Source organism: Elaeis guineensis, chromosome 2, assembly GCF_000442705.2.
Source record: "Elaeis guineensis isolate ETL-2024a chromosome 2, EG11, whole genome shotgun sequence".
Taxonomy (NCBI): domain Eukaryota; kingdom Viridiplantae; phylum Streptophyta; class Magnoliopsida; order Arecales; family Arecaceae; genus Elaeis; species Elaeis guineensis.
Genome location: NC_025994.2, coordinates 83,444,727 through 83,516,815, shown reverse-complemented (window position 1 = coordinate 83,516,815; position 72,089 = coordinate 83,444,727). Strand labels below are relative to the sequence as shown.

At 36.3% G+C, this 72,089-nt stretch overlaps 2 protein-coding genes across 2 annotated transcripts in view; one reads left to right on the top strand and one right to left on the bottom strand.

Annotated features, from left to right (window-relative positions):
• Window positions 1-16,541, top strand: part of LOC105055477 (ETO1-like protein 1) — a 28,001-nt gene extending 11,460 nt beyond the window's left edge. The window contains 3 exon segments of the mRNA XM_073251967.1: window positions 12,468-12,602; window positions 15,324-15,474; window positions 16,105-16,541. Of these exon segments, the coding sequence (XP_073108068.1) occupies window positions 12,468-12,602; window positions 15,324-15,474; window positions 16,105-16,325 (507 nt within the window). The 3' untranslated portion in view covers window positions 16,326-16,541.
• A 12,260-nt stretch (window positions 16,542-28,801) lies between these two features.
• On the bottom strand, window positions 28,802-61,551 carry LOC105056741 (uncharacterized). Its single transcript, XM_010939053.2, has 8 exons — window positions 60,948-61,551; window positions 56,975-57,124; window positions 39,682-39,768; window positions 37,260-37,325; window positions 36,527-36,697; window positions 33,875-34,063; window positions 31,579-31,898; window positions 28,802-29,742 (listed from the first exon to the last, which is right to left on the bottom strand). The coding sequence occupies exons 1-8, from the start codon at window positions 61,525-61,527 to the stop codon at window positions 29,128-29,130; spliced, it is 2,178 nt and encodes a 725-aa protein (XP_010937355.2). The 5' UTR covers window positions 61,528-61,551; the 3' UTR covers window positions 28,802-29,127.
• Window positions 61,552-72,089: the final 10,538 nt, after the last annotated feature.

The window sequence follows — 72,089 nt, the reverse complement described above, 5'->3', positions numbered from 1 at the left end:
ACACAAACCCTAGAGCAGTATCCTAGGATCATGTAAGGCCTATTAGTTTAACATTTTTAAAAATTTTAAATAACCAAGTAATTACCAAATCAATCAACCGAGTCACAACTTTAAATCAAATGTAAATTTGTTCAATACAATTATTCAAATGTTCATTGATATCAGAGAATCTAAGTTAACTAAATTACTAAAGGCTTCAGTTCTCATTTGCTCTCGCCCAAACCATCCAACTAAGCATCCTGTGAGTCTGAAAAAAAATAAGAAGGAAAATATGAGCTTCTCCAGCTCAGTAAGAATCACTGCACATGTACATCAAGCAAATAGATAAAATTAATATTTCTAAAACCAATACAATTGAAAAAACTCATAGGTATATAATAACTGTAATATTATCACAAATATGCTAATGTATCATCATACATCATCAGGCGAAATCTTCATTCATTGTTGAATTTCATATTAAATGTTGTATCTTCTCACATTTTCGGTTTGACAACTTTTTATTCCTTTTTGACTTTGGACTAATCAGGATCATACGACGATCTTTTATTCAGATCGATTTCTGTGATCTTCCTCGGATCGAATTATTTATGATCTTTCTCGGATCAAAGTGGCCATGATATTTTTCGGATCAAATCATTCATGATCTTTCTCGGATCAAATCATTCATGATCTTTCTCGGATCAAATTCTTCCACACATAAATCTATGGAGGCTGTCTCAGACATAAGCTCCTGGCTGGCTATTCCACATGACAAGGTCAGTCCAAACCATATTCTCTCTTTTTTTTTATATATTTTATTTTATGAACGTATATCATTAATCAATTTAAATTTTATAGTGTACTCAAAAATAAACATGTAATAACTATATAATCATGCCATCAAATGCATTGATGAAAACATATTCATGCTCGCAACCACACAAGTAAATATCAACATTTTACATATGATAAATTCATTGATCTCAAATCCAACGATGCAAAACTATCAGTAAAATAATATATACATGTGATGATGATCATGTATAATGATTCTTACCTCGATAAATGAGAATTCAAATTCACAGCCTTAAAGTCAGAAAATCAAGCCCTACTCATTGTCCCCCTAGTCGTTGGACTGTTCTCCTATCAAACAAAAATAAATTAATTTAACCAAATAAATTTTCTATATATATTGAGGTTATCTGACTCTTACCCATGCCCCCCCTTTTTTTTTAATATATATGTATGTATATATATATATATATAAAATTATATTATATATATATATATATTTTTTTTAATTTTTATTTATTATTATTTATTATTTATTATATATATATATGTATGTATATATAGATATAATTATATTTTATGTATATATATATACATTTTATTATATATATATATATATATTTTTTTTTTTTAGAGAAGAGAGAAGAATTTTTTCTCCTCTTCTTCACACCCGAGAACAGGGAACCCGAGCCCCCCTGACCGAACGTCTCCCTTTAACCCGACCAGATGAGCACCTCCGGCCATCTTCCCCGACAGCGTCCCGACGACGGCGATGCTACCCTGTCGGTGGCAGTGCCACCATCCCTGTTGCCGGTGGCGAAAAAAGAAAAAGATCACACAAACAGGGTATCCCTGTTTGAGCCCGAACCGGCACCTCACCGGCTTCCAAATACATCGGTGATCGGAGAGACTAATCCGAAAGGGAGGAAGAAGAAACATACCTTGTTCCAGCGGCCAAAAACAGCTCCGACGACCCTTCTCTTTCGATCAACCACCCACGGTATATCTTTGAGAAAATCTCTCAAATCCCTCGATTTTCTTTGAAATTTTTTGTTGTAAATTCCTAAGGGAGGACGGAGAATCTTTATAGTGGAGGTTTCCTACCCTAGCCGGACTCTTTGAGTTCGATTTTGCCGGAAACGGGAAGGAAGAAGACTCCGGATAGGAGTCTTCCTCCTCCTCTGTATTTTTTTTTTCTTTTGTTGTTGGGCCGTCTGGGCTACAGGCCTAAGTAACTGGCTGTTACAATCTCCCCCCCTTAAAAATTTCATCCTCGAAATTTACATACCTGAGTTTTCAAAGAGTTGTGGATACTTGATCTTCATTTCTGTCTCGAGTTCCTATGTAGCCTCTCTCTCGCTATGATTGCTCCATTGGATCTTCACATAAGGAATAATTTGATGTCGTAACACCTGATCTTTCTTGTCAACAATCCGTACTGGATATTCTTCATAAGTCAGATCCTTCTGAAGACGCAAAGGTTCATAACTCACCATATGACTTGGATCTGGAATATACTTCTTCAACATCGATACATGAAACACATTATGTACACCAGATAAAGTCGGCGGTAATGCTAACCGATATGCAACCTCTCCAACCCTGTCTAAAATTTCAAAAGGACCAATATACTTTGGACTCAACTTACCACGCACTCCAAATCTCATGATACCTTTAGTAGGAGAAACTTTCAGAAAAACATGATCGCCAACTTGAAATTCCAGTTCCCTTCTTCTATTATTAGCATAACTCTTTTGCCTGCTCTGAGCCGTACGAAGTCATTCCTGGATCATATGTACTTTTTTCACTATCTATTGCACTATTTCTGGTCCCAACAGTTTTCTTTCTCCCACCTCATCCCAACAAATGGGCGATCTATACTTTCTTCCATATAATGCCTCGAAAGGAGCCATTTGAATGCTTGCTTGGTAACTATTATTATAAGCGAACTCAACCAATGATAAGTGATTATCCTATGCATCACCCAAGTCCATAACACAAGCCCTTAACATATCCTCTAGGATCTGTATGGTTCGTTCTGATTGTCCGTCAGTTTGAGGATGAAAAGCTGTACTGAAATTTAACTTGGTCCCAAGAGCTTTATGAAGACTCTTCCAAAACTGAGAAACAAATCTACTATCTCGATCTGACACAATAGTAACTGGTACTCCATGCAGTCGTACTATCTGCTCTATATACAAGCCTGCCAATCTTTCTAAGGAAAGACCAATCCGAAAGGGTAAGAAATGTGCTGATTTCGTCAATCGGTCAACAATTACCCATACTGCATTATTATTTCGAAGCGTTTTAGGTAATCCAGTCACAAAATCTATAGTAATATGCTCCCATTTCCACTGAGGAATAAGAAGAGACTGCAATAGTCCTGCTGGTCTTTGATGTTCAGCTTTTACTTATTGACATACCAAATATTGGGCTACAAATTGTGCAATATCCCTTTTCATACCAGACCACCAAAAATTTCTTTTCAAATCTTGATACATTTTTGTGCTTCCAGGATGCATAGTGTAAGCCGAACAGTGAGCCTCCTCTAGGATCTCATCCCTTAATCCTGAAATCTTGGGAACACATAGTCTGTTATCAAATCTCAATGACCCATCCTCATGTGTCCAAAATTTTGTCTGTATACCGGATTTCACTGCCTCTATGACCTTTTGTAACTCTGAATCCTCCTTTTGAGCTGCCTTAATCTTTTCAATCAAAGTAGGCTGTAGTACAAGATTTGCAAGCTGAACTTGAGAATCATGTGGTCGTATTTCAATTCTTGATTTCTCCAAATCTAGCAATATAGGATTTTGTGAGGTAATTAGAGCAACCAATTCACCAAAAAATTTTCTACTTAGAGCATCGGCTACAACATTCGTCTTCCCGGGATGATAATTTATTGTCACGTCATAGTCCTTCAGTAGTTCCAGCCACCTTCTTTGTCTCAAATTTAACTCCTTCTGAGTAAAGATATATTTTAAGCTTTTATGATCCATAAAAATCTCGCAGTGCTCTCCATATAAATAATGCCTCCATATTTTTAAAGCAAAAATCACAGCTGCTAATTCTAGGTCATGAGTAGGATAATTTCGCTCATAAGATTTCAATTGTTGAGAGGCATAAGCTATCACCCTTCCCTTTTGCATCAGAACACAACCAAGGTCTTTACGAGAAGCATCGCTATAAATAGTGAAACCTTCTGTCTCAGATGGAATGGTTAAGATTAGAGCAGTCACTAATCGTCTTTTTAACTCTTGAAAGCTTTGCTCGCATTCGTCTGTCCATTCAAACTTTACTTGTTTCTGTATTAGACGAGATAGAGGCATGGCAATACTAGAGAAACCTTCTACAAACTTTCGATAATAGCCAGCTAATTCCAAAAAGCTACGTATCTCTGATACGTTAGTAGGTCGGCTCCAGTCAACTACTGTCTCCACTTTCTTTGGGTCAACTGAGATACCCTCCTTGGAGATGACATGCCCGAGAAAAGTAACACTGTTCATCCAAAATTCACATTTTTGTAGCTTTGCATACAGCTTCTTTTCCCTCAGAGTTTGTAATACAATCCTCAAATGTTCTTCATGCTCGAATGAGCTTTTCGAGTAAATCAAAATATCATCAATAAATACAACTACAAATCGATCCAAGTATGATGCAAACACTCGATTCATAAGATCCATAAAGGCTGCCGATGCATTGGTCAGACCAAATGGCATGACTAAAAACTCATAATGCCCATATCTAATCCGAAAGGCTATTTTTGATATGTCTCCAGGCTGTATCTTCAACTGATGGTAGCCAGAACGAAGATCAATTTTTGAGAAGACCTGAGCCCCTTGCAACTGATCAAACAAATCATCGATTCGTGGTAAAGGATATTTATTTCGCACTGTTACCTTGTTTAATTCTCGATAGTCTATGCAAAGCCGAAGGCTACCATCTTTCTTCTTCACAAAAAGTACTGGAGCTCCCCAAGGTGACACACTAGGTCTAATGAATCCTTTGTCCAACAACTCTTGTAAGTGCTTTTGTAATTCCTTCAATTCTGCTGGAGCCATTTGATAAGGGGCTTTAGAAACTGAACTCGTACCAGGAATCAAGTCAATAGAAAACTCAATCTTTCGATCAGGAGGTAGTCCAGGCAGGTCATCCGAAAAAACATCAGGAAATTCTTTCACAATAGGGATATCCTGTAACTTGAGCTTATTATCTTGAGTATTTAATACAGTGGCTAAAAATCCTTCACATCCTTTTCTAAGAAATTTCTGAGCACGAATAGCTGAGATGAACTTCTGGTGAAAGAAGGGTTTAGTACTCTTAAAACTAAACTCTGACTGATCTGGAATTTGAAACATTATTGTCTTTTGGAAGCAATTAACTGTAGCATGATATGCTGCTAACCAATCCATCCCCAAGATTAGATCAAAGTCCTTCATCTTTAAGACTAATAAGTCTGCTTTCATCTCCCTATCCTCAATACTTAGTACATAATCTTTGCAAATTGAATTAATCAAGATCACCTCTCCACTTGGAGTGCAGACACAGAGATTATTTTCTAAAGGTGTAGGAGACATCTCATTGGTCTTCTTAATAAAGTTAGTTGCTATAAAAGAGTGGGTAGCTCCAGGATCAAATAGAGCATAGACATCATTGGATGCTATTTTAATCATACCTGTCATATATTCATTTATCATTCAGGGCTATATGTCCTTATTTGTCTAAGCATATAATATTTCATGATATATATAAAAAAACTTTTAGGAGATCGGTTCAGTACCTGTCACCACTGAGTTAGAAGCATTAGCATCCTGTTGTGTAAGTGTATAGACTCGTCCTTGGGTCTTTGATTTTTGTTGTCCCGCGTCTTGTCTTTGTACATCTTGGGGTGCCCGAGTCGCAGGGGTGTTTTGAAAGTTTTGAGGCATCTGCTGTCTCTGTGATTCTCCTTCACTGCGGCATATAACTGCTTTGTGGCCATCTCGTCCACATTTGTAACATTGTCCTCCAGGCCACGTACAATCTCGTCTAAAATGAGGTCCTCCACACCTATAACATATAAGACTCCCTTGAGGTTGTACTTTACCTTCAGTGGCAGTCTGGCTTGGTTTTGGGGTCTTTGGTTTGAAGGCTCTGCTACTTTGAGCTTGAGAATCAATCGCTCGACTTCTTTTCTTCATACTTTTCTCTCTTGCTGCTTTAGCATCATTGAGTCCTTTTTCTATTATTAAGCATTTATTTACAACTTCTTTATAAGTGGGCAGCTCAAAAACAGTCACCAGTTGTTGGATTCTCTCCCTTAACCCATTCTCAAATTTTCTGGCTCGAACATTTTCCTCAGCTATCAATGCAGGGGCATATCTCGATAATTCTTCAAATTTGGCTGCATATTGAGCAACTGTCATGTGACCCTGTACCAGTCGATCGAACTCTCGAAATTTCTGGAGTCGGATACTCTGAGAAAAATACTTCTCATAGAAAACCTTTCTAAATTCTTCCCATATAAAAGGTACATCATTTGGCCCTAACTTTCCAATTTCCATCTCCCACCAATCGACTGCCTCACCTTGTAACATAAACGTGGCAAAAGTGACCTTATCTTCAGCAGGACATCTCAAGGCATGAAAGACTTTCTCTATTGCTTTTAGCCAGCTTTCAGCTTCCATAGGATCTGAGGTCCCTGAGAATGCCGGTGGTGCATATTTTTTGAGGTCTAATAAATTGATCTGATGTTCATACTGATTTTCAGCTCTTTGTTGCTGCTGGGACTGTCGCTCCTGAAATATTTGCTATATGATCTGCTGTTGTTGTCCCTGTTGCACCTTCAATATCCTTCTCATATCTTCCCTCGCAGCCACTTGTTATTGAACCAGTACTTGCATTAACTGAGCTGCAGTAATTTGTTCCCCAAGTTGAATTTCAGGTTCTCCTGGAGTTTCTTCCCCGGGAGTGACCTCTGCAGGCTCAGTAGGATGTTCTTGTTGTGGTGCATCATCATCCGATGAGGGTGGAGCATTTTCTTATGGTGTAGCTGGCTCCCAAGCATTAGAGCCATCTGCAAAACAAGTAGGTCTCCGATTTCGCCCATGCTCAGTCCCTCTTGCCATGTCAACCTACACAGTTTCACTTTAGTCAAGAATTTAAGAATAATATTTCATATTAATCAATTTCTATCTAAAAGTCTACCCATATACTCTCTCTCTGAAATAAACCTTAAGATTCCTAAACCTAGGCTTTAATACCACTCTGTCACGCCCCAAACCCAGCACCTGAGTTGGGCACGTGACACGGCCACACAAACCCTAGAGCAGCACCCTAGGATCATGTAAGGCCTATTAATTTAACACTTTTAAAAATTTTAAATAACCAAGTAATTACCAAATCAATCAACCGAGTCACAACTTCAAATCAAATGCAAACTTGTTCAATACAATTATTCAAATGTTCATTGATATCAGAGAATCTAAGCTAACTAAATTACTAAAGGCTTCAGTTCTCATTTGCACTCGCCCAAACCATCCAACTAAGCATCCTGTGAGTCTGAAAAAAAATAAGAAGGAAAATATGAGCTTCTCCAGCTCAGTAAGAATCACTGTACATGTACATCAAGCCAATAGATAAAATTAATATTTTTAAAACCAATATAATTAGAAAAACTCATAGGTATATAATAACTGTAATATCGTCACAAATATGCTAATGTATCATCATACATCATCAGGCGAAATCTTCATTCATTGTTGAATTTCATATTAAATGTTGTATCTTCTCACATTTTCGGTTTGATAACCTTTTATTCTTTTTTGGCTTTGGACTAATCAGGATCATGCGACGATCTTTTATTCGGATCGATTTCTGTGATCTTCCTCAGATCGAATTATTTATGATCTTTCTCGGATCAAAGTGGCCATGATCTTTCTCGGATCAAATCATTCATGATCTTTCTCGGATCAAATTATTCATGATCTTTCTCGGATCAAATTCTTCCACACATAAACCTTTGGAAGCTGTCCCAGGCATAAGCTCCTGGCTGACTATTCCACATGACAAGGTCAGTCCAAACCATATATATATATTTTTTTATATTTTATTTTATGAACGTATACCATTAATCAATTTAAATTTTATAGTGTACTCAAAAATAAATATGTAATAACTATATAATCATGCCATCAAATGCATTGATGAAAATATATTCATGCTCGCAACCACACAAGTAAATATCAACATTTTACATATGATAAATTCATTGATCTCAAATCCAACGATGCAAAACTATCAGTAAAATAATATATACATGTGATGATGATCATGTATAATGATTCTTACCTCGATAAATGAGAATTCAAATTCACAGCCTTAAAGTCAGAAAATCAAGCCCTACTCGTTGTCCCCCTGGTCGTTGGACTGTTCTCCTATCAAACAAAAATAAATTAATTTAACCAAATAAATTTTTTATATATTTTGAGGTTATCTGACTCTTACCCAAGTCCCCCTCCCTTTTTTTTTATATATGTATGTATATATATATATATAATTATATTATATATATATATTTTTAATTTTTATTTATTATTCATTTTTATTTATTATATATATATATGTATGTATATATATATATAATTATATTTTATGTATATATATATATATATTTTATTATATATATATATATATTTTTAGAGAAGAGAAGAATTTCTTCTCCTCTTCCTCACACCCGAGAACAGGGAATCCGAGCCCCCCCTGACCGAACGTCTCCCTTTAACCCGACCAGATGAGCACCTCCGGCCACCTTCCCCGGCAGCGTCCCGACAACGGCGATGCTACCCTGTCGGTGGTAGTGCCACCATCCCTGTTGCCGGCGGTGGAAAAAGAAAAAGATCACACAAACAGGGTATCCCTGTTTGAGTCCGAACCGGCACCTCGTCGGCTTCCAAATACACCGATGACCGGAGAGACTAATCCGAAAGGGAGGAAGAAGAAACATACCTTGTTCCGGCGGTCAAAAACAGCTCCGGCGACCCTTCTCTTCCGATCAACCACCCACGGTATATCTTTGAGAAAATCTCTCAAATCCCTCGATTTTCTTTGAAATTTTTTGTTGTAAATTCCTAAGGGAGGACGGAGAATCTTTATAGTGGAGGTTTTCTATCCTAGCCGGACTCTTTGAGTCCGATTTTGCCAAAAATAGGAAGAAAAAAAACTCCGGCTAGGAGTCTTCCTCCTCCTCTATATTTTTTTTTTTCTTTTGTTGTTGGGCCGTCTGGGCTACAGGCCTAAGTAACTGGATGTTACAAAGTTACCTGAAAAGGTTGAGACTATCTTATTCTTTCTTTATATATTCAAAGAAAAACCTAACATCTGAGACATTGTTTTGTTTGATTCAAAATTTTTGATTTATTTTTTGTTAAATCAAATTAACTCAAAATCCACTCGCAGGATCAACCTAGAAATTTGAGTCATCATAAACAAAGGATGTTTTAGTGAATAATATGCTTAGTTTGTCTTATTTTTTTTTATTTTTTTATAAATAAAATATATTTTTATTATATTTCAATCAAAATTTTAAATTTTGTGAGATGAGAGCATTCCGATTTTCATCCGGAATGAGACGTCCCGCATTCCGCCCCATCTTCGTGGCCGTTCAGATCTGACGTCTTGATATACTTTTGGATCAACTTTTTATATATATAAATATTATTTTTAAAATTTATATTAAAATTTATTTATCTATTTATTATTTAAATATATTTAAATTTTAAAAATAATATATTTATAATGTCACATTATATTTATAATGTCACATTTACTGTCTAGCCTCCGTATTGCATGTGATGCACGCAATAATTTCTCTATATGGGCAAGCTGCATGCACCATGATGATAATAGATAACACATAAAGCTGCTCTTTGAATAGCCTCTGTATTGCACGCATCAGATGCAATTGGATTGTGCAAATCCCACGGTGGATAACACGCCACGCTACCCCTTCTATTTCACCAATTTCTGATTGCACGCTATTTACTGTGCATATGCTCCGGGATTTGCCCTGGTTCATTTCTCGCCAGTTCCCGATTGTGCGTTATTCACCGTGGGTGCAATCGGACCGCGTCAAATCTCACGTTGGAGAACAAGCCACAGTAAACCGTTTGCGTCTGCTATGATCGAACGGCGACGCGTGCGAGAAAGACGCGATCCCTCTTTCCTTCTATGCTCCGAGCGACCGAGCCGCCGAGCTTATTTTTCTTCCCCTCCGCTCCTCTCTCCTCCCTCTCCTTGTCGGAAACTCAAAACGGCCTCCCTATTCCCTTCTTTCTCCTCTCTCCTGGGGCATGCTCTGCTCTTCCCTCGGAGAACCAGACTCAGAGAAGGCCGGGCTCCCTTCGGCAACGATGCCAACGCTGATGCATCAGCGAAAGAAAGGAGAAGCCGAGAAGGTTAGTACGGTCTTCTCCTCATTCTTCTCCCCTTCCCGACAACGAATGGGCCGTTCTCCCTCATCATCGGCATCCGGCAACGGAATCTAAATTAGGGCACATCAGGACGGCCGTACCGGCGCCTGTTCCGGCCGGGATGAAGATGGAACGGCCGGGACGAAGGCCGGACAGGCGTTTCGGGGTCCCGCACCCATCCCAGGTGCCGAAAACTCAAAGGAATGGGACGGGATGGTCGGGACGGCCCCCGTCCCGCCGGGACTTAAAACGTTGATTTCAACAATTTAAGGGTTGATGATGGATACATTTAGTGGCTTTTTTTTGGAGTTCTAATGATGTAAAAGCATGCTTCAATTTAAAGGGCTATATCTTGTCATCTAATTGATGTGTATTTTTGAATTTGCCATATCAAGCAGATATTTCGACTTATTACTGATTATTTTTTATAAGATTAGTTGAAGTCTAATCAGGAATGTTTAAGGTTTGTTTTGTCTTGCAACAGGTCTAAGTGGGTATCAGAAAAGTCTGGAATTCAGAGACAGTTGATTGAGTCCATTCTCATGTCTATTTTTAGTAGGAAATATATTTCTTGGAACTTTGTTGATCCAGAATATGTGATTGATATATCCTTTTTTTGTACCATTTTATAATTTCAATAGCTTGATGAGAGGAATATTCTGGTGGTGTTTATCCTACAAGGTAAGTTGTTTTGGTTGAGTTTGCAGTCCCTTGAACACATAATGAAACTACAAAATGTATGCCACTTTCTTATATGTTATGCAATTTGCTGGTTTGCTTCAGATAGCTATCCTTTGTATGGTTAGGATTCAATTTGTTAGAGATAGTCGACATTTTCATGATTTAGTTTTTGCCAGACACTATTGAGAAGAAAGCTTTACGCATTACATTTGCTTGCCAATGGAAAAGGTCGAAAGCTCCACCATGATGCTGGCATATCAGTAGATGTAGGAACTTTTTTTGGAAAAAAAGCCCTATGCTTGTACGCCTATTACATCGCCAAATTTTGGGGCATTCTAGCCTATTAATGGTCAGATATACTAAGATGTTATACCTGAGGAGCATGGAGAAACATAGAGGACATGTTATGAGGGTTTATGCAAAGTGTGCCATGTGTATCATCCTTCTATATTGGTCTTTAGCCTCTCTTGTTGTCTCATTGTGTTTATCGTGTAACTGCAGCTGTAATATTGCAGTTCAGATCATAACTACTGTAGCTACTTCTTAATGCTATGATCCATGGTATTCTATTTATTTATGTATTTATTTATTTTTTGCAATCTTTATCTTGATTTATACGGGTAACACTTGCACATTGGGCTGTCTTATGTTGAATTATAACCCTATGGCGACCTTCTGACCTTGCCCCTTGTCATGATATTGGAGTTGGAAATTAACTTCCTAGATATCCTTGTGATAATTTTGTGGACTTTTGTTGTGAGAAGCTTATTTGCCCATTTGAGATTTTCATTCTTACATGATCTCCTTGTTGACCTATACATGATGATACTGTTATTGGCAATTTCAATATATAGTTTTTGAATTCAGCAACTGGAGTGCATGCAATTTATTGATAAATAACTGGAAATACGATCATGTCTATTGGAATGTTGTATTGAGTCATAACGTGTATCTGGTACGTGGATGTATTGTCTATTCATGTAATTGTTTAGTAACATTCAGATGTGAGATGTATATGGGCAATGACATGCTGTGTTCATACACTTCTAGCTAATGTTTTATAAAATTGTATAAAAAGCTTTTATTTATATTACCTTCTGTTGGCAAGCAGCTCTGAAGGGCTAGGTATGTAAAAGAATTCAGAATCTTTCACTTGAACAACATTAGGAAAAAGTGACCAACCGGAAAAAAAAAAAGAACAAGAGAAGCAATCTTAATTTTATGTTTTCAAAAAAGAGAAAAGCGACCAAGTAGATGAGGCCAGCCTGTTGGGTAAATTGTAAATGCATACAAAACCATGTATTTGCTTCCATGAAAACTTTTAGTTGGATATATTTATACAAACTTGAATGTCCTCTGAAACTGCTTTCAGTTCCAATCCTATCATTTTGTTAATCATGAGGGAAAAAACTCATGATCTGAATTGTCAATATGAACACACACACACACACACACTCTAAAACTCCATCTTTGTTTGCCATAAAATTCCATTACACACACACATGCGTGCGTGTGCGCACACGAAAACTCCATCTTTGTTTGTCATAAAATTCCATCTTGCAGGCTTTAAACCTTGGCAGTGTATATGTTGATCGTGGGAAGTTAGATTTGGCAGCTGACTGTTACATTAGTGCCCTCAAGATCCGACATACACGAGCTCATCAGGGTCTTGCTCGAGTCCATTTCCTTGAGAATGACGCAAATTGTTATGCCCCCGATCCGAGATTGTGAATCGAGGGTCATGGCAACCGCCGCATACTCATAGAAAACTCTTCCCATAAGCATGCAAAGCATCTTATCATGCTATCCTAAAACAACAGCAGAATAATTAGTCAATAATTTAAATCCAAAACATAATGATCTAAATTTTTTCTTTAATATCTTAATAAATTTAACAATGATTCATAGGTTTTACATCAAATTCAATAAGATTTTCAACCTAAAATAAAAGTATGGAGATTCTGCTTCTGATCACTCTTCCATTCATATCTTGTATCGTCTTAATTTCTTCAACATCTGTAAAAACAGTAAAATAGGAGGTAATGAGCTAGACAGCCCAGTAAGCAATGATCACTTTCAACAGATTTCATCAGACATTTAAGTAAATAATCATTTATAGAAAATAAGCATATCGAGTTCATCAATTTGAAATCAATTTCGATTATGCAATATAGTTCATGCCAAATTTATTTTTTTTTCAAAATTCGAGTTTCTTTTGAGATTTTAATTTTTTTTGTTCTTAAATTTTTTTCGTCAACCATGAGCTATGACCACATTTTCTCTGTGGCAGGGTCATAATACCGCGTATCTTCTTGCGGTGAGCTACGAATCATCTGGCAGCAAAGTCCTTCGGAACCGCTGGTCTTTTTGGCGGTTTATCGTTGGTCTCTCTGGCGACATATCGCTGGTCTCGCTGGCGACATAAATTCTCAAGACAAATCAATTGCCAACGTATATGCCCCCATTGGCAAGGTCCTTTACATAGTCAGGTTGTCAATTCATATTGTTCTTATATCAGAATTTTTCATAAATCATGTTTCATATTCTAATTTTAATAAGAAAACATATAATCATGTAGTATCAAAATCAATCAATATAATGCATCATGAAATCAATATGTTCAATCATGCTTCATCATAACATTTCAAATAAGATATTTTTATAACAAAATATCATTTCATCTAATTCATGCATCGTTTCTCAAATCATGTTAGAAAAATATATTATAATTTGCTGATAAATCTAGAAAAAGTGAAATATTACTTACCTCGAACGCATTTCAATAAATCCACATAATTCTATAAAATTTTTTTCAAAATTCTTCAGTTCATAAATCATATCACAATATCCGATTATCAGGTGTCAATGATACCTATACGAGATCAAATTCAATAATCAGAAAGAATACGAATATCATATTTCAATGATTTAGATTGGGTCCGATCATCTAATTTCATCTAATTAAAATCTAATTAGGACATAAACGATCCAAAGTTTGACTATCGGATCAAATCGGATTCGAAGTGATAGGATCGAGATTTCTTCATTGATTTCATAAAAATCAAGTGGAGAGAGAAAATCAGAGGAGAGAGAATTCATGAGGTACAATTCGAATTGATCAGGTGACACAATTCAACATTACGATTGGTCCAATATCTCGATTGGTGAAATCAACATGATCAAATCAAGTTATGGCTAGATTGGGATCATGGATGATCAAATCTAAGGATTCATGGTCTGATCAAGGTGAGTGTCAATACACTGCCCAACAATCATGGATCAAGATTCTTCATCAGATCAAAAATATTAAAAGAAATTCTTCATTGATAAATCGATCAAGAAAGAAAAATCGATCGAGAGAGAAATGACTTTAGAGAGAGAAAATTATAGAGAGAGAATTCATCTTGGACTCAGACGATATGATTCAACAAATCCGATCGATCAGATCAAATCATGCTAAGATTATCATGTAGATAATTCAATAAAATCATGAAAAATAGAATCTTAAAAATACCTAATCTGATCAAAGTGGGTGTCGGTGTACCGTCCAGCGATCGCAGATCAAAAATCCATCACTAGGATCATTTAAATTCATCATCATTCTTCTCAAAATTTTAGAAAATCTTAGGAGAGAGAAATAATCTAGAGAGAGAAAATAGAGAGAGAAAGTTCAATTCTAGAGAGAGAAAATACTAGTTCAGGCTGAAGGGAGAGAGGGAAGAGAGAGAAACTCTCTTTCTCATATTTTATTATTTATATCATTATTTATTTATTTAATTTTTCTTTTCCTTTTTTTTTTCCTTCTTCTTTTTCTTTTCTTTTTCTTTTTCTTTTCCTTCTTTTTCTTTTCTTCTTCCCAGGCTTTCTTTGGGCCGAAACAAGGGACCTCACAATCCCCTGTTGGCTGGCCGACCAACGGCGCAACCGGCATGGGGGCGGCCATCGACAGGAGGGCGGCGACCTACCATCCAAGAAAACACCAATCTGATGGCCGGCGGTGACCACCGATGCTAAAACCCAATTGAAATCGAAATTTCTTTCTCAAAGAAATCTGACGACTCCGGTCGCCGGCGAGCGTGCACACTGGCACGGGAAGAAAGTGGGAGAAGAGAGGAAGGGGAGGAGGCTCACCTTCGACGACGGCGAAGCTTTCCGGCGTGAAAATTAGACGGGCACAGAGCCGGTCTTCCATGATGATTTTCCGGCGATTGCCGCTGATGAACTTCGAGATTTTCAGTGGAAGAGAGAGAGGAGGGATCTCCTCCTTAAATAGAGCCGGAGGGGGACTCTTTCCGACTCCGGTTGGGAGTCGGTGAGAGGAGGACTTCTCCTCTATTTTCCCTTCCTATTTTTTTTTTTTTTTTGTTTGGGCTGGGTTTGTTACATGGGCCGGGCCATCACACAAATGCTCCATGTGAGGAAATGACCAAATTAATAGAGATGGCTAGAAACAATGCATCAGCATATGAGAAGAGGTCTGAATACTGTGATTCTCGTACAAAGGAAGATTTGCAGATGGTGACCCAATTGGACCCATTGCGAGTTTATTCTTATAGATACCGAGCTGCAGGTCGGAGCCTCTCTCCGACTCTATGTTTTAGGCACAACTGAATCTGTATGGATGAATACTTACATAATCCTATTATGTCATAATTCGGGTATATCTTTGAATTTACTGATTATCAGAATAGATTGCATTTTGTTTGTTTTTCAAAACTATGCCCAGTTTCAAAAGATAAAAATTGAATCTGTTCCAAGCCTATGGATAGATTTTTTGAGGCATCGAACAGGAAATTTCTACTACAAGCAGGATATTGCAGATTGATGATTATTTTCTGTCTTCAGTTCTTTTTTCCCCTTTTAAACATAAAACCAATTATCACTCAAGAAGCAATGTTATGCTTCTATATTTCAAAAGTTTTAATGAAAGTAAAGCTATGATACATGGTTTTTGCAAAGACAATCTCTTTCTGCTCGACTTGTTCTCTTGTAAGTTCTTGTTCTTATGCCACATATTTTCTGTGCTGTATCCTTGGGCCTCTAAACCAGTTTAGCTGATGCAGGCTCTTCCATGGACGAATCTACATTTTACTCCTTTATAAATGATTAATTTTCCTTTTCCCCATTTCTGTTAAAGTCCTTGATTGTTCTCTTTTATTTTGCTGACGTAGAAATAGGTCTTTTCTTTGATTACAAACAGTGCTTATGGATAACCACAAGGAGAAAGAGGCAATTGCAGAGCTGACAAGGGCGATAGCATTGAAAGCTGACCTTCACCTCCTGCACCTCCGTGCTGCTTTCCATGAGCACATTGGGGATGTCTCCAGTGCTCTTCGAGATTGCCGGGCTGCCCTTTCTTTGGACCCTAATCACCAAGAGATGCTCGAGCTCCACAGGCGAGTAAACAGCCAAGATCCATGAGTGCATTTCATAATATTCTGTATAACTACACCTGATCCATGCAATGGCACCTTTATAGCCTGGCTTGGTTCTGTATTCTTTCTTCCCTTCTTCCACTTCCACCTTTCTGTTGTAATGTATGAGAATCACAATTCAAGGTAATTGCTGTGTTTCAATTGTTAAAATGTCTGTCTAGAAATTTTGATTCTCTGAATTAAATGAGATGTTTAAAGGTAATCATAGCAAGAATTTGGAGAAGATGCGAGTCATATGATCGGATGAACTTGCATCTAAATGTTTGTTGCCGCAATCTCATAAAATTTCCGCTTCCATTATTTTGTTCTATATTCCTTTTTATTTTCTTTTGTGTCAACTACAAAATGGCTTTTGCTGATATACTTTGCATATTATTATTTATGGAATAGCGTTTTGTTCAAGCTACATTCAACTAATTATCATAAGACATAAGTTTTTGTGATTTGTTTTGAAGATATTTAAATATGTTTAGAAATTTTAAAATCTTAAAATTAGGAAAACTATAACATATTAATTTTGTGGACAAGGTTGTGGTGTAGAACTCATGCAAGTGCAAAGTATTATTGAAGAATGACCAATCTAAGCAAGCTCCAGAAAAAAAAAAAAAAAAAAAAAAGAAAGAAAGAAAAGTTGATCCCATTGATTGCCTAGTCCACACCTATTTAAAATCCTTACTTTCATTACTTGATAAATAATATTAAATCCAAATAGAAAACTAAATTTCGTGGATCTTATATTTATAAATAGCATCTATTCTACTAATTGGTGCTGATGCGGGGTTGATCTTAGATGATATTGAAATCAGCTGTCTTAGAGCTTAATTGGCTTATGCAGTTAGATGCCCTCATCTAATGTAGGGGGTATACCAGCTTGAGATCCCAGCAAATGCCTCACATGGAGAATCCTTGAAATCTCACAAAGGAGGTGAGAGATTGTCAAGATCACAACATCATTATTAAAATAATAAAATAAGTACTATGATGCTGTATAATGGCCAGTTATCATCCTTTTGAAAATGGCCATCAGCTTTCTGTCTACAAAAGAGAGAAAGGGGGATTCTTTAGATAAATCTCTCTGGCACTTTTGAGGGTTAATCACCTTTCTTTTCTACCTTGCTTTATCATTTTTTTCGCTTGACTTGTCCGCTGGAGAGTTCCTTGTAGGACACACTTTGACAAGTGAATTTATTTATAGGTACTGAATGAAGTTCTCACTTTATAAACTCGCACTATTTTTTACTATCAGACTGATTACGGTTTGATTGGGAGCCTACGGCAACAAGTGCTTTTTATTTGGATGAATGATGGATGATCGTTTGAAGAATGCATCGTCAACAAAAATCTTAAATTTTGTCTCTTTTTATTTCTTGCATCTCTTCCCTTCTTTTGTTAGTTTTCTTTTCCTTTCACATTTTTTTTCCTTGTCCTTTCCTCTGCTCTTGGGATAATCTCCTATTTGTAATATATAGGGTCATGGGGTTAGATTGGACAAGGAAGAAAGAAAAAAATAAAGAAAAAATTTTTGTGCACCACGTACGGTGTAATAAAATTGACGTAGAGTACACCATCCAACCATATTGGAGCATATAACCACCGCTTTTCAATATGCATTTAATACCTACAGTTCTATCTTTTTGTTTAAAATTTTATATGACAAAAAAATTCTTCATATTCTGAAAAAATTATTACATTCTATGGTTAAATTATGATTTTCTGCGTACAAAAAATCATGATTTTTTTTTTAGAAGTCGTAAAGAGAAAAAGATATTTTCGTCATTGAAAATTTATAAAATTTTAAATGATAAAATTGCTTCTTCCTTTTTTATGATACGTATGGCCAAGTAATGAACAGGAAATCATAATTAGACTGCAGCATGTCATAATATGGCTACAGGATGTCATAATTTTTTTAGAAGAAGAAGAATATTTTTGTTATTTAAAATTTCAAACGAAAAAACGAAACTACAAGCATTAAATACGTGTTGAAAACAGTGGCTATATGGCCTAATCAGATGATCGGTGTATTTTTTCTACATCACATGCGGTGTACAAAAAATTACTCAAAAAGTAAAATACAGGAATATAAAAATCAGACCTAACCCATTATAGATTAATTTTAATTTTTGATCTAATTCAATCCACATCATGTCAAGATTGGATTGTGTTATGGGTTGTCCCGGCCTCTTTGCAACCTTAACAAATTGTTACAATAAAAAATATGATATAAAATAAAATTATCCATGCCTTAGCCAACTTTTCTATTTCCTGCAATTTCTATCGTTTACGGATTGTTGTTTATATGATCAATTTTTAATTTTCATGAAAATGTGTAATAATATTACTATTAAAAATTAAAATAAAATAAAATAATCTATCTTTAGAAATGCGGATATTAGATCAAATATTTTAAAATAAAATGAACAATTAGTCAGTTAAAGTATATGATACGCTATATTATTTGCTGTTTTTTTGGTTAGAACTATTATTTGCAGATTCAAATCATTGTTTTTCATCTGAATTTAAAAAACAAATTATAGATCAAATTTCAGCTGATTGGATGCTTCTAAGTAACAAAATAAAAAATATGCATCATGGCATCAAAATTGCTCACCTTCCATGGATGTGATGCACAGATAAAAGATCAAAAGTTGGTTACTTTTTTTGTTTTTATATACTTTATATCATCCTATTTCATGATCAACTATGTCCCTTTACATTTTATGAGGTATATTATTGATTTCTACCATTTCATTCCATTGTAAAGAAGATTTTTTTCTAAAGGCACTGGTTAAGTTTGTCTAACCTTATTAACAGGACTTGTATTATAATACAAGACTTGGTAGGTGTATCATATCAATATTGAAATATCGATGGATTTAGGGTTGTGTATTAATACCACATTTGCTAGAGGTCTATGTAAAAAATCCCAATGTATACAGGAGGATAAAATTATGCGGATCTCACGTCTCACTAAAAGATGTACAAAACATGCACCCTCATTTGGATGGTCTGTGATCTGAGTCATTTTCAGGACACAGGCTTTGATTCTAAGGTTCACCCAATGGACGGTGATGGTATCAATCTAATCAACTGCATGCACCCGGTTGCTCTATTCCTGAACCAAACCGCGGTCCAATCAAACGTGATAGTTGACAAAGGTGAATTTTGCTCAGAGCATACAAGGTTTGCTGGTGTAATGGACGTACATTGATGTATCATTAAAGTATGCCCTTCCTAGCTGTACCAGCCCCATGATCTGATATTAATTATCACAACGATACATCCAGTAGACCCACCTTTTGTAGGCCCATGATCTGTTAGGGTACAGTTTCAATTCCACCATTAATTGCGTCTAGCCTAAATAGATAGGAAATATCACTAAACCCAAAACTAGTTACCAAGCTATTCCTTTTCAGTATGGCACGAAAATAATGGTGCAACTGGTTTATATCGAATCAAAGATAAAGAAATGGACGATGGTGAATTGGGCCAAGACATGATCAGGCTTCGTCCGGATCCAACTATATTGATTTTAAGGGATTTAAGTGCACAGATTTCTTATCAATGCATTAAGATGGATTCTTTTCTTCTGTTTTTGATAATCCTCATCGAGGCTAAAATCATCATTGCATTAATTAAAAAAAAATCAAACGAATTAAAGTATTATTAATGCTGTGCTTGTTGAAGTGGAATGGTGGCAATTCATTGTGGTTGGTTAACCAACTGGGCTTTGCTCAGGGTAAGGTCTGCTCAAGATGGGCCTTAGGCTGACATTGCTGTGGCTACCCTTAGGCTCTACCAATTGACTGATTTTTTTCGAGCCTCAGTAGGATGATGAATAATTGCTGGTTTGCCACTTGGCTCGGCTTAAAACTAGGTATGGTTATTCTTGCTGTACCTTTCCAACAAAGTGATGAGGTGGCAGGACAGCTTGGGTCACCCGCCAAGCTAAAGCAATTAAGTATTGATTTAGACCTCAAGGATCTGCAAGAAAGCTCGTACACGTCGGAGAAGGAGGGGATTCTCCAATGGGGGACCCTCTGATTAAGTCAGAGAGTGACGAAAAAGAAGAACAATGAAGAAAGATGATGAGAATCAGTAGAATGTCCAGAATTCTCCTCCTTGTTTACTTTTTTCTTCCTTTCTATAGGAAAGAGTATGTTAGGTGGTTAACTGCCGCTTGCCGAAGTAATGGATGGTTGGTAGGTTGTCAGAAATTTCTTACGAACTAGCTTTGTATAAGTGGAAAAAAGCTGTCGGTATAGTCGACTGCTAGCTCAGAGCATTCCACATACCAATGATTTCTCAGAGCTTTCGGACAGTGGTGTAGCTTGTAGGGAATTGGGACAGAAATGGGATAAGATCGGTGGCCTAGTGGAGATATAGGCTTTGTCCGAAGAACAATCTCTTATCATCGATGTAGATTTCATCTGGCCGCCGACTTCCTATGACCGATTAGGAGCCGAAGATGCCAATGTCGAGCCGAGTGTGGGTCATGGTTTGCCCACGTCAACGAGTCAGGTGTTCGCCATGTCATCGGAGAGTGAAATGTCATCAGGTGGACCAAATATAGTTCAACACTTATCCCTGCTTTCTGGTCCAAAGTGGTTACTTTAGGCTACAGAAGTAGTAGCCCATAAGATAAGAGTTTTCAATGCTTGATCGAGCGGAGAAATCCAAATTGCTTATCCTCTAGATGAGTCACTGTGTCATTCCGAAAGATCCAAATCTAACTTGACAAGTCGCTTTGCAAATCGTGCCATAATTATGTGTGGCGATTTGGTGCCTCGCAGGTCTCGGCATCTTTATGATGGATGGGTGACTTGAGGTGGACTATTAATCCTACCCAAAAGACGGTGGGACGATTGTCACTACTTCGTCGTTGAGAATGCATTTCATCATTTCGAGAGAATTAGTTTCAGGAGCCATCCTTAGGCATATCAGGATGCGCCATGTAGTGGGCCGCCTGGGTTTGCGAAGCATCACCTGTTTGCCATTTGTGGGATCGAAGGATCGTGCAGTCCACTGCTTCATGGGCAGTTGCATGGTAGGATCTGACGGCTGGCGGGCATGCCCGTATCGTTATGAGTCTATGTAAGAAGGCTAGTCATTTGATAGGATTCTGTCGTTCTGATTATTATTCTATTGTAGTGTTTGCTAGAGTTCCTTTTCTTGCCGCAACCATGATGCCTTCGAAGTGGTTGGTGAAGCAAGCAGTCAAAGAGAGAATGGCCACCACCCATAGAGTCGTCATCCAAGAGGGCGAGGATCAAGGAGTCGAAGCAGCCCTCCACCATCACTTTCAAGGTGTCACATGCCCCCCAACCAAGCCAAGCTTTGGCCGCCCCCCCCCCCCAGTGGAGCCAAGGATGGGCCTCTCTCAGCTTGGTGGGGATGGTGGTACTTTTGGTTCTTCTCTATGGACTGCTAGGATGGTCTGAGACCGCTGCGTGAGTGACTTCAAGGCCTCGACGGTATATGAGAAGGAGGTTGCCAACTGTTGGAGACCTATATGAGTAACAAATCACAAAAAGAGGGGCATCGAAAAGGTTTGGAGGTGCTAGGAACTAGGGGTGGACAAGAAAACCCTAGGTGCTAGGGTTTCTTCTTCTTTGGGATTGACGGCTGGGATTTTATAAGTAAGATGCTAGGGCGTGAGAGAGAGAGAGAAGAGAGATAGGAAGAAAGACTCTTTTTCATTCCTTTTTCATTTGACCTAATTACATACACACACACACTTATACAAATAGATCAAACCCTAGCCCCAACACTCCCATGGCTAACTCAATATGATTGTACTCAATCCAAGTCTATGTACACCCATGACTCGATATGTTCTTACCTCTTTGGATCCAAATCTAGCCCAAACATGGATTAGCCCACTCAAGATCCAAATCTACTAGATCTCAAGATCGTGGAGGGCCGGACCTCTACCCTAAGACTAAACTAGTCCTAGCCTTAAGATTCAAGCCGGTCCTAGACTCATGGAGCTAACACCATGACTCCTCACCTGGCCTCTCAAGGCTTGAAAGTACCATACCTGAGTCTACAATCTCTACCTTGGTGTCCTAAAGTCTTTACAAACTTTGCAAGATCCATCTGTACCAATATGTTGTCGCTGTGTACCCTGACAGTACCCTATGCAAACCCCATTGCCAATGCCAAATCCTTTGGTCTTAGAGCTCCCTTGGAGGCCTCTAAGACATCTGCCTCCTCTTGGATAGAAGGTTCTTTCATGCATTTGGACTCCCACTTACGTTCTGTAAGTTTTCTTCTGCTGGACAGCTACACCAACCGCTGCTTCAGACTCTCCTGGAGGGATTGTAGCTCTTCTGACATGCTCTAGATCCACCTATCTTTTTTTTTGACTTGCTTCAGTCTCCTCATAGATTTTAGGATCCCCTCTTACTGCAACCAATGTATATGATACCATCTCCTCAGAGCCATTCCTTTCTGGCTGCTGCACATTTCGCATCGAGTTGTGTAATGCGACATCGCCACTGATGTTGAAATTTTTTTCTTTCTCTTGCACTCCTCGATCCTGAACTTGTACCAAATCTCTTTCCATATGTGGAGGCACCTCTGGATGGTGCTCCACCTGAATATTGAATCCTCATGGTGAACCTACAAAAGGCAAAACTAAAAATGAGATCAACTACCCAACTCTGCCTTATTGGGCCTCCTGCTGCTCCTCCATCGTTGCTGCTACCATTTCGGATCCTTCACACACCACGGATCTTTCCAAAACCATCAAGAGAAAATCTTTTTTCTTTGAATTAACAATGACACTCAGAAATCAGTCTCTTCCTTTTCTCCCTTGTATTTCTTTCAAAGCGGACAATTTCACTTAAAGTGTCCTGCTTTATTACACTTGAAGCACCTTACCTCCTTGCTAGTTTTTTAAAACTTATACCATCCTCTGTGCTCGCTCCTATCCTTCCCTCTCTTAGGCCTCTCTCCTATGACGAGACCCTCCTAAAAAATATCATCCTTTGTCATCCGTTCTCTCTGCTTATTAGACCTGAGAACTGAGACTATATCTTCATAATGCAGCGTCTCCTTATCATACGTCAAGATCGACATCAATAGATCAAAACTACTGAGCAGTGAGCATAGTAAGAGCAAGCTCTTGTTCTCCTCTACCATCTTCACCCCAAAATTCAGTAAATCTATACTCATCTGGTCAAACAGTTGAATAATTTATTTATTTCTTATGCTAATGTTTGACCAAGGATAAATTGGATGTACACTAATTGATTGGACATACTAGATGTGGACTAGTAAATATTGTGACCAAGTTTATCATTAATAGAAGTAAGAATTTCTATACATGATCATCATTATATAAGTTATTTGTATATTTATATTATTAAATTTAAATCATTAGTTTTGTATTATTGGATTTGTGTTGTTGGATTTAGCTTTGCATTGGATAATATCATTTTTATATGATTTTTTTGGTATGAATATATTATGTGTTGATTATATGTATATCAGTGATTGATGATATATTTATATGGCTATGATATACCTATTTTAAATATACTATTAAATTAGAATTGATTTGATGAAATCAACATGTAATAATCAGATGGATAAGAAATAGTTTAGACTAATCTTGTCATATGAATAGCCTCTACGAGCTTAAGCGTGAGATAGCCTCTAGGAGCTTATACTTGGGATAGCTTTTAAGAGCTTATGCCTAGGATAGCCTTCACAAACTTATACATAGATAGCCTCCAGGAACATATGCCGAGGATAGTCTTTATGAGTTTATACGTGAAATAGCTTCTAAGAGCTTATACTTGAGATAGCCAGCATGGGCTTACATATGAGAATTTCATTAGATATAGATTGAAGAATGATTTTGGTTAATCCAAAATCGAAAGTAAAAGATTATGAAATCTAAAATTATGATAAGAGAAACAGATGGCAAGATACATAAAATTATTATTGAATAAAAGATTTTACTTGTTGGCATATTATAATGCATCTCATTTGACAAGACATATATTTGATATATATTTATATGGATATTTTAGTTTCTCTAGATATTTTATGTAAGATCACGCTTTATATGTTCACTCAGATTTTATTTATTGCTATTCTCAAATTATATTATTCATTAGTGTGAATGTACGGAGATTCTTACTAGATTATAAAGCTCATAACCTTTCTCTTTTTATTTTCAGAGTTATAGAATACTTGTACTTGGCTAAGATTGGGATCATGCTTGAAAGGATTGAATATATAGAGCATCATCAATATCAGTTGGATGATTTAATTTTATAAATTGAATAAATTTGTTATTATGTTAATATAAAATATTTTGTTATGAGTTAAAATTATTAGTTATCACATAAATTTATGGTTGTAATGGATTTTAAGACCTTGCATATTCCTTAGGACCTTGTCTTGGGGAGTATGTGGCCATGTCATGTGGCTGACCCGGATGCTAGGTTTGGGGCATGGCAACATTTGCCCAAGGAAAGATGGATTCCCAATGTGAGTCATCTTCTCCTTTGAATCTAATAGGAGCCCTCAACGAAAGACTTTAACACCATTTCTGCTCTATATAAGTGTGCCTAGGACCCCCTTTGCCTCATCGTCAGTAGGTTTCACCAATCATCAATGCCAAACCACCATCAGTTCTTTTTTCTTCTCCTCTTGATGTTTGATGGCTATGGCTCATTGTGCTTGCCGAAGATTTTAATTAAGTACTTGCTGGAGCCTTAGATAAGTCCCCTGATCTCTATCCCTTTTTGTTTATGTACAAAGCTTTGCCATCGATTGAGAAATCTACTGGAATTAATAGAGAAAGGCACCCCTATTTTGAGATATGAAATCTATTTCTTTTTGACTTATTCTAGCAGTAAATCTTCCCACTCCCTTGTGTTGGTCCATGGCTGTTGTTAGAGTCCCAACCGTGGCAAGTGAGTTGGAACTCAGAATCAATCGAGCAAGAGGGCCTCTTGGTTAGCCCTATTTTTTGGCTTTTCTAAGACTCTTTTTGACGATCGCTATTGCTAGCCATGCTCTAATGTTTTTGTTGGACCTCTAGCCAAGATCCACCACAATTACCACCTCTTTTCTCCTTCCCTCTTTTGCTAGAGAAGATTTGGCCCCTTCTATTTTTTCAAGAAAAACAAAAAGGAAGAAGTATGATCCCCTCTTTTCCTCTCTCTCCTCTTCATAACTTGTGGGCCCTACCAGTGAGACACCATATAGCATAGGTTGACCCTAGTAAGGGATACAGTATTGTCTAAGTAGATAGACAACATATCATCCCCCACCCTTGCTCTCATTGAACACCATTAGAGTACATCACCATTAACCTCTATTGTGTTATCATTACCTTGGTTTAACCTTATTCTATGATTTGACTGGTTGGATTAACCTGATTGAACCAATCTAGGTCATTGGGTAATGTGCTAACCTACCTTAGCCTCGATTAGACTCTGCTAGATTTGATCACCCTTGATTTTGCTTGAGATATGTATATCCTAGTCTAACCATGATTAGATGAATTATCTTAATTAGACTGATTAGGGTATCAGATACTCCCACTTGGCTAACCGTGTGAGGATATTGAGACTTAAAATTTTTATTCTTAAAATAATCATGATGAAATTTTGATAAAAATATAGTTTGTGAATAGTAGAGGGCTTTTCTGAATTAATTATATCTATCACTTAATTTTATTTGCAAGATAAGTAATGCTTCACCTCTTCTAGATTTATTGACAAATTATAAAATTATTATATTAATAAAGTTTGAATTATACTATTCATGGTGCACGAATTAGATGAATACTAGTACTATATTATTTAATATACTTTATTTTGAAATATTATAATGATATATGATTCAAAATATCAATCTTGTTATGGGTGATACTTGATCAATTTCAATCATGATATCTTATATTTTTGTCGAACTGAGATATGAAATGACAGATTGTTTTGAACTCTTAGCCTGATTATGTTAACGATTTCATGAATGAGAGATAATACATTGATACTTGATTAGTCCTGAAGGTTTATGTTGCAAGAGACAGATTATCACAAAAGTGGTATGGCATAACGACCGTCAAATAGGGATTAAACATTGGCAAAGGATCCTGCTAATAAGAGTTAAATGTTGGCATATATTTTATCCTGAAGGATTGTATCACAAGAAGACTTGTGTTATCATGAACTTGCCATAGAGAAAAAGTGATTGTAGCTTATGACTAATGGGATAAATTTTATGTTTTGAAAGCAATTAGATTCATGAATGAAAAATTAAATTTTAAAAAAGATTAGATTTGAATAATGATGGCAAAGGACCCCGCTAATAAGAGTTAAATGTTGGCATATATTTTATCATGAAGGATTGTATCACAAGAAGACTTGTGGTATCATGAACCTACCATAGAGAAAAAGTGATCGTAGCTTATGACTAATGGGATAAATTTCATGTTTTGAAAGAAATTAGATTCATGAATGAAAAATTGAATTTGAAGAAAGATTAGATTTGAATAATGATGCATATCTAGTTTTTCTTTTGAATGGATATATTCTATATATTTATTTTTAGTAAAATTATTAGAAAAAATTATAGAGACACCATTTAATGTTTGGCTCGTTTGTTCTTAGATGTCAAAAGTTTAAAAAGTTGTAGACGGATCCCAAAACTTTAAAATCGTTGGAAGATGATCCAGCCATCAGTTTCTGTTACAAAATATTATGACATGAGGGTCATTTGATAGATTAATTTTTATAAAATTTTCTGATAGTTGTTCCCATTAATATAGCAAGAAGCTCTTGTTTTGGTAGGAATTAAAAGAAAAGAAGGAAAATAGCATTTTGAGATTTATGCTAGTAGTTGAATGACTTCATCGTTTAAGATCTATGTAGGAGGATGGATGATAAAGCTTGGAGTATTTTAAGATTCGTACAAGCTGATCAATAATAGAGGATGTAGTGCTTTAAGATTTGTATATACAGATGAATGATAAAAGATAGAGTATTTTAAGATCTATGCAAGCATATGAATGATAGTACATAGAGCTCTTTGAGATCTATGCCGATGAAGAATGATAAAAAATGAAGTGCTTTAAGATCTATATAGGTAGATGGATGATAGAAGATAAAATTTTTGAGATCTATGCAAAAGGATAGGTAATGGAGGATGGGCTACTTTGAAATTTATGCAAACAGATGAATGACAAATAATAGAGTACTTTGAAATTCGTATAAACAGATAAACGATAAAGGATGGAATACTTCAAGATTTGTACAAATAGATAGATGATAGAGAACAAAGTACTTTGAAATCTATGTAGGTAGATGGATGATAGAGGATGGTGCATTTCAAGATTTATATAAATAGTAGATGATAGAGGATAAGATGCTTTAAGATTTATTTTGGTAGATAAATGATTGAGGATAGCATGTGCTTTAAGATCTATATAAGTAGATGGATGACCGATCGATGATAAAGTGCTTTAAGATTTGTATGGATGAATGGACAATGACAGATTGAGTGCTTTGAGATCTATGGAGATAAATAGATTGTAAATGAAGCACTTTGAGATTTGTATAAGCAAATGGATCATAGATAGAGTGCTTTGTGATCTGTGTAGGTGAATGGATGATAAAAAATGAAGCTCTTTAAGATTTATGCACAAAGATGGATGATTGAGATAGGAGCATTTTAAGATCCATTCTAGCAAATGAATGACAGAGGATGTGGTGCTTTAAGATTTGTGCGGATAGATAAATAATAAAAAATGGAGCATTTTGAAATTTATACAAATAGATGAATAACAAAAGACAGCCTCTTTGAGGGAAGGGTATTTGTATCTTTTTTCTGATTCTGTTAATGGTGTTAGAATCCAAATATATGGTTGGGCCCCTTTGTAATGATTTCAAAATTTTAGAAATCCATTTGCAATATTTTAAACTTTAAGGGATATCTTTGCAATTTTTTCAGATTATTATTATCCTATTGATGATTAATCTAGCTAGTTATAATGTTTATTGCTTGATGGACTGTTGAGCTTATTATATTCTATATTTTAGCATTTTTACATATTTTGAGAACTAAACTAGCATGAGAATGTATTTCGAGAGAGTGATTGACTTTCGTTTCTTTATTTTAGATTAATTTTTTTTTAGAGTTTGATGTAAGAATATTTTTGAATTTATGAGATTTAATTATTTATTTATTTATTTTGATACTTACTCTAAGATATTCTAAGGAGATGTCTTGTATGTTTATGAGAAGAATACTCTATAAATATCCAGTGATTGCTGTGACCTCAGCATGTGATTTTGGATTAAGGGCATGACAAAACAATAAATTGTTGATGGAATTAGAGATTAATTTTGATATTTCTCAATATCATTTTACAATTTTCTGAGGTGGCACTAGATATTGATCTTCTTTTGTAATTTTTTGTCTAATGACTTGGAAACATGACAAAAATATGTGAATTTCAGTTTATAATGTCCCATTTTTTTCTAAACATATATTTTGTTGTATTTAGGGCTGTAATTATTCACCATTGGATGATACATAGTGGGTTTAGGTTCTTAATACCCATGCAATTCTTGGTGATATATCTCGGTGATCTATCTCCCACTCGATTTCGGTTTCTGATGATGTTTCCGCAGTGAATTCTTGCTCCATGAATGATTCTGTAATACGTGGAGACATGTAATCCATTCGGATGTTGAGCAAATCAAACCACAGCAAATCCACTCCATTAGAAACAACCAAATAGGAGATAACAACTGAGTAACTTAAAAGTAACGTAGATCTACGGTTCGTTCCGGCTCCCGAGAAAACTGGGCCCATATAAGATCAATGTAGAGATGCAACTGCGACGTAAAGAACAGTGCCATCACAGGGAAGCTCAGGATCGAATACCAGAAGTACGCCCCATATTGGAGCTTGTTGTGGGTGATGTAGAAATGACCGGCACAGAAGGAGACGAGATTGGCGGCGATCGATACGAAGAGGGTGGTGATACCACCTATCAGCTTCATTGGGAGCTCGGTCTCGAAGTCTGACTCGTGAAAGCGCGAGGTGAGGATGGAGAGGAACAAGACGAGAGCCGTCACTGAGAAGCAAAGGGCAATGAGAGATGACATGGCGAAAACCTGGAAGGCGGGCTCGCTTTCAAACATGGGGAAACCCGTATTCTGGTTGTTGCCTCCCGGCACGCTGGTGGCAGAGGTGTAGGCCACCGTGGCAATGAGGGCGGCGACCACGGAGCAGGACTCCGAGGTGCTGATAAGCCACTCCCTAGCTTTCTTGACCAGATTCTTGTGATTATTGGTGAAGATCTCTTGGGCTGTCTGGCGATTGAAGTTGTAATGCGCGAAGAAGCCAGGTTCCATCGATTTCTCAATATACTGGGAAGTTCGGGAGGTGAAGACAGGGACGCAGACATGTTATAAACTCAAACATATGTAAGAGGAAGCAAAATTTGATACACATGCAAACTTTCAGCTGGTCAAATTTTCTCAGATTTTTTCGTAGGATTATAGACTTCATCCCGTCTGATTCAATATTAACTTTCTAAGGTAAGTTTTAAAGTTTAAGAAAAAAAATCAAGTTCTACAAAACTAAGTTTGTAAAATGTACTCTATAATTTGGTTTACTTGGAGAGTGGTTGGCTGCAGTATCCAATCTTATTGAAAATACTTTGGGCTATTTGTCTTACTTAATTATAAATACACTTTAGTTGCACCATAGCTGTGTTTTCTTTCTTAACTGGAATTTGAATGAACTTGTTAGAACAATGAATTCTTATACATACAGGTGAGGACATAATAGGGTGAGATTTATACTAAAAAGATAGCAGCAACGGATTGCACAATGCACCAATAGATAGAAAATAGTAAATAAATATTTAATAGGAAAGATGCAATTAGAGAGACAGTTGAGGAACATGGGCTTAGTGGATTGAAGAACTAATATTTGAAAGTAATGGGAACAATTATAGAAGAACTGAAAAAAAAGAATAAAAATGCAAAGAAAATTGAAAGATACGGGCTTGGTGGATCACAGAGAGAGAAAGATAGAGGGGGGATAGAGAGAGAGAGAGTACTTTCAAAGCATTTAAATTTGAAATTTGTTGGTGATTGATAAAATAGGAGAGATAGTCTATATAGTTGGCAAATATATAAAAAATAAATATATTGTTTTTATATCAGTCTAATATTTATTAAAATGGCATTGATAACATTATTTCAAATCTTATTTAAAAAAAAAGAAAAATTTTTACAAATGAAACTATTTGATGTATTTATATCTCATTGTATATTATACTATACATAATTTTGTAGTATAGTATGGATCAACAAGAGAGAGATGCATTGCTAATTGAGAGGTGTAAACTAGTCTAACACAAGCTGGGGTTGGCTCGAAGACCCTTCTTGACTTGATATTTAACCAAGCCAACTCATGCTTGTCTCAAGCTAAGAAAGCCTAGTTGGAGTTAAACTTGAGCCAAACTTGGCTTAGTTTAATTTAGCTCTACTAGGGCCTATTTGGATGCTGATTATATATAATGGAGTTTTGGATCCTTCTTGATGTTTTTGAGTTATCCCACTTACTCTTAGAATGTCAACCAAAAAGTGAATAACTTTAAATCATAGAAATCTAATTAGGGAGTACTTAGCAATGGTTTAAATTATGCAACCCCAGTTAAATATTCGGTATCCAAACCGTAGAGTCATTTGAGAGATGAATTGGTAATGATGTGAATATGTCAATCTAAACTATGGACGGTGCGATGCGAATGGCAGCGTGCAGCACCCAACACTGCATTTCTGGTTAGGGTCAAGTAGTGAGGTAGTGCAGGGGCTAGTGAGGGCAGAGGTCAAAGGGCCACAATATGGAAATTGGGTTTCAGATTAATGGCTAAAAGGCAGTGGAGAAGAAAGGGCCTTGGATTTGCTCTAGATGGAATCGCTTGCCATTATAGAAAGAAGGTAGATAGGGAGTGGATGAGGTGGGTTGGGAGCTAATAAGAAAGAGAAGCGTGCAGGTTGGGAGGTGATGGTTTAGGGCCCCAGTTCCCTACTCTTCCATCTCCTTTAGTAAGTGAGATCAAAGGTTCTGACTGCTGAGAATCTAACCATTTTCATAAATATCCATGCAAGATTATCATGTAATGGGCCTTTCACCTCTCTCTTTCTATCTTGCTCGCATGTTTAAGTGAAGGGAAAGGGGAAAAGCCAAACCTTGTACCACTTGATCTCTGATTGCATTTGAAGTGCTGCTCCCGGGATACTCCAAGGTCGCTTTTTCACGAAACTGGCAGCCATATGTAGAGCACTGTTCCCTTGTTGATCCACCCTCCCAAACAAAGACTTTATTATTCCTTTTCTTTTCAACATATGGTTATAAATGTGGGGCTGCCCATACTCCGCCGCTAATAGTACAGCAGACTTTCCATCTGAATCCACATCAAGAGCTGCCACTGGAGAGATATTTAGAATTTCTATCACCATCTCTATTACACCTCTCTTTACTGCCACTAGAAATGGTGAACCTGCCCAAACTTTACAAAAGGAAAACAAAAAAAATTAGCTTCTATTAGCTGCATCAGAAGTGCCATCCCACGATTTAATGTATATTGACCCTATTCTTCCATCAGTATGTAACTAAAATAAACTGATTTTAGATATAAGCGTTATGCCTCTCCTCCTCCTCCATCTTTATTACACACCTCTTGTTCTCCTCCCTTTCATTAGCAAGTGTAGAAATGGTAAAAGCTCCACTTAAAATAAAAGACAATCATGACTTACACACCTCTATATATGAGATTCTACTTGGTTGGTTAGTTGGATCCTAGTTAGGTACCTAACAGCATTCAATTGCTGAGATACAAGACTCTGAAAATAAACCATTACCTCACACCTTAAAACTTGAAAAATCCCCTGGTGCTATTCTACAGTCTTTCCGTGAAAAGCTTGCGGATAGTGGGGGCTGCCACCGAAGCACTTAACCATTCATATTGGAGGTGAATACCTGATGGTTAAGTTAATTCCTGGACCGAGATTCATCTAGTTGCATGTTGTGTTATGCAAGAGAAGTGGTGGCCAGCAGCGGACTGCCGGTGGTGGGGTTCGGCCGACAGTGGCCAGCAGCGGACAGCCGGCAGCGAAGAGGAGAACGGCGGCAAAATCAAAAGAAAATTCAGAAAAACAGGAGATTTCTTTTGCGACTGATTTTCGGCAAAGTCGGTGGCTGGCGGCGAGGCTTTGGGCCAGGGAAGAAAGGAAAGAGGGAGAGGAAGAAGGGGAGAGGCTTACCTCGAGCTCCGGCAGTGTCTCCGTTTTCAATTTTCGATGAGCACGGTTCTAAGAAAATCGGTAAAACGAGAAAGAAAGAGGGAGGAAGCAGAGAAGTGGCCAGGCTCTGGGGTCCTTTGGAGGGAGGGGAGAAAGGGATTTATAGATGGGATCTAGGGTTCCTAGAGTCCCAATCCCATTTTGATTCAAAGAGGAAAAATGGACTCTATCAGGAGTCCTCTTCCGTTCTCTCTTTTTTTTTTTTTAATCTGGGTTATTACAGAATACCTGATGGTTAAGTTAATTCCCGGATCGAGATTCGTCTAGTTGCATATTGTGTTATGCAAGAGAATATTTAAATTATTTTAAAAATAAAACAGGAGGAGCAAAATAGATTATCTCTATAAATATGCGGTACGACTATTGTGCAACCACACATCCAACACAAGTTTTTAATTTGTTAGAAATTAAGGCCAAAGCCTAATTTATCATATAAATATATATAGTGATATGCTGGATATTTTTGAGAGCATTTGGCTTCAACTGTTTCACAACAAAAAATAATGAAGGATATCTGGAAATGAAAATCAACATCATTTATGATGAACTTAAATGCGTAAATTAGCTAGCACCAAAAGTCACGTATTTTTGATGTTTTTTTTACCAACACATCAAATGAAAACCAATTTGACTGTTTTAATAATATGACTTCATGTTTTTATTTCATCTATAATTTGTGATCATCCAAAATTACTGAAAATTGATTTGTATATATTGTAAATATCTAAATCAAAGTTAACCATTTAAAATTATACGTATAGTTTATGCTATGTTTTTGCTTGCTAGATATATTGCTGTATTTTGCCAGATTGATGAATAGATAGACCTTCGAGATTTTTCAGTTTCTAACACGCGCACACACAGACAGACACACAAAGGTATATGTATGTATGTATGCATGCATATATTTATGTATATGCAAATTTGCCCATTAGAAAGTCATTAGCTGCTTGATTTGCAGCCAAACACAAGTTGACTGATGATAAGGTCACATGCAATAAGCTAGCTTTCAATATGTTCTAAGCAAATATTATGCTTGTACGGCCCAGTTCACTACTGATGCAATCAACATGATCGGCTTGGCCAATTCATGTCAACGTTGATAAGTTTTTAAAATTCAAACTGCTTCACTGGTGAATTTATAAAAGGGTTTGCATATAAATTGAAGCGCATATAGGAATACCTGGCTTGTTCGTTTCAGAATCCTGTTGTTCTGCATTCCGTTTTTCCACTTCTGAAACATGATTTGCTTCTTTTGTTTTCCTACCACCGCTTTCAAATTGCCACCCTTTGGTCTTAGAAACAAGTTCTTTCATGATCTGGTTAGCATATATGTTCTTTTTCTTCATCTCTTCGATTTCTTTGCCCTTGCCTACTCGCAACAACAGAGTTAAAGCAATACTAAACATAAGATTACATGTGTCATACCGAATGAGTTTAGTTTAAAATATATGTTCTAGTCAACCTTTAACTCGTCTGGTTGGCATCCCTCTCCACTTCGGAGGGGTCCAGCTTCAAGCATAGTGCTAGTATTCATTCTCACTGTATTTTTCAAGAAAATATCTGCTAAATGCTCAAAAGTTTTGATAAATATTTTCTTAATCTGAGATTTTAAGAATGTGTATTTGCAGATCCATGTCAATTTTGACCTAGGTAGTTTGTTAGGTAGCTTGACCCATTCAGTTTGTAGGTCAAGTAACATCCCTAAACTCGGTATGTTTCAAACTATCCTCCCTAATCATCATGAAAGTTACCATTGAAGGTATTCTTAAACATGCATGGGTAACCAATCTTCTTGCCAAAAATACAAAATAAACAAAGACAACCGATTTAGTAACCCAATACCAAGGAATTGATGACTTTATATGAAGAATGCTTTCACGGACCTTTTGATCCTAGGTCAGAATCCTTTCAGTGTACGCAAGACTACAGCTCACATGCCATACTGGCTTTATGTCTAACTCTAGTGATTATTATTTTACCAAAAATATTAGAACAGACGCTTCCTTCTCAAGCAAACTAGTGTTCAGCATGTACAATATAGATTAGAGAAGGTTGTTATGACTGCGGTTGGATGTGAGGAAAGAAGTTTGAAAGGTGGAAAAAATTAAGTGCAAGGGTGGACATTCATGGTGGAAATCAAAGGCATATATCTTGTTTTTCTTTTTTACTTTCTTTTTTTTTTTGGGGGAAGTGGAGACTAATGGAATAGCCATTAGTCACCAAAATTTTATTAAAAGAGGAAATAATTACGGATAGTAGTGAAGGGAAGAATGCACAAGGACAATTAAAGGGATCAAGGAGGGCCTCTACAAAAGTGCTGGAAGGATCTGCAAGAAGTGAATGCAAAAAGGACTCAGAAACCAGAGATTCTCGGTTCATTTATAGCAAATTGGGCATGGATGACATAGCCCGAGTGCATCTTCCTCTCTCTCTCTCTCGTATGCGCAAAAAAAAATATTGTTTTCTCTCGTTAACTTATTCCCAGGCCAAATAAAAGCTATGTTTTATTTAGTTTATACAATCTATATATGTTTTAGTTAGTTTGCTTGTAATGGTAATCAAAGAGTAGGTTGAGAGTTATGATTTGGAAATCATTGAATTCCTGCAAAAATTGAGAAGGTGTATCGGAACCCACCCATCTCAATGGTATTTAATATCCACTGATTTAACATACGCGGTTGTCATCGTTATGTTGTACGTTATAGTTTTAGTTGGATAGTATTTTATAGGTATCTTACTGTTCATATAAGTTCTCATGTAAGATTATCCTTTGTTTTTCTTCTCATCTTTTTTCTAATCACCAAGTTTATCACTTAGATTGCATATCTTTTAGATCTTGTAGAGGTGTCTATATAGCTCAATTCTTATACTCGCTGAGATTGGTTATCTTGCTTGTTGCATATTTCGATACTTGATGCTTTTACATACTAGTAATTAGATACCTATTGTTATGCCATCACGATAATATTCTACTTTGTTAAAATTAAGGTTAATTATCATTATCAAAAACTTATTCACGTTACAAAATATATCCACTTGAATATTTTGGGACATTTAAAAAATAATTATTTATTTGTATAAAAATCAATTTTTGCTGGATACAAAATCAAAAATAAATAATTTCATTTATTCTTTATGATATTTTCAAACTATCTTGTTTGAAATAATAAAAATATCAATAACTTCAATATATTCCTATATTTATAAACAAGTTTTCCTTAAATGTTCTTTAATTGTGGATACTTTTATTTATATTGGAATTAAAGAATTATAGTGGTATTTAATATATAGTTTTTAATAATTTTACATTATTTATTTTATTTAAATAATTTAGTATTTTTAATATAAAATCTAGTCAGGTTAGTTATCGAGCTCCTTGGCTAGGTTGATCTTGTGCATCCTTATTTAAGATCGGATTAACCCAGCATTAATGTGTACTCTAACCCAGCATTAATGTATACTCTAAGCCTGAGTATTTTTATTTTGCATCGGCTAATGATATCTTGGAAGAGTATTCTGACTTATTGGCAGGATAAATAAAGATGAGCTACAAATTGATACCAGCTAGTGTTATTTCTTGGTATCTTTTGAAAAAATACCCCTAAAGTAATGCTGTATATTCATCAATTACCAACTAATACTTGGCAATTTATCAGAAATGTGAGGTAAAGTATTATTTTTTTCATATTTTTTAAAGATACCACCCGAATAATGTTGCAAATTCTATGATTTCTTATAGTGAGTCTTGGACAACAGTAGGCTGTAGAAAGAAAATCATGTTATATAACTTTATGCGAGGCTTAAAATAATAAGCTGTAGAATTATATCTTACCTGTAGGAAGAAATAGGAAGACAATTGCTTTAAGAACTTCATGGAAGATGTTGAAGAGTAATTTCTGATATTCTAGATATCTTTGCTGATTTGGTAAGCCACCAGGAGTGCGTTGGTTTTGTATCACAATGTTGTCTTGATTTGCCTTGTCTCTTCCTTTTACTCCTTCCTCTGTCAAATTCAAAGATGATAAAAATACCATTGGTTTAACTAAGGACATATTTGGCAACCTAGATTTTTTTTTGTACTTTTATTTCTTTATAAATGAGTAAAATACCATATAAAGATTGATGTTGAGGATTGCATTTGCACAAAACTTTAGCTATCGCTTGATTTTATTTACAATCCTTTAGAAAACAATAAATCTTTGCTATCAAAAACTCTAAATTAAAATTTTACCAACAATTTCAAAAAACACACGGGATTCATCATACATATTCTTCAATTTATTCAGTTTTTCTTCTTGGATTTTGAAAATATTAGGCAAATGATCTTTGAAATTAGTAAATTACTGAGGATTATCATTAGCCACTACTCATAAATAGTCCCAAAAGCAGGATAGAACAGACATATATGCATGCGTGCATGCATATCATATATGTATATACGAACATATATACATACATACATATATGCACATATATACATACATATACATGCGCACACACACATACACATGTATGCATGTCTGTATGCATGTATGTATGCATGTATGTATGTATGTCTGTATTACCTAGTTTTTCGAATTCAACACCAGTATTGTGCTTGGACTTATCATCTTCATCATTGGTCGAAGGAGCTGCAAAAAAAAAAAGCATGAGAACTCATCATCTCAACTTAAAATGTAGGAATCATTTGATAATTCTAATAGATCTATACCATTGGTATAACTATATATTTAAAGAAAATATTTTAATAATTCAAGCAAGAATTATTTACTTTCCTAGCTAGTTTTACAAAGCCTTCTTTTACTATGATATGAATCACGCCAACTTTAAAGGCATTAATCCTTGTTTCTTTTGTCAATATATTTTGGAAATTCAAGAAAAAGAGAAGTCTCTTGTATCTACAAAGCCCTCCTCCATTCCTATTTTCCCTTTTCTATGGTCTCATGCAGGTGAAGTAATAATTCTGTAGAGATTTTGTGTATGCGGCATGCATGCATACATGCACGTGAAGTAGCAGTTCTTTAATTGTTTGCAGTGATGTAATTGAACTCACACAATAGCTTTTTAAAGGATTTCTGAATTCTGACTTAGGGTATGTCGGCTATAATGACTTAGGTGTGAAAAGAAGCCTTAGATACAATTGGAGATACGCAGTCCACCACATCGTTACCATTTCATTAGGCCTTTGTCTAATTTTTCTTCCTAGAAAAAAAAAATGCTAAATCGATAGCCGGCTTCATTGATCTGTCTAAACTTCCAGTCCTTGTTGACTAGAACTTTAACATCCATCTCAAGTTTCAAAAGTTCTTTAATTTTCAGTCTCTAGTAGCTTTACACGCTTATTCTCCAATATGTACACGGTTACAAGCTTCGTCAAAATAAGTGTACGTAGGGATCATATAATTATATGGACGAAGAATATAATTGTTTGGAAGAATAATGCATAACCGTCTATAGAGAAAATATAAATATGCGCGGACTAAAAATTAAATGGTAATGGTCAACGGACCGTATGTTAAAGTCTTGTCAAAGGGAGGATCGGATGGTAAGTTTTCCAAAAAAAAGGAAAAAAGAAAAGGAGTTTTGGCAAAAGTACTCGCATACAACTGAAAATTAAAAGATAATGGTTAAGGAACCATATATTAAAGTCCCGTAAGAAAAAAAAAGAGCAGGTGTTAAGTTCCTCCGGAAAAAAAAAAAAAAAATAGGGATTCGGCAGAGTGAGAGCATACATGATCATTCTATGTAAATATCTATGACTTGTAATCTTCCTTAACGGACCTCTCATTATTATTATCTATTAGTTTTATGTTATAAATATTACTGGTATTCATATACAATCATGTGGCTTTTGTATGCCGTATCTTTAAGCATTAATTAATATGCCCCTCCCCTATTCTGTTTTTTTCCTTATAGAAGCATTTAGTTTGTTAACATGACAATCATTTTTCTCAAAAAGTAGAAGATGATGATGCAAAATGTAGCAATCTAACAAACTAATCTAACTAATTGCAACATATGTCTAGCACAATATTAAAATTAACATCCAACTAGGGGATTTATAGTATACTAGTTTAGAATTCTTGTGTGCATGGAAAATTTCATTTTGTTGAAGTCCAGTCCACTAAGAGACCGGTCAATTTGTTCGACAAATATAAGAATATTTCATTTTTTTAAAAAAATTCTCCAACTTTCTATCCGAGCAGAGGCAGCTCGTATGTCATTTTTCCTCTTTCTTTTCCATGAAAACATTAGCTAGCCATCTAAATTTCATTGTGAGAATAAAATAAAAATATATTAATTCATTTATCTGTCACCATCTATGAGCCATTGAAAAAGCTTGATTCGCTATCATGAAACAGAAAAGATCGGCTTCATTTCCATTACACTCGTCATGAGGTTCACTAGTTAACAATTAAAATTACAAACAAATGGAAAATTTCCCAAGGTAGCATAAACAACTTTTATAGGCAGAACTTTTTAGCTGCCTAAATTATTTCTTGTGGATAAATGCAGCAACTGCTCAGTAGTTTAGTGTTGCTCGAAAATAATTGAAGGGTATTTATGATTCATCTAGCATAGTTCAAATCTTTTACAAGAAGATGCATGAGATATTTTATCTTTATTTTTATTCTTATGAGAAATTTAGTGAATGCTGCCTTTTGGGTTTGGTTACGGAACTCTTTTCTGTGGGTGCACTAAAGAGAAGAACGAAATGAAATTACATCAAAAAAAAAAAAAAAAAAAGAAAAGAAAAAGAATGAAAGGACACAAGAAGCATTATTTTTTTAATTTTTTTTTAATTTTTTATATTTCTGTTTAATAGTGCAAAACATAATATTTTCCATAAAATCCTGAACAACCAAATCTGAAATTGATGTTTCATGATGTATTCGTTGTAGGTAAAAACAAGTTGTTCATGCGCGTCATTTACAATTCACCTAGCCACAGTGTTGCAATAAATATGCTTTAACCAAATGAAATTACCATCACATGCTTTGTAGACATCTTGCGAAAGCCCATCGTTTTCCTTGTAGGTTGGAAACTTGAGCTGCAAATCCTTCAGAGGTATACCTAGAAACACAAAGGGAAAAGCAATATTAGAACTTTATACCCTGGCATAGAAGATTTTAACACGTAATGTGAACTTATTATTTTTGAGGGGTAAAGACATAGGTGCTAATTTTAGATTTCAAACCATTTAATTACAAAAGCAAGGATCAAATTTTTACATAATATAAACTTCTGTTAATGACTTTGTCATATCCTTCAAGTTACATGTATATATAACAATAATGGTTACAGTAGGTTTTGTAAATTAAACCCAAAACTATAGTTTGGCATTAGCCCTCTGTAAATTAAGACCATTGGGCCATTGAAGATTAACAAAAAATCATGGCAATGCCATTGTCATAAAACTCATTTGTATAGTCATGCACATTTAGGTTGTAAACTTTTGTTTGCACTTTATTTATAATCTTGAAAATTGTGGAAATTAGTTGTTTTAAAATTTATCCCAATGGTCACATTCCTCTCTTTAGCAATCAGAGGTTCTATTTCAAGTTATGGTGATGCGTCCCTAATTAAGTATCCAGGATTGGATAATCTTCAGAACTCTAAATGATATGAGCTACTCCTGTGCAGCTAAGGCCCAAGAGAGTAGGTCATGTTGATGACAAACTTTACCCCAATCCAACTTCTCAACCCCTTAATCTTAACCCAACTCAGTCTTTAATTGGAATTTCTCTAATTCTCTAACCAAACCCAACCTAGCTTTATTATAATCTAAATTTTGGTTGTGTTTGGTTAGTTTAGTGGGTCGTGTTAACCAGGTTGAGTTGAATTATGCCATATTAATTGGATTAAATTAGGTCGGATAGAAAGTTTAAGATGGGGAAGAGGTTAGGGATATTTTTATTGAATTGACATTTGTTCAATCATTCATAAATTTTAATAATTCACTTATTCATAATATATATAGTAAGACTGAATACATAATTATATAGACATATTAGTTATATCTATGAAATATAAAAATGAGTTATTTATTATTTACATATTAGGTTGGGTCTGGTTAAGCTAGGTTGGTTTTGGCGAGGTTAAGGTTGGGTTTAGATTAAATGAAAGGTTAACCCTCACCTTATTCTGTGGAAGTTAGGTTTAGGTTCAATGGAAGGTAAACCCTAACCTTATTCAGACAAGCTCAGATTTTTGAACCCAAAAAATCTCAAACTAACCCTAACCAAAAAGCAAGTTGGGCAAGCGTGTTGAAGTTGAGTGAATTGAATTTGCACCTCTATAAGAAGTTTGTAATTAGATAGGCTAGAGCAAAATTTGACTTAGTGTAATCAATAAATTAGTCAAGCTCAAATAGTTTTGAAAGCTAAACTTGGATGCAAGTATCAATTTATATGAGCCGAGCGTGAACATATAAAGGTAAGCTTCACTCGCGCTCGAACTAAGCTTGAGCAACTCAAGTATATATTGAGTTGAGCTCAACCAGCTTGATACTTGGCTTGGTTACATTTTTAGTACCCTACTAATTATAATTTGAGTAGGCCACACTTTTATAATCGCCAAGTACCAACATCAAGTACTTCAAATAGAATATTGTTAAATGATAGCTTTGTGCGGAATGGATTAAGTGAGATAAAAAGATTGAAGATTTGTCAATAGAATAGAAGAGATAGATGGAATTCCCTAACTTGATAGATAATTACTTGTATCAGTGGATGAGAGAGCTGTGGAATAAAGAGTTTAGAAGAAGATGGACGAAATAACTGAAAGAGATCCTAGCCATTTTATTAATATTATAAGTTGCTTATGTTAAGACCTAAATATAAGATGGTATGGTGGAAGCCGATTTGAGTTTGAAAACTAAGTCTCAAAAAATATCCGGATGGTTGGGCCTTAGTGAAGATATGTGCGATCTACTAATTAGAGAAAACAAAACATAATTATATAGTATTATGAGCGAATATGTTGATGAATGAAGTGATAATTAATTTTAATATATTTATTATGCTCATGAAAATATCATTATGACCAATCTAAATGGTATTTTAATTATCAGAATAAAGGGTGTTAGCACCATGACCTCTGATAACTATCTGAGCTAAAGAAGTCCATCAATAATATTAGCAATCACCTTGTGTTTGGTCTTAGTGCCTAGACTTGCAAACAATAGAATAGCCATCTAGAAGGAAACAACAGTCTATAATAGAGCATCTATCAGCAAAATCATTAGTCCAATCAGTATCATTATAAACACTTAGGGCTGGTGATAACTTTTGGTTATAGTCATAATGATTACAATACTATTTGAGATAATAAATACCAGTGAGATGGTCTTCGATTATAATTATAACATTTATAGAGTAATAGTAAGATATACCCTTAGCAATGGATGAAAAATAGTAGAATCACAGCAATAGTAAGCGAAATCAAGTTAAGAGACAATAGCACTAAATTTTACAAAGCAGGCACGAGGAGTTTAATAATATCTAGCCCGTGGCCTAGATGCACCGGCCTAAGACCTAGGATGCCCCACATGCAGGCACCACTTTAGCATGGTGCACCTGGATGCCGGCGTAGCTTTAGGTGGTCCCATAGATAACAAAAAAATTATGCACTCTATAAAAAATAATGCAATGCCTCATTCCTTCTTTTCAACACAATCAAACCTAGCCGTCCACGTCTTTTTTGTCTTTCACACCATTCTCGCCTCTTCCACTCATCCTCTTTTCTTTCACATGCCTCAGCTTTCTCTCTTTGTGCACCATAATGTAATGCCTTGAACTGGCATTCCAATCTTTTGCTATAACCTCCTCATCTTGCCACCCTCCTATTTATAGCCGCTCCGCTCAACCTCTCTTCCTCCCTTCATTGACTTCTTCTTTTCTCTCTCTTTCTGCATTTCTCCTAGTCTCTTTCTCCTGGTGGGACTAGAAAGAAAGTAAAAGGAAGGGAATGGCTTTCCCCCTTCCCTCACTCTCTTGTTTTTCCATGCTCTCCCTCTTTTTCTTTGTCTTCCTTGTCTCTCCATACGTGTGCGTGTGGATGTGTGTATTAGAGGGAACAAGGCCACCCTCCCATTTAATCCTTATTTTATCTTTAAGCAAAATACTACAAGAAATATCACTTTTTGCGATGAATTTATTTACGACAGTTACGACAGAAATATATTTCATCGCAAATAAAGATATTTACGATGAAAACAAAAATTCACCACTAATAATTATTTTTTTATGATGAAAATAATTTTTCATCGCAAATATCTTCATATTTACGACGAAAATAAAATTTCATTATAAATACATATTATTTACGATAGAATTAATCATCGTAAATAATAAAATATTTATTTTAATTTTAAATTTTTAAATATTAGTGATGAAAATTATTTCATCTTAAATAATTGAAGTATTTGCAAAAAAAATTAAATTTTCATTGCAAATACATGTTATTTACGATGAAAAAATTTCATCACTAATATTTAAAAAAAAATAAAAAATTTTAAAAATTTAATAATTAAAAATTATTTATGATGAAAATATTACGTCGTAAATAATAGAGTATTAGTGACGAAACCTAAATTTTCATCATAAATTAATATTATTTACAACAAAAATTTTTCATCGCTAATATATGAAAAAAATAAAAAAATTATAGATTATTTGTGATGAATATATTACATCACAAATACAGATGTATTCCCAATGAAAACTCAATTTCTGTCATAAATACTTAATTATTTACGATGAAAATTTTCGTCGTTAATATTTGAAAGAAAATAAAAAAATTTAAAAATTTAAAAATTTAAAAATTATAGAGTATTTATGATGAAAATATTACATCGTAAATGATGGATTATTAGAGACTAAAAAAAATATTCATCGTAAATAAATTTTATTTATGATGAAAATTTTTCATCGCTAATATGTGTAAACAAATTAAAAAATTTAAAAATTTTAAAAATATAGATTATTTGTGATGAAAATATTATATCATAAATAATCAGTATTTATGATGCAAAATAAATTTTTATTACAAATATTCTAGTATTTACGATGTAATATTTTCATCGCTAATATGTGGCAAAAATAAAAAATTTTAGAAATTTAAAAATTATAAATTATTTACGATGAAAATTTAACATCATCAATAATCGAATATTAGCAATAAAAACTAAATTTTTATCATAAATACTCTATTATTTATAATTAAAAAGTTTTCTTCGACAATAAATGAGAAAAAATAAAAAAAATTAAAAATTTAGAAATTACAAATTATTTATGATGAAAACTCTATTTTCATCGTCAATAACGTGTATTTACGATGAAATATAATTTTTCATTGTAAATAATAACTATTTACGATAAAAAGTTTCTATCACTAATATTTGAAAAAAATAAAAAAATTTAAAAATTTATAAATTATAGATTATTAGCGATGAAAATTTTTTTATTGAAGGATGTTTAGATATATTATAATAAATTTTTTTATATTTATAAAAATAAATATTAGATAGTTTCTTAAAAAATAATATGTGCACAAGAAAAGTATGTAGAATATTAAGATATCCTTGATCCTCAATCTTTATAAAACTCTATCTGTGGCATCTTGAACCAATCCAAAATTAATTCTTGGAGGATGAATCAAGAGAAAGATGGTTGGAAATTGAAGCTGAGGATGTCGTCGTTCCTTTGGTTGCCCATTTGAATCTCCCCCAGATGATGTTCGATTTTTTGGACCTTTTGCTCGAGGTCTTCCTCCCGACGAGATTTTGTGAGGCACGGAGAGTAGCCCAAGGTTGAATCTCCATTGGAGGAGATCGATGAATGTTGGCATTATGTTTCATGCCTGGATCTTGATGGGATGGTGATTGTCGATCGATCAGGACAGAACGATGCGTACCTCGAGGAGGATTCTCTGGAAGCAGTTTTGCTGGCTACATGGAGAGGACATAGTTTGAGGAGCATATTGCGGGGGTTGTCATAGCTCTGTGGTTTGCTGTAAATGCTGGACAGTGTTGGTCAATGCTTGGATCTGTCGAATCAGGTCGTTGAAACGTTATGGATCCTCTATAATAGGTGGTGGTATAGGCCTTTGAGGAGTGGATGCTTGCACTGCATCACCCATGCTTCATCGAGATGACTATCAATGAGAAGCGACAGAATTATTGCAAGTTTTTGTTCTTACCATAGTTCATCCATTTCATTACTAAAATATTCTGAAAAATTGATATATTTACTACATCAGCTATATATATATATATATTATTGCATTATTGTAGCTAAGAGATGAATGAAAAATGAATGGAAGAAAATAATATGGAGAACAAGACTTGGTCAGGAGATTTTTTTTAAAATAAAAAATTAATTTTTATTAATTATTAGCGATGAAAAAATTTTTGTCGCTAATTATATAATTAGCGATGAAATAGAAAATTTTCGTCGTCAATAGTATTTTTTCGGGGCTGATTTTTTCAGCAAAATTTTTTTTTGATGAAAATTATTAGCGATGAAAATTATTTTTTTATCACAAATATTTTTTGTTTGAATTATTTGCAATGAAAATTGATTATTAGCGATAAAAATTTGCATCGCTAATACCCCGCATCCCATCAAATTTCATCGGAAACCCATTTTTCTTTCTCGTTCCCCCTCGGCAGTCCGGCTTCCTCCCCCTCCTGTGAGCTTGCTCCCCCGCCCCGGCATCCCGCATGCCTCCAGTTTCCTCCACCGCCACCGCTGTCGTCGAGGTGAGTCGGCTTCATCTCTATTTTTTTTTTGGGGTGGGTTTCGACCAGGGATGGGGACGGGGAACATGCTGGGGCCGGGACGGCGGGCCGCGGCCACGTGGGGCCTGCGGGCCATGACAGCGATGGTGGGCCGCAGCCATGTGGGGCTTGCGGGCCACGATGGCGACGACGGGCTGGGGACGGCGACGTGGGGGCAGCAACGAGCCAGGGCCGGCGAGCCGGAGCCGGAGTCGGTGACGTCAACTCTTGTTTTTTTTTGGGGGGGGGGGTGGGTTCGGGCCGAGGATGGGGAACGGCATGGGGCCGGCATGCCAGGGACGGCGTGCCTGGGTCGGGACGGCAGGCCGCGACCACGTGCAGCCTGCGGGCTTGCGAGCTGCGGCCATGTGGGGCCTGCTTGCCGGGGCATGTCAGGGCCGACGATGGCGGGCTGGGGAGGGGCCAGGGTTGCTGAGTCGGAGTCGGAGCCGGAGCCGACGACGGTGAGCCGGGATGGGGTCGGATCGCGGTTGTGCCAGGGCCTGCGGGCCGGGCCTGCGATGGCGGGCCAGGGAGGGGCCGGTGAGCCAGAGCCGGAGCCGGCAATGGCGAGCCGGGGCACGGCTGTGCTGGGGATTGCGAGCCCGGCACGCGTGGGTTTGGATGGGTCGGGCCTGGGTTGGGGTAGGTCGGGCCTGGATGGGGCCGGTTGGGACGGGTCCGGTCGGGTTGGCACTGGTCGGTGGAGCCGGGTCGGGTCGTGCTGGGGTCGGGGACGGTGGAGCCGGGGTGGGGCGGGTCGGGTGGGGTGGGTCGGGCAGTCGGGTCGGGCTGTGGCTGGTCGAGTGGAGTCGGGTCGGGTCCGATCGGGCTAGGGCAGGTCGGGCCGGGATGGGGCGGATCGGCAATGGTAGGGTCCGGGCCGGGCCGGGTCGGTTCCGATTTGGGCTGGGATGTGGCAGGTCGGGCCGGGTCGGGTCGGGCTGGCGTTGGTCGGGTGGAGCCAGGTCGGGTTGGGTTGGGGCCGGGGACGGCGGAGCCGGGGTGGGGCGGATCAGGTCAGGGTCGGGTCGGGCTGGTCAGGTGGAGCCGGGTCGGATTCGGTCGAGCTGGGGCAGGTCAGGCCGAGATGGGGCAGGTCAGGGATGGTAGGGTCCGGGCTGGGTCGATTCCGGTTCAGGCCGGGCTGGGGCGGGTCGGGTCGGGTCGGGTTGGGCTGGGCCGAGTTGGGTGGAGTCGGGGCGGGTCGAGTCAGGTCGGGTCTGGTCCGGTCCGCACCTGGCCGGGCTAGGGCAGGTGGGGTTGAAATGAGGTGGGTCAGGTCAGGTCTTCATGAGGATGAAATACGATGCTGAAATTATTATAATTATTATATATTATTTTTTAGTATTATTACTAAAATTATTTAATTATTTAACTAATTATTTTTTTACTAATACAATGCACATTGCTGTTACTTGTTATAATTAAATTATTTTATGTGTTGTTTTGCATGCTACTGAAATTATAAATAAAAAAATATTTTTATTTTAAAAAAATTTATTAAAATTTTTAATAAAAAAATTTCAATATGAAATTATTTTTTTTTGATAAATTAGAAATCCATCTTCGAATGCACGTTCAAAGATGGTACTTAAATTACATTGAGCCGTAAATTTCTATTCAAGTTTCGATCTTCATCGAGATCGAAACTTGGATGTCCCGTATTCAGACTTTTTAAAAAAATAATAATATTTTTGTTATTAATAGTTGATATTTCATTTTATTATGTAGTATTCAGTAGTTATCTGTCCATTATTCTCCGGGTATATGGTAGATAGGGTCTGTAGGCACCTTATCCACATCGTATACTTGGAGAACCATGGAGAGATGCTTTCAAAATTTTTATGAAAATGAGATGAAATATCCACTAATAACAATAATGAAATTATTATTTTTCTAAAAAGGATAGGACTACACCTGTTAGTAATAATTTGAAAAGGATAGGATCATGCATTTTGTATCAAGTGATCCGGATCTGGATCGGGTCGGGATTTTAGCTGGAATTTGAAACGTGACTCATTAGTGATCTGGATCTTGTAAGTTGCATTAGTGATACATTATTTATTTACTTATAAATAATATTATTTAAATCAATATTATTTTTTATCTTATGATGTAGATGAAACATAAGTATTTCAATAAAGAAGTGGGTGCGACCAATGAATTATATGATTTAGCATGTGATCCCGATCGAAGGATTAATCACTACATATCTTATATCATTGGAGGAATGAGATTTCACACAAGAGAGCTTGAGATGCAATAACGGACCTGGAATAGTGGAATTGCTACAACAGGATATGAAGGAGAAGAAGAGATTGATTATTATGGTATACTGGAAGATATCATAGAACTGAAGTATGGATCCAGTAATTCTATATTTTTGTTTCAGTGTGAATGGTGGGATATTAGTAATAAAAAGATCGGTATTCATATCGATTCATAATTTATTAGTGTAAATCTTGCACAAACATTGTACCAAAATGAGCCGTATATATTAGCAACTCAAGCGAAACAAGTAATATATTTGAAGGATCTAAAGTATCGAGGTAATTGACATATTGTACAAAAAATAATATTTAGAGGTGTATATGACATACTAACTCGATTAGAGATAGATAAAAATTCGGATTTACATGAAGAGGAAGCTTTTCAGCAAGAAGAACAAACATTAGCCAAGCTTTTAGTTGATAAAGAACTTATAACGGCACCTTTGAATAGGGTTGATCTTCTGTCCAACAAAGTTGAAGCTGATTTTGTATTTAATCTTGATGAGTTGGAGGGCGACGATCAGTTCATAAATGACGATGAGATAGAAGATGATACATATATCGATTACTGTGATTCGGACAAGGATCTACACATCGAGGAAGAAACGAATATTGATGAGTAGATCTATATTCTTCGTTCAATTTTGTCTTCCAATAATGATATGCGATATAATTGTATTCATTAGAATATTATTTAATTTCTACTATTATTATTTAATATTATATTTATTTATATCTCAATTCTTGCAGATATGGCACCAGGAGACAGACGACAACGTTTGTGTTCACAGCTCCCTGCAGATGCCTCAGAGGTTGAGGCACCTCCACCGATCTCCGTTGCTGCACTGGCTTCATTGTCAGAGGGTCCTACACCGATAGGTCCTAGTGAGGCGGGTCCCAGTAAGGTGGGTCCTAGTGAGGCGGGTTCCAGTGGTATTAACTATTATCCTTTATATATAATAAAATTTGATTCTTTTATTTGGATCATACTAATAATTTATTTATTATTATTTCAGGTGAATTCTCATCGGTGATGAGGCGAGGGCGAGGTCCATCGAAGAACTTTGCTCTGGAGCGTTGGAGACACGAGCACCCGGGACAGCATCTTCGGATCGAGATATCGGCTGGCTACACTAGACCCATTAGGGGATGGTGTGACCCATGGCAGACTGAGCTGGGCATCATATGCCGCAGTTATGCCCCTATGATGCTCTTCGATTGGCATCACGTTCTACCGACTCAGAGAGAGATTTTCTACACCCACTTACAGGTAAAATAAATTATATTATGAATATTTAATTTACATAGTATTCTTCTAATATTTGTTATTGGCAGGGTGTATTTGATATCGCTGATTTTGAGGAGGATCGTATGAGGCGAGCCATCAACATTCAGTCATCATTGCGTTTCAAGGACTATCACCATCATATGCATCAGCATTGGTATCCGGTGGTGCAGGATCATGAGGAGGAGGCAGCATGGCAGCAGTCCTATGACAGCATCACCATAGATGATTGGACTACTATATGCCAGCAGTACGAGGATTCGGCATATCAGATTACACATCTAAATTTTTTTTTTATAGTTTAATGACTTAATCATTTATTCTTAAATTAAATTTTTTATCTACTAATTTTACTGATAATTTTACAGAGATGATGTGTTCAGAATACGGTGAACTGGGTGAGATAGATCATGCCACATTGTGGGGGTTCGAGATCGTTTGCTCATCACATAGAGCACATAATAGGTAATTTTTAATTTCTAATTAGCATATAATTCTCTAGTTACTTAAATTTTTTTTAATTAATTCTCAAATTGCAAGAGATGCTGAGAGTGGTAAGCTTCCTGGTAGGATCGATATCTACCAGCGGACCCACCAGCGACGGTCGGGGAAGTGGACGACGGGGAGCCAGAAGCTCTTTGTAAGTTTTTTTAATTATTTTTTCATTCACGATCTGATTTTTATTATAAAATTAAAATAACTATAATTTTAATTTTCAGGATCGTATGATAGAGATTAGATCCCAGCCTATTTTTGAGGGCTTGACCGCACCCACAGATGATGAGATCTGTGATCGGGTGCTCGATATGAGACCCTATTATGTTAGGGGTCTAGGACATGAGATCACTTCTCCCTCATCCTCACGCACATCTAGGGCGAACATCCATTCTATATGCGAGGCTCGGCTAATGGAGGTGTAGAGGCAGGCTATCAAGGATCGACAGTAGGCTGTCGAGGATCGATAGTGAGCTCAGGAGTGGCTGCATGCGTCGACAATTATCAGTACTTTCAGATCCAGATGATGGAGCGGATGGCGTAGATGGAGCAGACGATACAGCTGATGATGTAGCAGCAGGTCGATTCGAGCTCCATCACCGGTCCGAGCTCCATTGAGTGCTCGCCGTCCCCAGCTCATTCTCCAGATGTTGATATTTGATGGCCTACTGATGTATTTTTTTTTAATTTCAAATATCTTATAATTTTAATTTAATATAATAAAATAATAAAATTTATTTATTAATTTATTATGTAAATTTTTTATTTTAATTTTTTTAATTTATAAAAAATATTATACATATAAATTTAAAATATATATTCATAAATTTTTTTCAAAAAATATGACTAAATTATTAGCGATGAAATTATTCTCAATGAAATATTCATCGCTAAAAATATTTTACTAACATAATTTAATTTATCAATAAATATATAATTAACAGCGATGAAAAAATATTCATCATAAATAATTTTATTTATGATAAATTTTTTTCATCGCTAATATTATTTTATTTTTTAGTAAATAATCTTTTTATTAAATTAATAGCAATAAAAATTTTTCATCATAAATATCTTTTTTTAGATTAAATTTTTTCATCAATTATTTTTTTATCAATTTTTTTTATCATAAAATATTATCAATGATGGGATTATTTGTGAAGAAATATTAGTGACCAAAATTTCATCGCTAATATTATTAGCGACGAAAATCGGTTATTAGCGATGAAAATTTTTTGTTGCTAATAATCTGTTTTGTTGTAGTGAGACCCTTGAAGGCCTCATTGTACTACCTCTCTTCTTTCACCGTGTGTAAAATCGATTATTAGCAATGAAAATTTTTTATCGCTAATAACCTATTTTGTTGTAGTGAGACCCTTGAAAGCCTCATTGTACTACCTCTCCTCTTTCATCGTGTGATAGAAAATAGGGCATGATGAGTGCCTATTTCCTTATAAGAACAATAGTTGGATTAAGAATTGAAGATTTAAGAATTTTGAAAAGTTTTTAAAAATTATTTTAAAATATTGATGCAGCTCTTGTTTGATTTATATGCTATTTAAGGATAATTAAGCTTTGAGGAATCCTAATATTATAATCTAAGAGGATCATTGGAGCTGATATAGACTATTTTGATTACTAGAGGAAGGGCTGAATAGGTCTAAGAGCAAGATCTACCATATTAAGAAGTCAAGTTATATGTCAAATTTTTGAAAATCATAATTTAATTATATGATGCCTGATTGATATTATTTTTTTTTGAATCATGTATCTTTTCAAGATCTACAATTTTGGGTCAATTCTCTTAGGAGTTAAATCATGATAAAATTCTATCATTGGACTCTGAAATAGACTGATCAAATTAATTTTTTTTTTTCAAGAAAGACTTTGATTGGACATTATCTTCCAATCTAAGAAGAATTAGATGGAGTGGCAGCAGGTAAAATTGATGTACATATTAAGATCTATCTCCTATAAAATTTTAATATTTGTAATGATTATGTATACTAATCAATTTTTTTAGAGATCTAGTCTTATTTGAATTAGGAAGAGGAATCTAACTCAAATTATTCAAGGATATAGCCATCCTTCTAGAAATTAGAAAGAGAATTTTGATTTGAATTATACAAGAATGAATCTTACTATTATAAATAGAGGTTATGTTCCTTAGTTATATGGTGTGAAGAATCAATGAAAGAAAAAGAGACTTAAATCCTAGTTTTGCAATTCTTCTTTTATGTTCTAATTTTTTTTGAGAGATTCAAGTTGAACGATTCAAACAAATATTTCTTTTTTCCAATCAGATTAAGTTAGTATCAAATTCAAGTTTCACTACATCTTGAAGAATAAGTTGCTATTAGAGCTTGGATCTTCTACGCTTATGAAATTAAGTTGGTACCAAAGCATCAATCCTCTACATCTATGGAGATCCTAGTTTGTGATGCAAATGCATGAGCAATACAAGTTATCAGAATAAAGGCTATCTATGTTTCAATTACATTGAAAGATAAAGATGAATATAACTGCTAGTTTTTTCTTGATGGATGATGAGTAAAAGAATGTCTTATACAATTAGAGGAGAAGATTATCTAACTCATCAAGATCATCTTTTAGTTAGCAATATCTTCAATACAAGCATCAGTAACTCTTATTATGAAGCTATCTGCTACACCTGGAGATGAGGATCCTCCATCTAGCGATGAGATGAGCAAATTAAAGATCTGCAAAATCTCTCTCTTCAATTATTTAAAGTTGAAGCTCAAATTGAGATTTCCATATTTAATGGGACTGTTGATGTAGATAAGCTAGATAATTGGCTAGACCATTTGAAACCTACTTTACTATTTATGGATACTTTAATATCTAGAATATAGCCTTTGCTCTTGTTTACTAGAATTTGTACATAAGGAACAATGATATCTCTAAGCTAACGTAGAGTAAATTTAAAGACTTAATCAAAAAGTAGTTTACCTAATAGGTCATGAGAAAAATCTGTAGATCAAGTAATAGTACCTATAATAGAAGTATGATCAATCCATCTAAGACTACACCTCTAAGTTTCACATGCAAATCAGAATCTCCATCAATGATTATACAGTTTTCATGAAGTATATATTAGAGGTCTCCATGAGGGCATCCAAGAGGAGTTAAAATTATTCAAAGTTAAAGATATCAATGAAACTAGCATGAAGGCTATAGGAATTGAGGAGAAGAATTAGTTTAGGAAAGATAAGAAAGGCAACAAGTTCAAGAAAAATGATGGACATTTAGGTTAGGAAGGGGAGCAAAGCAGGAAGCATATCAATATGATTCAAAAAATTTACTGTGATCGCTACCATCTTTATGGATACATCAAGAAAAAGTGTCAGAAGTTTCACTCTTAATTGAAGCTGGAGTAGAAGAACTAGAAGGATGGTGATTCCAAGAAGAAAAGGAAGACGATTCTCAATTCTATAGAGGTTGAGGAGCTCCTAAACTTGAGCATGATAGTGAGAAAATCCATGATTGCAATTGAAATAGATCTAGAAGCATGAGAGAAACTTTTTGATTTGAAGATCCTGATGAAGTAGAGCATTATCGAGGCTTTTGTAGATCTTAGAAATAGAAAGAACTTCAATTTTAAAATCTAGTTTGGAAGCTAGAGTTGCATACCAAGCCTGATCCTCATCCTTATCCTTTTAGTTGAATTTTAGAAAGATGTTGAGATGAAGATTACTAAGCAGTAACCTTCAAATTTGCCATAATTGAGAGCTATATTGATGAGATAACTTGTGAAGTAGTCTTTTTGATGATTTGCTTGGTTATCCTTGAAAGCTCGTACTTTTAGGATCGAGATACAATCTTTTATATATGACAAAGTATCATCTTGAAAAGGATTAGAAGGAGGTCATGCATGATTAATGCCTTCAAAACATAAGAAAACATAGACCTTATGATTGCTGCTCAAATAAAGTAACTTGTTAATGCCTACAACAAGTTTGTGATGATGATATGAGAAGTCATACCATTCATGAGTAGTCAAGCTCTCGTCTTTTGGTTTCATTGATTGATTAATCGAAATTGAAATCAAGGAGTCACTGTAGTCATCATCAACAAGGAAGGACAATAAGGATTGTCCCTACCGTAAAGTCTAGATGTGAGACTAAACCAAGTGGTTAGCTAAAATTTAAGAGTAAAGAAGAGCAAGATCATAAACCATCGAGCAATACTAGATGGCTTGACTATGAGATAGAGAAGTAAGCATTTTTTCATGTTCAATTTTAATTTAGAGAGAGATAAATTTCTTAAATAGAGACAGCTCGAATTGGAAGGATCACTGTATTCGGTGTAAATCATTTTGGGCACCACAAATACAGTTGGATAGGGTCCACAAGTAAAATATGCTATATTAGGAAGTCAAGTTGTATGCTAAAATTTTAGAGACCATGACTTGATCATACGATGTCTGATTGAAATGATCTTTTTTTTTTTAAATCACTTATTTTTTTTGAGATCTACAACTTTAGGCCAACCCCCTTGGAGGTTAAATTTTGCCGAAATTTTATCATTTGACTTTGAAATAGGTTGATCACATTGAAACATTCTTTTTAAGAAAAGACTTTGACTATGAGAAGAATTAGGTAGAGTGACAGAAAGAAATTGATGTATGACTTAAAATCTATCTCTCATAGAATTTTAATATTTTTCATGATTATTTATATTAATTATTTGTTTAGAGATCTTATCTTTATTTGAACTAGATAGAGAAATCTGACTCAAATTATTCAAGAATTGATATTCTTTTAGAAGTTAGAAAGAGGAATAATCTAATCCAAATTGTGCAAGGACGAAGCTTACTATTATAAATAAGGCTGCGTACCTCAATTTATATGGTATGGAGAATTCATGAAAGAATAGGAAACTTAAGCCCATCTATTACAATCCTTCTTTCTTTCTCTAATTTTCTTTTGATATATTTGATTTGAGTTGGTTAGAAAAAAGTTTTTCTTCTCTCCAACTCGATCACATGGACACTTTGTAGTATTTATTTAAGATTAATTATACAAATTGATATCATGATTTTAGATTAATTAAGGGGCATATGAAATTTTGTAATTATATGAAAATTGTTTTATCATAGAAATTATCTTAATTAACTGCATGATTGACTCTTTGTTGTGGGATCAAGAGTGCAAAATTGAAATTGTTGCATGTTGAGCTATGAAATTTCAAAGTGGAAGAAAAGGTGATTTATATATATATATATGTATATATGTCTATGTGTGTGTATATCACCTACTCTCGATGTGACTATATATGAATCTGGAATGTGATTACGTGAGTAAAACCATAGAAATTAGATATGGCTATGTGACTCAAAACTATAGAGGTTAAATGTGGATTGGCCTAGACCACAAGGGTTAAATATGGAGTGACCTGAGCTACAAGGGTTAAGTACAATCGCATGATCACCATCCTTAGAATTTGATTACTAGGGACCTAGACCATAGAGGTTAAATATGGAGTGACTTATACCATCAGGGTTAAGTCCTGCCATAGTCATTAGCTATATAGAGTGAAAATTGGAAACTAGATATCTAGGTATGTATGTATAGTATATGCATATAAGCATAGTATGTTTATGAGACTTGGATACCCTATCTGAGTCTGATTCCAAGCATCAATCCATTATGTTTACATCACTGAAAAAATAAAAAGTATCGCTTTAGTATATGAAAATCATTGAAAGTAAATATAGTTCAATTATACAGATATATCATATGTTGTATGATTTAATTGAGTTGAATTATCTAATATAGCTTGATCTAATTTTCTAACATGGATTTATTACTTACTAATTAAATTGTGAAGCTTATAATCCTTACCTATATTTTTAGATCCAAGATTGAAAGACCAAGCAAATGTCCACTTCTAGGGAAAGTAAATAGAGGCAAGGCCACCTTCATAGTTAGTATAGGTTTGATTAGTTGTGTATAAAAGTGTAGCTTGGAATTGCGTATCAATAACTAAGATACAGAGAATTTGAGTTGTAAATGTTGAAAGAAGATCTTTGTTTATGATGTGATATGATGAATATAATTTTATATAGTATTTGGCTTAATAGTTTCATTTGTTTTGATAATTACTATTGCTTGTATATAAAATATATCATTTCTAGATTCTATTGAATTTATTGGTAGACAGATTACGTTGCATGCTTATGGGGTAATCCTTGTGTGTGGCCATTATCATGCCCTCAAATTGTGACTTTTGCATTAGAGTTGTGACCAGCTTGCTTAAAACCATATGAAGCACGATAAAGCTAGCATATACCTTTTTAGGTAGATGAGGATAATCCAGTGGTGGCTACATGTATAGTTCTTTTGAAAGATTACCATGAAGGAAGGTATCTGGATATCCATTTGAACAAGTGGATATTGTCTAGCAATAACAATAGTGACAAAGCTTCTAATTGAGCTTAGTTGAGCAACTGGAGCAAATATTTTGTCATAGGTAATATCATATTCTCATGTAAAATCTTTGGCGACAAAATGAGCTTTATAATGCTCAGTCAAACCACTTGATCAAGTTTTAATTTTAAAAACCCATATGCATCCTAGCTACTAGAGATTCTAGAAGGTAAATCAAACAAAGCCAAAGTGCCAATTTGCTTCAAGGCCCACAGTCCTTCCACCATTGCGTGCTACCGAAGAGGATCAAAGTTTGCCTTGTGAAAGGAGCAAGGTTCATGAAGAGAACTAGTGACAAAGGAATAATGGTTGTCATGAAGATGATATGATCAATAGATGGAGCAGTCCTATCAAAAGGGGGTTTATTTGAAGTAGCCTGGGTGAGCTCATTGGAAGACATTGCATCAGAATCTTGAGAAAATAACTCAACTAAATAATCAGTAACGAATGAGGAAGGAGAGGAAATAGAGATTTGTGACATAGAAGAAAGTATTCTATTCTTAGAAGATAACATGATGAGAAATGCAAAATCATTTAGAAATAGGGTCCCAACACCTATAACCCTTATGCTCAATTCCATAGGTAAGAAACAACTTGAATGAGAGTGAGGTTCCAATTTGTACATTCATGAGTTGTAGTTGTACAAAACAAGCATATCCAAAAACCTTGAGTAAATTACTTTCTCTTGAATAAATCATATACACCTGATAAACTCAATCATAGTTGATATATAAAGCTTGTTAAAATATCAAGAGAGTTGTTATTTGTAAAGAATATCAAAAGAGGGTATCCTCAAGAATAATTATAAGTCTTCAACAATTTATATACAACCACATGCTTCAGTGCATGATATATATAGAGCTTACCAACCCATAGAAAAAGATTTCCTAGTAATAATTTTCATTAAAAGAAAGGAATAACCACAAGATGGTGATGTTATGTGATAGACACACACAAGTAGATGTAGGCATTCAGAGAGAGAGAGAGAGAGACTCACTATGGTAAATAAAGTTATCAAGTAAGCCAAGATGAGTTCCACTTTTGAAAGCTGATGGCTTGTTAGCCAAGATATGGAGAGCCGACCGTCCCTCTTCATTCTTGTAGTACAGAAGCTCGGGATAGATTTTGATGATCTCCAAGACTAGACCTGTACTACATGCCATTATTTGGTTAGGACTAATTCATTAATGCTGGTATTTCTAATTAATAATAAAAATTCTTGAAGACCTTTGCTTGTCATTATCATAATCACATAGGAATACCAACACTTAACACTTGTCCAATTGAAATTTTAATTTGTGATATTTTGAATACAGTAATAGTAGTTGCAATGGTCATTCTTCATCATTATAATAGAAAATAGAATATAAATAATAATAATAAAAATAAAATAGTGCATGTCACCAATTAATTTTTTGAATGAACATGGCATTTGGAATATAACATAATATTGTTTCAATCATATCAATTTTAAAGAATGCCGTTCATATTTTATAATAGTAATTAATTGCATAAGACAAAGACACTACTTTGGAAGGTTTGTTTATATGCATATTAGTTGCTAAATATACCTATATTTGTGTACCAATGTTTGTTGTTTTCTTATTTATATTTTAATCTATAATTTTCATAAATTTATACATCTCATTAAATTAAATAGACAAAAATAGAATATTCTATTTTATTATTCTAATGGCATTGATTTCGTGTCTAATTGTTTTTTTTTTAATTTTCTGCAAGCTCTCAAACTGATTTAACTCCTAAATCTATGCTTTTTCACTATTAATTCACCAGTTGCCAAGTCCTAAGTAAGAAGAGAATGAAAAGAATGAGAAGAAGCTGGCTCATGAGATATTAAGATGAAGATAAATTATATATCCTTCTATAAACCTAGTTAGTCTTAACTAGGGTTCAATCAACAAAAGTTAGTAGGACCATTTTGCATATAGATAGAGAACTTTACAAGAATTTATAAACCTAATTTCTAACATTTGGTAATATTTAATAATGAAATTGAAAAAATATTTTTGATATGAAAAAAACAATAAAGAATATATAATATTTTTAATATAATATAATATATATAGTATAATATAATATAACATAATATAATAGGATCATTAATCTATTAATTAATGATACAATGTTTTGGTACAAAATATGACAATTATTATTATTACATGTTAATATATTATTACATAGTATAATATTACAATAGTATATATATGAATGTGAATTATTATTTTAGTATGATATTGATAGTTCTATATTATTATATTATATTATAATGTAAGGTATTGTTAGTCGATAATTTATATATTTTATTTTTATCCAAATATTATAATAAATAATGTAATAACTGCAAAGTTCATGGGTAATTTTGGCCATACAAATTGCTTCCAGATGGGTCTTAGAAAGCACTTTTGGAAAGAAATTTCCAAATTAGAGCTTTTTCCAGGTAGTGATTTTTAGCTTCTAGAAGGACCAAAAAGTTTCCTCAAGTTTTTTTATATTATTATTTATCAAAGACGCATATCCCATCCAGAAGCCATCTATTGGACTCAAAACAATGCTTTTGACCTCTCCAAAAGCAATTCCAAATGCACCTAAATATAAAACAGAAATATAAAAAGTTTTAAGGACTAAATCCAAAAATTCTCTCATTTGAAATGATTCCTTATGCTTGGCTGACAGAAGAGAGAGAAAAAAGAAAGAAATATACCGCTAGCATGCACTAATAATCCTGGAAGGAAAATGATTTATGGTGCCCATCATGCAAACCTGAAAAGTGCATTGGGCCTACAGTTCCTGAATTGTAATTCTACGGATTGCCCCAAACCCCTCCGCCACATGGCAGGAGGATTATTAATGTGCGCAATAAGCAATTGTCCTGTTTAAAATTTTTGGTTTGCTTATACATGTCCTACTGTGAGGGAAATATAGATAAGCTTGCCCCTTGTAAAATCTCGGGGTTAGTTACTAAAGACAGGGTGAAACCTATCACTAGCACTCTACCTAAGTTTTTGGAGTTTGTTGAATGGGGACGTGGACTTTCTGTAATTCTAGCTTTTATTATTTTGGAATGTCGTCCCACAAATAACTTTTATTGAAGTTTGCATATTTAGAGAGATTTAGCGGGCTAGCTATTCAAGTTTGCTTCTCAGAAGCTGAATCTCTATTTTTTTTTTCTTGTCCTCGCTGTCTACATTCCTCGTGACTTTGTTCCTCCAAAATTCAGAAGTAATAGTGAATGTAGGGCTTGTTTGTTACATTAAAGAACATACTGAGGTCTGCATTTGAATAGGCATAAGAGATGCCTCAAGCAAATGATGCAAATATCTATTGAACGGTAAATGTTCTTCCTCCACTTTTGATTCCAAAAGCGTTTTGCAACTTGTGATTTTTCTTATGACTCATCTAATCTAAACTTGTTTCTATACTCTCTAATCCACCATAGACCATCCCCACTATGAATACATATAAAATTTACCGTAAAATTTCCTATCTTTTGGGCTACTTTAAAGAATTATTTAGTTTTAAACTTCAATGTACAGGATTATGAGTTACTATAGTTACCCCCCACAGTTCTCTATCAAAATCTTGGCTCCACCATTTCATGGTACATAAGCACAGCCCCATATCATTATTCATCTTGGTATAAGGAGGATTGGATCTTAAACATTGATCTTACCAAAAGGGATTTGCCAATAGCTTGCAGGCATTTTCTAATGACCAGTTATTAGTGCCTTCCCTAAACTTCAGGTTTAGGTATCGACAAATCTCCTATCAAAGCAAAACCATCTCCAGCCATAAATTAGTTTGGATATTTTACCATTTGTCGGAGATCGATTGAATGGGATATCTCTAGTTCTTTAATCCTTATCATAAGTTGCATATGATGCATACGTCTTATGGTCCTTTTTAATCATTAGATACAATAGCCAATTTCATTAAGCTCACACCATGTTAACTAACTAGTTTATTGCAAAAGCTTAAGCTAATAAGGAAGGGTCAACAATGATATCAAGATTGATGAACTCATAACCTCCAATAAACTTTGGCTCTAATACCACGTTAATTAACTGATTGATGCCAAATCTTAAATTTATAACAAAAGGATCAATAATATATTTCTATCTTAATAGACGAGAGAAAACATCTCTACTTCAATCCTAAATTAGAGAGGATCTTGACACTTAGTAAATTAAATTTCTCCCAACTAAGGTCTGAACAACAACTTTGTTTGCTATAAAAAATAACTATTAGACAGATCCTATGCAATTTAATATTATCTAATAGTAGAAAAATAACTTTTATATGGGCTATCGTGGCAATGCTATGATAGAAAAAATAGGCAATAACCAAAAAGTAATGACATTATTGCTATGAATTTTTGAAAGAAAGGCATTATCATCTAAATAACTTTTTTTTTTTTACAAAAGGTACTTTTAGGTGGTACCAAATTTCTTGTGGGGGAATTTTAGAAACTTCGAAAATTTCATTTTGCAAAGAGGACAAGGAAAATGCTAGATAGTAACTATTATTTGTATGGTATAAGAGCAATCTTCTCTAATCCATGATTGTTGAAGTCTTCCAAGTATAACCATTCACATACTTCATAATGGATATATTTAAGTGGACTCCCTTCAGCATGCAAGACAACCTCCGATACAGGGCTTACATCAATCATGACCACTATGCGGTACGATATGTAATAGATATTCTTTCTGATTTTTTTGCATATTTTATCTTTTGATTTCTATGGATGTACTTTTGTTAGATTGGTATTATAAATCTGTCTAAAAAAACGAAAAGCGAGATCTGAACTCATGGGTTGGGTTGGAAGTGCCCATGGATTGCTTATTCTACCTGCACCTTCTCTAACGAAACCTTAACCACAGTGACTTCCATGGCCGTTTCTTTGCTAATTAAATCAAAAATATAAATAAAGCGGGTAAAAAATCACTCACCAAAATGTTCTCTAAAAATGGCACTGTGGAGGACGGTGTCGCCACCGTACTTCCTATCCACCTCTCTCCAGTGTTGTCTGTCAATGACCTTCTGAAGGGCTAAGAAGGCTTTCTCATGACCATGGAGCACCGCCACATGTAGTGGCGTCTCACCCAGGTTGTTGCGGGGCAGCACCACCTTCTTCTTGCAGTGGTGCTCGGCAATGAAAGCGCACACCTCTTCCATCCCCATAAATGCAGCTTGGTGGAGTGTCGTGTTACCCCAGTCATTCTTCGTCTGCAGGATGTTCTCCATTCTTCCTTTGTCCTGCTCCTCCATGAGTGTCATGAGCTCGATCACACCCTTTTGAATGCCCATGAGGATTGCGAGGTGCAGAATGGTGTCGCCAACCCGGTTGATCGTGGTCGGTACAGATTTATTCGTCTTATAGATATGCGCCACGTCTCTCCACTTGCCCTCCATTACAGCTGCGTATACACGTTTTTCCAACTCTTGTATCGCATCTTCTCTTTGAGCGCGACTCGTATTATCGTCTTCCCTTCTTGTTTCCTCACCACTCCCAATGGCGACCCCGGCCATGTCTTCCCTCACTGAAAGTATATGGTCGTGAGGAGCTCGTTAAAGCTTGAGTAGAAGGCAGGGCCTGGTAGCGGATTTTATAGCAGTGACAAGGGCAAAAGGAGAACAAAAAGAAAAAAGATATAGGGTTACAGTGCAAAAGCTAGATTCTGCACTTGCCCAGTTTACGCTGAGTGGTACACCGAAACGCTGTGTTCTGTCAGCTATACACCGGTTTCTTCAGGCGCCCTGCGCCACTGTTAGAGCTGCAGGTTAAACGAGGTGTTTGTGAACAGCTCCGACTTGATTCGCTAATGGTCACTTTGAGCTCAATTTAGTTAGGAAGCAAGTTACATTTGAACAACTTCACAAACTTGGCTCATAAATGAGCCGAGCTTAGATCCCTATGTTATAATTTTTTTAAAAATTTTGGTTCGGTTCTATAAAAAATTCCTTCAAGCTGGATTCAAATGATAAACAAATCAAGCTTGAACATCCTCTATCAAGGCTGGCTCAAGCTTGCTGGCCCCTTTCTTATTGCAAGCCAAGTCTCGAGGCGCCTACTTCTGTGCTTGGCTTAGCTCATTTACACCTCCGGTCGCTCTTTTTATGGAATTTAGGTGGGGAGAGAGAGAGAGAGAGAGAGAGAGTACTACAAGGGACTTCATGCCATGTATTCTTGTGGTACATCATGATCCATGACATCAGCTTCGTATGGAGCTCCGGAGGCTTACTTTGTGTGCAACCTCCCAGGAGGTATAAGGTTCGCCTTTATCTGTCCAAGGGAATATTTCATCAAAAAGGGATAAAATCAAACTGGAAGCAGAATATCTTTAAATAGAGGCAACTAGTACTTCCACCCAAGCCTAAAGCTTGATATTCTGATTCTACCGTACATAATATTACACGCTAACTACTTTCGGTGGCAAATTAAAGAGGGTTTAGGGCCCTTACGAAGTGATTCACTATTCCAAAATATATGCTTCGATAGAAAGATTCCCACAATAAAAGAGCATCAGCTGCACATTTTCACTAGTGGATGTTAAAAACTGTGCCTATATAAATCAGCCTATATAAATGTGCTGAGGTTTGTATATGATATGATATATAAATCAGCCTTTCTAACTATCACAGTTGGACATGCGGAAAGAAAGTCTATAAAAATTTGAATTCCGGATAATTATAACTTTATAATTAAGGAGAATCCAAAAATGAAAGGATGAACATGCATATTTGAATCCAAATAAAGGAAAAGATTACGATAATTCTTTCATTTTTGCCTTCAAATCATAATGAATCTATGCTCTGATAGAAAGAAACTTCCACAACTCAAACTCCCATAGTGAGAGGCTTTCAAGCCCTCATCTATCACTTTGCTTTTTTTTCTTTCTTGTAGGTCTATAGGTCTATGCAAGACTAATGCCTAGGTGAAGTCTACAGACAAGGTTGAGGTGGAGACCAAGATCAAGGCTGAGGTGAATTGTCCTAGATCAAAGATAAGGTGGAGACCAAGACCAAGGTCGAGGTGAAGCTTGAGGCCGAGATGGAGCACATGGCCGAGGATGAGGTGGGACCAAGATTAAGGTGAAGCCCAAGGTTGAGGCCAAGCTGAAGGCTGAGGCCGATGTAGATCCGAAGGCTAAGGCTGAGATGAAAGCCGACCTAAAGAAGTTGATATGAGAAGGACGACTTGAGGAGCCTAACCTTAGAAAGCCAACCCGAGAAGACTAATCTAGAAAAATCAATTTGAGAAAACCGGCTTGAGAAAGCTAATTTGAGGAGGCCAGCCTAAGAAGACTAATCTCCAATAAGCTAGGCTCCTAGAGGCCAAGCTCCCGAGGATTGATCCTATATAAGGCCAATCTAAGAAAGCGAAAGTGAAAAGATCAAGATAAAGGTTATCCAAAATCTGACCGACCAAAACAGGATAAGACATTAGAGGGTCCAGCCGGAGACAATCTACTGAGCTTTTTCTTTCTTTCCTATACGCAAATCAATGTCTCTCCATGAATCAAATAGCACCCTTAAGATTGTTAATAGTTGGATCGGATTTTGGCATCAATAGAATAGTGCTAGATAAAGGGCTTGAACCTCTGCCTTCCCTCATATTTTGTTTCTTTTTTAGTGTTTTCCTATTCCAATTTTGTTTTTTCCAATGTTATAGATTAGCTCTAAAAGCAATCGATTGGCATCATTTGTGGGAAAATGAGAATATATTCCATCATCTTCCCCTTCCTAGCGCACCAAAAAAATGAAAAAAAGTTGAAAAGTGACTTAGAAAAATCGACTAAGGATGTGCTTGAAAGCACATCAACCACTTATGGACACCCGAGCCCCGCTTGGACCTCCAAAAATGAAGGTTGGAAGGTGGATTGACTTAGAGATATCTAAGCTTTGGCTTGGACCTCCATCAACTTAGTTGGGGAAAGACCGACCTCTTGAAGATATCTCAGTTCTGACTAGGATCTCCAAATATATATGCTCAGCCAAGACCGACTACAAGGAGACACCCGACCTAAGTTAGGATCTTTGAACTATAAGGACGATCGATTAGAAATATTTCAGCTCCATTTGAGACTACTAAAATACCGACCCCCTAGATCGATAAGAAGACTTAGCAAAAAGTTGGCCCTGGATGGGAATACATGATCACCTAAGCATAAGATCAAATATGAACCTATTCAATTCATATGGAGGGAGGGGGGCAAAAATCTAAGTTGACCTTAAATGCATGTATAGCAAAAGAAATAAGGAATGGGGACCGTCAAAATTATTTTCAATAACACTTAATTTTTTGCTCATGAACAAGTCAATTGCAACCTAACTACTTTCTTCACCCAAACCGAAAATGTCTCGACCTTGAAAGTGGGGGGTATATGATATGGCATATAAACTAGCCTCCCTATCGTAGCTGGACACATGGCAAGCAATTGAATAAAAGTTTGAATTATGGATAGTTAGATCTTTGTAATTAAGAGGAGTCCAAAAATAGAAGGATAATTATGATAGATTTAAATTCAAAAAAAGAAAGAGATTACAACAATCCCTTAGTTTCTGTCTCCAAATCATAATAGATCCATGCTCCTGCATCTATATAAACAGGACTGTTGGGTATAAAATAACCCCAGCCGAAGTTTGTAAGAGGCCAACCCTCTCAGGACTCTTCCGGCTTCCGACCTTGTGCGGCATCTTTCTGAACTTCTCCAGCCGTCCGAGCTTCTACAGTATCATCCAGACTCCTTCAGCAGTCGACCTTCCACAGTGTCCTCCAGATTCCTCCAACAGACGAGCTCCTATCGTATCCTCCGAACTTCTCCAATAATGAGCTCCTTCAGTCGTCTATCGGACTACTCCAAATGCTCTCTGAGTCTCACTATCAGTCGATTTTCTACAGTGATCGACTACTCTTCGAATCTCTTCCAGACTTCCTCCTGTCACGATCGACTTTACTTCGAGCCTCTTTCAGACTTCATCAATGTTCGGACTTCTCCAACAGCAGGACTTCTACAGTAACCAGACTCCATCCAAGTTTCTACGGTGGTCGACCGCCTTTCGAATTTCATCCGAGCTTCTACAGTAAGAGAATTTCATCCGAACTTCTATTGCAAGCGGACTTCATCCGAGTTTCTACGGTAACCGATCTCCATCTGAGCTTCTACAGTAAGCGGCCTCCTTCCGAACTCCTACAAGAACCGGACTCCATCCGAACTTCTACAGCAGATGGATTCTAGACGAACTTCTACAACGGACGGGCTTCAGCAGTCGGATTTCTACAGTGACCGACTGTCTCCGGTGTCTTCCGTACCTCTCCAGTCATCAACCTTCAACAGCGCCAACCGAACTTCAACAGTACCAACCAGATCCCTCTAACGGACAAATTTTCTCTGGACCCCTCTAGCGGCCGACCTTCCACAGTGTCCTCCAGACTCCTCCAGCGGACGAACTTCCACAACACCTTTCGAATTTTGCTATCGGTCGACCTTTTGTCGGATTCCTCATGCAACCGGACCTCTCCAGTGGATAGTCTTCAGACAAGCTTTTATATCAGACCAATTCTAGACGGACTTCTCTAGCAATCGGACTCCAGTCGGATTTCTCCAACAGAAAATTTTCGTCCGGACTTCTACAGCAGATGACTTCCGTTTGCAGCATCAATGCCTAAGGCACCCAACAACAGTTAACCCATCAGCAATCTCAGAAACATCTGAGCTTCTCTTAGATTACTGAGACAGAGAGCTATTCCGCTCCACCAAACGTCCCAACCGAGCTTCAGCCGTCCGACCGAAACTCTCCGGCAAGTTGCGACAACGGACACCACTACTCTCCGTAACAAACTCTACGTGGCCCCGAACGGCCCACTACCAGACAGTTACGGACGTTGCTGTCAATTGGTTACGCTCTCTCGTCTATAAAAGAGACCCCCCAGATACGTTCTCCGGGGAGCTGGAAGCATTATCTCTAAACTCTGCTAAAATCCTATTCGAGTGCTCCATTTCTGTTGAAGCAGAGTACTGACTTGAGCATCGGAGGGTCTTGCCGGAGCACCCCTAACTCCGGTTTAGATTTTTCTTGCAAGTCCCGATGGCGGCCGTGATCCCCTCGACTCCAGCTTCTCCGGCATTAGTGAAATTCTGCACCAACAAGGACCAAGGGAACTGCGAAAGGATATGCTTTGAGAGGGAGAACCTCTCACAATTCAAAGCTCTCATAGTAAAAAGCTCTCAAGCCTACTCCACTTTTCATACTTTTTTGCAAATCTATAGGTCTATGTAAGACTGAGGCTAAAGTAGAGACTAAGAATGAGGTCGAGGCCGAGGGGGAGGCCCATGCCAAGATCGAGATGGAACCCAAGGCTAAGGCTGACGTGAAAGCGAACTTGAGAAAGATACCCTGAGAAGACAAACCTCTAATTAACCAAGCTCCAAATGATTGATCCTAAGGCCAATCCGAAAAAGCCAAAGTGCAAAGATCGAGATAAAGGTTGTCCATAACCAAGCTGACTATTTACTGTTGTTCCTCTAAAGTCAGATCCGACTTAGACATTGGAGGATCCGATTGGAGCTAATCCAGTGAGCACTTTTTTTCTTTTCTTTTTTGTGCCCATGCAGATTAATGTCTCCCTGTGAATTGAATAGTGCTCTCCATATCCCCAATACCTGGGCTAGAATTTGGCATCAATAGTATGTTTTTCCTAGCAATCAGATAAAATTGCTGGAAAATGGTTGTGTTAACTTAGCAATTTTGCCAATCCGCTAGCGAATATCTTTGGTAATCTAGTAGTTTTGGGATTTCTACAAGCGAAAGAAACAAAAAACTATAGATCGTGAGAGTGCCGAAGTTCATTTTAGCAATTTTATTATTGATTTTTTAAATAGCATATTCTAACTAACTCAAAATTGCCCAAACAAGATCCCAAGCACGTATCCCTTAATCCCCCTCTTGATCATGTCCCCTAACCAGAGATCGTTCGTGAGGTCGTGGCCTTCGATCCCTCAATCCATCCCTCGATTGCACCTCCTAAACATAGATTGCATCTCATGGACAGCCAGCCATCGCCTTCCTCAATCCCTATTTTTCCTCCGAGGCAACACGGAGATCATCCAAAACTCGAATTGAGTCCTTCATCTTCCTCCCCTTCTACTTCTCCCTCCTTCCTCAAGGGCTAGAAGTGAGTTCCCGATGATTTTTGTTGAAGATCCCTCTTCTTCTTCTCCTCCCTCTTTCTTCTTCCTCCTCCTCCTTTCACCTAATCCTAAAGTCAGGAGCCCTAGTTTTGTTGCCGACATTCAACATTGCTAGTCTTATTCAATGTCGGGAGCCATGATTTTGCCCCTCCGTAAGAAGAACTAGAGATCGGCTACAAATTTGGTATTTGTTGCTGCAAACTCTGGTGAGGTATTTAGCTTGAAATTGAGAGAATTGCAACTAGATTGTGTGATGGGGAACCCGCAAGACAAGTCTACTGATTGGAGGTTGTCCAGTGAGGGACCCTCCGATGAGTAAATCTACTGATTGGAGTTTTATCGATTGCATAGCAAAGCAAGTCAGTAAAAGGCAGAGTAGCTCCTTAGTCATTCGATGTCTTAGTCGGTCTTTAGGAAATAATGTAATTAGTCAGGCCACGAGAGTTTCTTTTGAACTTAACACCATTTTGGCAGTCATTTCCTCCGCATTTATTAACATCTCAAAAAAGTGTAGCTAGTATTTTATTATTTCGTGGAACGTGCAACCTCATTATTGTTTCACAAGCTGTGCCATCGATTTGTCATTTCAGAAGATGTGCGGCAATTATGGTGCAGTTCATGAGAAGATCTTTTGTATTTATTATGGGAGATCAAATGATTCAGTTATCAATTCTCGAATAGATTATTTGCCACGTGTTAGGAACCGACTGGTCTCAAGCCATCATTTGCGGATTAAGCTTATGTGGCAGAATCTTGCCAGTGGTGCATCAAACGATCGAAAAAATATTCGATTGAGATGGCAGACACTTGTCAACATCTCCAGGTTACTTGGGTTTTCGAGCATTGATCTGGGCTGTTACTCATCCCTATAAATAAGGAGGTCTTCATTGATAGAAGGACTTTTGTTCTTTCATTTCTTCAGTGTCCAGGTCCTGCTGTTCTCACTGCTCCATTGCTCTCAGCCATGGGTTGGAGGGGGTTCTACAATAGCCAAGGTTTCCTTCTTTCCTTTCTATTTCTTTCTTCTTGTAGCCTCTTGTAGCTAGCATTGCCTTTGTTTCTTTTTCTTTGTGTTTGGCCTCCCCAATAGGCTTGAGGACCTTCTTTTCATTCTTATTGCTGTCAATCTCGATCGTAGGATGTCTGAGGTAGAATCGGATGGTGAGAACTTGGTTGGAGACCAAGATTCTCAGGATCCACCATTAGTAGATAGAGCAGTTTCTATTCCTAGGGATAATCCTAAGGAAGGTTCTTTGTCCTGTAGAGCTCGGCCAATTTTCGAGCAATCAGATAGTCAACTTCTATTGGGTCCTCTTTATGTGCAATTTGAATTATCTGAAATAGAAATTCATCATTTGTCGGAACATTACCGAGTTCTAGCTCGATATAAATTCTCATCTCCTAGCTGAAATGGTTGTGTGACCCTTCCTCCAAATGGTCACATTGCCATTTATGAAGAATTTTTGAAGTTTGGTCTTCAGTTTCCTCTTTATCCGCTTATTATGAACATATTCGATCTGTATCAAATAGTTCCGGCGCAATTGATGCTGAATTCTGTTCGGATCTTTTTGTTCCTTTGTCATCATCTGTAGTCTTCTTCAAATTTTTTTTGAGGCCTTCTCTTTTCTATGCCTTATTTTGTCTGAAAAAACATCCTCGAAAATGAGATGGTGGTTCATCAGTCCCTGACATAAATACCAATTTATTATCAGACTTCTCTCTTCTATCTATGGATGGAAGAGTAGATTTTTCTTTATTTCTACTGATCATCCATGGGGGTTTCACACTGTCTGGGCTGCCCAAACAAAAATGGCATTGTGCTCGAGAGTGACAAAGAGCATTATCAAATGTTGCTCGACGTCAAAATTCTCAAGCAGCAACACCTACTTTTGGAGCAGTACCTATATGATGTCGGATTGAGCTCGATGAACATGCTTCGCAAGATTTCTTTCTTTTTTGGTGTATTGAATATCTTTTGACATTTATTCTTGTTGAGACTAACTATATAGTTATTCGATTGTGCAGAAATGTAGCTTATGGCCAATCTATTTGGCAGATTGCTCAGAAGAAAGTCAGCTGGCCAGATGCTCGAAGGCAGCCTTCTCAGGAGCCCCTGAAAAAGAAGTGTGCTCCATCATCATCGGTGGAACATGGAGAAGTTCCTCCTCCACTAGGGCCAACTCCACCGCCAGCATCTTCTTCACCTCCACCTGCCTCTGCAACCAAGGAGCCCCAAGTCATTTCATCGGTGGGTGACGACAACCTCATCATTGTCGGGGATGCATCGAGTAGGGCCGCTCTCGTTACTGTTCATGCTCCGCTTGGTCGACAGATGTCTGTCGAAGTCGGATCATCAAGAGCTCCATCTGTGAGCTCAGGTATGGTGTTTTCAAGTCTTGAAAATTGATGAAGAAAGGATGAGATGTGAAGGAAGCATCATCCAGCAGTCGAGTTAGCCTGAGCTCTGAGAAAGTCAGTTCGAACAGCAGACAGAGAGCTATGCTTTTCACACCATTGGATGACACAGCTGTCGAGCTAGCTTGATTATAGATCAAGCTTGCTCAGAGCCAGATCGAGTTGGCTCGAAGTCTAATAGAGCTGGCTCAAATAGTGGGACAAAAGGTAGTATTTTCGGTACTCTACGGATTAGATGTGCCAGAGTTGGCTCGGATCTTGACAGAGTCAGCTCGATGGCATGGATAGAGATCCGAGCCGGCTCGATGGCATGGACAGAATCTTTTTGAGATTTTAATTTGAGCTAGAATTAGGTTTAATTCTAGTAATTTAAGATCTTGATTTAAGAGGTCTTAAGGAGCTAATTCAAGAATTAGACTAGCGGTTTAGTCTAATAGATGTGCAAGGCAAAACATGGGTGTACATGAGCTGGAGAATTGAAACCAAATTGGATTAGTTGGGGGAGTTTTTGATTTGGATCAAATTGATCATGTATATATACAATTTTGTATATAATTTTAATGGAATAGAATCAGAATAGAAATTTTTTCTTTTTAATTGCTCCCTCTCTCCCTCTCTCATGTTTCTCCTCTCCTCTTCCTCACACCTAGGATTCTTCTAAGCCTAATCTGATCTACCATTAAGAATTTTCTTCCATCCTTACTGCTGCTTTCGTGATTTAGGATCAGCAAGAAAAGATCTAATCTAGGCAACAATTGGTATCAGAGCTCTGGAGCTAGATCTGATAGAGAAAAAATCTTGAACGCCTGATTTGGATAAGAATCTATCTTGATCTTGCGTAATCTATCCTGTTTTATCTAGAATTATATAGATTTGTGAGAATTCCTTATGTGAAATTGAAATTTGTATGGAATGACATTGAGTATCCTTAAGGCAGACTTTGAAAAATTTGATGGCAAAGAAAATTTCATCCTTTGGTAGTAAAGGATGAAGGATCTATTAGTTCATAATAGAATTTACAAGATCTTGATTAGGGATATATCTAAAAAATTTTTATTGAAGATTAAGAGAAATTGGAGGAAATAGCTTTTAGCACAATTACAATGTACCTTGCTGATGAGGTTTTGCCTAAGATTAGTACAGAGACCACACCAAAAGGGCTCTAGAAGAAGCTTGACAATACATTATGGGCAAAAATATGACAAACAAGTTGTGGTTGAAGAAGTAACTATATAGTTTGAGGATACCCGAAGGAGGAGATCTGATTGTCCATATCCAAAAATTCAATCAAGTTTGCTCGGATATCATGAGCCTTGATATGAAGATTGATGAGGAGAATAGAGCTCTTCTGTTGTTGTGTTCGTTGTTAGTTTCTTATGATGATCTCATCACTACTTTGGTGTATGGAAAAGAGATCTTAAATTTTGAAGAAGTGGTTGAAGTTTTCAAGTCAAATGAGTAGCGAGAGAAGCTATGTAAAGATAGCCCTAACTCAGAGGTGCTTACTGTGAATGAGAGGCAAGAGAAACTTAAGAAAAGGATTTGAGATAAGTCTAAGGGTAGATCGAAGTTTCGAAAAAATTTGAAGGCTATAAAATGCTACAAATGTTATCAACCTGATCATCCAAGGAAAAATTGTCCACTTTTGAAGAATGAGAAGGGGATGGGTAAGGTTGGATTGACCAATGAGAGTGGTGTTCTGTCATTTGAAGATAGTGAAAATGATATACTGGTAGTATCAGATGGGGTAGTAGAGTTTGATAGTTATTGGATACTTGATTCAGCATATTTCTATCACTACACTGTACATCATGATTGGTTTGTCTCCTATGAAAAATCAGATGGTGGTAGTGTGATTCTTGAAGATGATCATCCATATAGAGTGGCTGGTGTTGGTACTATGACGGTGAAGATATATGATGGAGTCATACGGATACTTACCAATGTGAAGCATGTACCGGAATTGAAGAAGAATTTAATATCCTTGGGTTACTTAGAGAAGCAGGGATATGCTTTTAGTTATCAGTTGGGGAGTGGGTGTTTGAAGATCTCCAAGGATGCTTTGGTGGTGATGATAGGGAAGAAACTAAACAGTAACCTATATAGGATGAAAGGCTCAGTAGCACAGGAGGAGCAGCTCATCTACCAGCTATGGCACTATCACATGGATCACATGAGTGACTAAGGGCTCACGGAATTGAGTAGGAGAGGACTGATTCTAGCACTCAAGAAGGAGGGTGATGACCTTTGTAAGCTTTGTATTTATAAAAAATAGTACAAGATGAAGTTTGCTAGTAGTTTCAAGTAGAATGAAGCTATTTTGGAGCTTGTTCACTCGGACGTATGGGGATCAGTACCTGTTGTAGCTCAAAGTGGAGCTAGATACTTTATCACCTTTATAGATATTTCTTCAAGAGAGTTTGGGTGTATCTGATAAAAAAAATAAAGATATTTGTCCGATTTAAGGTCTAGAGAGTTGGGTGG

Coding starts and splice junctions, on each gene's coding strand:
- LOC105056741 (XM_010939053.2), bottom strand. CDS start 61,527: ATGGCCGGGGTCGCCATTGGGAGTGGTGAGGAAACAAGAAGGGAAGAC. Junction 39,769..56,974: donor TGATAACTTTATTTACCATA/GTGAGTCTCTCT, acceptor TTGTGTTTCTAG/GTATACCTCTGAAGGATTTG. Junction 29,743..31,578: donor CAGAGATCAAGTGGTACAAG/GTTTGGCTTTTC, acceptor CGAACTTCCCAG/TATATTGAGAAATCGATGGA.